This window comes from Trachypithecus francoisi, unplaced genomic scaffold (genome assembly GCF_009764315.1).
Source record: "Trachypithecus francoisi isolate TF-2019V2 unplaced genomic scaffold, Tfra_2.0 Lachesis_group9, whole genome shotgun sequence".
NCBI classification, from domain to species: domain Eukaryota; kingdom Metazoa; phylum Chordata; class Mammalia; order Primates; family Cercopithecidae; genus Trachypithecus; species Trachypithecus francoisi.
Genome location: NW_022681474.1, coordinates 56,975,442 through 57,047,530, shown reverse-complemented (window position 1 = coordinate 57,047,530; position 72,089 = coordinate 56,975,442). Strand labels below are relative to the sequence as shown.

Sequence of the window (72,089 nt, the reverse complement as noted above, 5' to 3'; positions counted from 1 at the left end):
AAACAGAACCAAAGACAAAAACAAGATGATTATCTCAATAGATGCAGAAAAGGCCTTCAACAAAGTTCTACAGCCCTTCATGCTAAAAACTCTCAACAAACTAGGTATTGATGGGACGTATTTCAAAATAATAAGAGCTATTTATGACAAACCCACAGCCAATATCATACTGAATGGGCAAAAACTGGAAGCATTCCCTTTGAAAACTGACACAAGACAGGGATGCCCTCTCTCACCACTCCTATTCAACATAGTGCTGGAAGTTCTGGCTAGGGCAATCAGGTAAGAGAAAGAAATAAAGGGTATTCAGTTAGGAAAAGAAGAAGTCAAATTGTCCCTGTTTGCAGATGACATGATTGTATATTTAGAAAACCCCATCGTCTCAGTCTAAAATCTCCTTAAGCTGATAAGCAACTTCACCAAAATCTCAGGATACAAAATCAATGTGCAAAAATCATAAACATTCTTACACACCAATAACAGAGAGCCAAATCATGAGTGAACTACCATTCACAATTCCTTCAAAGATAATAAAATACCTAGGAATCCAACTTACAAGGGATGTGAAGGACCTCTTCAAGGAGAACTACAAACCACTGCTCAAAGGAATAAAAGAAGACACAAACAAATGGAAGTACATTCCATGCTCATGGATAGGAAGAATCAATATTGTGAAAATGGCCATATTGCCTAAGGTAATTCATAGATTCAATGCCATCCCCATCAGGCTACCAATGACTTTCTTCACAGAATTGGAAAAAACCACTTTAAAGTTCATGTGGAACCAAAAAAGAGCCTGAATTGCCAAGACAATCCTAAACCAAAAGAACAAAGCTGGAAGCATCATGCTACCTGACTTTAAACTATACTACAAGGTTACAATAACCAAAACAGCATGGGACTGGTACCAAAACAGATATATAGACCAAGGGAACAGTACAGAGCCCTCAGAAATAATACCACACATCTACAACCATCTGATCTTTGACAAACCTGACAAAAACAAGAAATGGGGAAAGGATTCCCTATTTAACAAATGGTGCTGGGAAAACTGACTAGCCATATGTAGAAAGCTGAAACTGGATCCCTTCCTTACACCTTATACAAAAATTAACTTGAGATGAATTAAAGACTTAAATGTTAGACCTAAAGCCATAAAAACCCTAGAAAAAAACCTGGGCAATACCATTCAGGACATAGGCATGGTCAAGGACTTCATGTCTAAAACACCAAAAGCAATGGCAACAAAAGCCAAAATTGACAAATGGGATCTAATTAAACTAAAGAGCTTCTACACAACAAAAGAAAGTACCATCAGAGTGAAGAGGCAACCTACAGAATGGGAGAAAATTTTTGCAATCTACTCATCTGACAAAGGTCTAATACCCAGAATATACAAAGAATACAAACAAACTTATGAGAAAAAAAAAAAACAACTCCATCAAAAAGTGGGTGATTCCTCAAGGATCTAGAGCTAGAAATACCATTTGACCCAGCCATCCCATTACTGGGTATATACCTAAAGGATTATAAATCATGCTGCTATAAAGACACATGCACACGTACGTTTATTGTGGCACTATTCACAATAGTAAAGACGTGGAACCAATCCAAATGTCCATCAATGATAGACTGGATTAAGAAAATGTGGCACATATACACCATGGAATACTATGTAGTCATAAAAAAGGATGAGTTCATGCTGTTTGTAGGGACATGGATGAAGCAGCTGGAAACCATCATTCTAAGCAAACTATTGCAAGGACAAAAAACCAAACACCACGTGTTCTCACTCATAGGTGGGAACTGAACAATGAGAACACAGGAAGGGGAACATCACACACTGGGGCCTGTCACGGGGTGGTGGAGGGGGGAGGGATAGCATTAGAAGATATACCCAATGTAAATGACGAGTTAATGGGTGCAGCACACCAACATGGCACATGTATACATATGTAACAAACCTACACGTTGTGTACATGTACCTTAGAACTTAAAGTATAATTTAAAAAAAGAAAAAAAGAAAAAAAGAAAAACAAAATAAGCTGAGCGTGGTGATGGGCACCTGTAATCCCTGCTACTCAGGAGGCTGAGGCAGAAGAATCTCTGGAACCTGGGAGGTGGAGGTTCATTGAGCAGATATCATGCTACTGCACTCCAGCCTGGGCAACAGAGAGAGACTCCGTCTCTAAAAAAAGATTACTCTGTAAAGAGTTAACTATTGTGATGACCTCACCTTCACTTGACAAGACCTGTGGTGCTGCTCAGAGGATTTGTTATAGTGCTGGAGGTTGTGGGTGGCCTCTCCTCAGACCTGATGTTAATAGGTACCCGGATTTAAAGCACACAGTGAACGGGGTCAGGGCTACGTCTTCCTCTTAGCCAGCAATATTACTAAATCTTGTTTCGATGTTTATGCTGGCTCAGAAAACTCCACCCACTTCTCAGTAAACTCACTCTAGGGGCCTGCTGCCCAATGGCAATCAATACCATAATCTTTATGGAGAGAAGGTAAATGCAGCCTGGTTGCAGGGCTACTCACCAAGGACTGGGGAGAGAAGGATGGAGTCCCAAAAGAAGTTTGCCTCCTTCTCTCCCAGACCATGGCCCTAGGGAATCTGTTTCAAAAGTGTAGTTCATGCATCTCGGCCCAGATTCCTAACATCTGTCCAGCTGTGTGGTCGCCAGGGCCTCCGGCTGCCAGTCAGATGGGAACTTGAAAGGCGACGTGACCTTCAGATAAATAAAGCAAGAGCTGAGGTAACAGCAAACATCAGGCAAATATTTGCCATAGGAACTCTGTTTGAACTTTTCCCTGTGGTGTAGGTCCAGGTTTGCTAGCACAACCTGACCTCAGCAACCTTGCCCTCTACTTGTTGTTTTGAGATAATTCATTTTAGTGCATAGGTTTTCCACAGGCTCCCCTTGAGTCAGTAAGTGATCTTCTGACCCCAGAGCATTATATTTGGGGCTCCTCTACAGGAAGCCCAGCATGGCTCCAGGGCAGGTGGGTAATCTTTTCTTTTCTGGATGGAGCACATCTAGATACTTTAGTTATGGTACTCATGTCTTAGGAAGGGTGTAAAAAACTGAAGAAGTGGTTAAGAACACTTGAACCATAAGGTGGCTCAGATGGAATGAAACGGATGAGTTAATCTGGAAAGCAACCCATCTCCTAGTCCACTACTTCTTGGTTCATGCACTGTGGCTTTTCTGTGGCTGATAGAAAGTAATCTCAATTATCAGAAGATGTGGGTCTATTATTAAGGCTATCATTAAGAAGACAGAGGAGGAAGTGGGAAGGAAAAGAAGGAGGATGAAGAGAGAAGGAGATGGAAAACAGGAAGGAGATAAAGAAGAAGGAGAAGGAGGCATGGGGAGGGGAAAGCAGGGAGAAAGGGGAGGAAGAGAAGAAGAAGAAGGTGGCAGAGAAGGGAAGGAGGAGAAGAAAACTGATATCTACTGAGTGCCCACTACATGCCAACAATTTTTGCATGAATTATCTTATTCAATCATGAAAACAATCCTTCAAGTTAGGCACTAGTAGTTCCCCATTTTTCAGATGAGAACCTCATGCCTAGAGAGAGTTGATAACTTCCCCCAAGTCACACATCCAGGAGCGGCAGGGCTGGAACTGCGCTAGGCAGGATGGTGTGACCCCACAGCCCCACCCCATCCATGCTTGCTCTAGAGGCCTGTATCTACACAGAACACCACTGCTGGGGAAGGGGAGGTTTCATCAGCCAGTGGTGATGCCTCCATATTGGACAAATGCCCAGTTATTAACAGAGAGAATATCTTTAACTTCCAGCCTGTACTGAAAAAAGGAAGGCTTAATACTCAGAACTCTCAACTAATAAGATTTTTATTCATTCAGGAATTTTTTTGAGAAAGTAAACTTCCAGGTGAGTCCATAAGGCCTATGACATTAAATTAAATCTTTTGTACTTTCTGAATTATCAGACCTAGACCCAAGGAATTGGAAATTATATTTGGAATCATTTCCCCAAAGCCCCATCAAATAGTGTAGTTATCAGAATAACCTGGAGAGTCTGAACCCTGAATTAGGGTTCTCGTGGATTCTGGTCTTGGTTCTAGCAGTTACTGGGCAGGCAGCCTTGGAGGGACTCCTTAAATATCATTCAGTCTTCTCCTCTACATGATGGGAGGTTTAGGCTCCTTGTATCCTGAAAGAGAAGATAAGCAAATTTCAATACATACTGAAACTGAAGGGATGGTTACATCACCACCCTGAGTCTCCAGCTGGCTTGGGAAGGTGAAGGAAAGAGACAGGGTGCTCCTAGGGTAGTTGACAGAGGGACACTCCTAGTGTGGGGGTAAGTAAAGGGCAGATGTGCAGAGTCAATGATGTTTCACCTGGAACCCAAGGAATGGGTGAAAGGTGAACAGAAAGCATTCTAGCCAGAGGGAACAGCAGGGGTGAGGCCTGGAGGCAGGAGAGAAGCTGCCATGTAATTGATAGTTGGACAGAGCTTGTTGAGAATTACACCAGGGCCTCAGTCATAAGCCGGGACACTGTCACGCAAGTCAGGTGAATGCCATCCTAAACACAGTCTGTGCTAATATTCTTGGTTTTCATCCTCAAAGAGATTAGGGGTCCCTGACAGGCTTTTTTTATTTCTTTCTTTCTTCACAGGTTGTATAGATTTATAAATGTCTTATTTGTATTTTTGACGTATCATTCACATATAGTAAAGTGCACAGATGTGAAGTTCACACCTTGATGTGTGTCTACCTGTTTATACACCCAGGTAACTGTCACCAGATCAAGAGTTGGAGCATTTCCAGATCTGCAGAAGGCTCCCTTCTTCCCCTCAGTCCTGCCCTCTCCACCCCATGGGAGCCACATTCTTGATTCTACCAAACTTCTAAATGGAGTCATACGCTGTGTGCACTGCAGGACTCTAGTGCCAGGGAGAGGTTGATGTGATCCATTTGATTTGCATTTGGAAAGATGGTGCCCTGCTGTCTGCAGCATGGAGAATGAATGGGAGGGGCCCCGCTTGCAGCTGGAAGATGAAATGGAGGCTGTTCAGTCCTCAGGACCTAGGAGACAGGGGCCTGAATGGGGAAACGATGGAGAGTAGTGGCAGACGGTGGTTAAATCAACCAGAACTGGTGGCCATGTGTGAGTGTGGGACTGCTGTCTTGGTGCCTGGGAGTTGGGGCAGAGAAGCTGTGCATTGAGCCAAGGAACCTGGAGAGAGAAGCCCAGAGGAGGAGGATGGGAGTGACTTGGGGACTGGGACTTGTTGAGTTTGAGATGCTTTGTACCACCAGGTTCAGGGGCTGCACAGGTGGATGGACTGAGGGGCTGGTCAAGCAATGGGCACGTCCATAATTCTGGGCAAACAGACAGAGCTGTGCTCATGAGACAATTGCTCTGGGAGAGAGAAATTAATATGAAAGCAGTAGGAACTCAACAGTCATGAGTCTTACAAAGACGTTTCAGTCAGTGATGGACCAAATATACAATCGGGGTCACGTAAGATTATAATGCTGTGTTTTTACTGTATCATTTCTACATTTAGTTGTTTAGATACACAGATACCATTGTGTTACAATTGCCTGCAGTGTCTAGTGTTGTCACGTGCTGTACGGGTTTGCAGCCTGGGAGCTATAGGCTATGCCATATAGCCTGGGTGTATAGTCGCTGTACCATCTAGGATTGTGTAAGTCACTCTATGATATTTGCACAACCACAAAATCACCTATGATGCATTTCTCAGAACGTATCCTCACCATTAAGTGACGCATGACTGTAAGGATCAGCTGGGTAAAGAAAAGTGCACCCACGAAGAGACTGAGAGGGACCCCAGAGAAGCGGGGACTCATCCAGGAGAACATGGAACTGCAGGGTCAAGAGGAGGGAGTGCTTCCTAAAGGATGAGGGCAGGAGCAGCCTTTACCGTGGCTGTGAATCTTGTTAAGCAGTTATCAGGACCCAGTTCCCTGTTCTGCATCCTTTCTCCTGAGTCACGACTAGCAGTCTCCCTGTGAGAAACTTTGAATCATGTAATTGGAGTAGGTCTGAAAGCATTGTAAGAAGCTCTGTGAGATTCAAAGTTACTGCTTTATATATGATCTTAAGACTCAGCCCGTGGGAGCTGGATGCAACCATGGTTTTCCAACAGCCTCAGACAGGGTCTCTGAAGGCAGGCAGTCATTCCTCTTAGAGGCTTTGGGGGACTCAGGCCCTTGCTTTCCCTTCCCCTTTGGTATCCCCGAGATCATCAGCCCTGACTTCTTGAGTGGCCAAGGTCACTTTCCTTTTAGAAAAATTAGAAAATAGAACAAGACAATACAGACAGAAAGACTCTGTGAGATCATCAGGTACAATAATAGTAATGATTATTCATCTGCCATCTATTTTGGGTGGGGCACTTCATATATGCTTTATCCTATTCTCACAATGGCCTTGTAAGTGAGGGATTCCCACTTTTCAGATGTCGGAGTTGAGGTCACAGTGCTAGTGAGTGGTGTCTGAGCCACGTGAAGCTGACTGTAGACTGGGCCCACTGTTCCACTGCACCATGCCGAGTCTCAAGAATGTATATGCTCTATTGAAAATCAAATCCTGGCTCCTGAGTGACAGATGGAGACATTGGATTGAACCGTGTTGATTCACTTCCATAAGCATTTACCAAGTCACTTCTATGCCAGGCACTGGGGAGACAGAGTGAAAATCTTGAGCAGGTGAACTTCCAGCTGAGAGAGAGAGAGAAAATAAGCTAGTGGGCAAATAAAGTCATTTTAGAACATTCTTAGGGCTCTGAAGGGAATAAGAGGAGGTGACTGAAAGTGACCATATGAAGGGGCAATTAAAGTTGGGCTGTCAAGGTCTCCAGGAGCCCAAGTTCCAGGGAACTCCTGCAGGTTGAAGCTTCTTTCAGGCTGTGCAGTTTGCCTCAAAGACCACGTTCTGACCCTGTGGGCCAGCAGGTGTGTTACTTGCTGGCCAAGGACCTGGGGTTCTGTCATCAGTAATGTTTGCCAAAGGAACTAAGCAGTTTTCATTCCCAAGGCAAGGTAAATCCTGCAAAACTGGCCTGTAATAAAGATTTGGTGAACATAGAATGTGCACAATGGAATTTGTTGACTTAAAGTTGCCTCAGCTTCCTACGTCCAGAAAACCTTCAATAACATCTTAAAGCAGAGGCACTGCCTAGGAGAAGGCGTGACAGTTTCACCTAAAAGATAGTCTTGGAGGCTAAAGGGGCCCAGTGACAAGGTAGTGCCTCCTAAGCAGAGCTGGTGCCCTAGGAGAGAATCCTTGTGACAAAGGTCCACATGCCTGGGCCAGAGCTGGGGTGGAGCCAGGTGGGTGCCTCCCCTGTAGATGCATCTCCTAGGCATTCAAGTCCCTGGAAAGACATGTCATTTCCTTTTGAGTGGAGTCTTCCCAGAAGGGTTCAGGCTGGGAAGTGGGAAACTCTAGTCCAGTTGGCCCAAGGGCTTGGGGTCAGCTATGTGGACATGAGGGACACTGACCAGGTGGAATTGAAGACTCACTCAAAGCAAGTCTTCCTCATCCTCCTCAGGGATTGGAGCTTGGAGAAGCCACCACTTCAGTGCAGGAGAGTTCTGTTCTCTCCTCGGATAGCATGCACCTGCCCTGGTACAGATGGGGAGGTGCTGACTAGGAACTTCCTGCCCAGGACTTGAAGGGTTAAGTCCATTTCTGTTAGAGGAGGCCTGTGGGAGTTACCAGGTGCTCAGTACTGTGGGAGAACATGGCAAGGTCACTGCCCATGCTTCACTCCCAGACTGGCATTTTTCCTGGGAGGAGGACAGCTGGAAGCAGTGGTGGTGGCCCTTGGACCTTGCTCCTCCATCTGCTTTCCCACCTGCTTGAGGGTCTTGCCATGACAGAGAGTGCCTGGGAGGAGGGCATCCAGACACCTCATCTGGATGTTTGGGACCACACATAGCAGTCCCAACTACTCTCCCTTGCCCTTGCCATTCTGCCAGGTGACAGCCTTGAAAGGAAGTGGGATATGGTACAACAATCACACACTTTGATTCCTGGGAAGCCCAGGAAGTGGACTTGGCTTGACTCCATTTGCTGTGGTTCCAGCAAGACCTTGCGTCTACCTCCCCATCTGAAGTCAAGGAGATATTCTTTGCTAAAGGGACCTGTCTGGGTACTCCACAATGGATTGTGCCCATATCCTGAGCCTCCCACACCCAGAAGCTCAGGTGGGAAGTCACGTGAATGGACGTGTTCTCCCTGTGTCACTTGAGTCAAGGTTTTGCCCACATGGCCCTGCATCACACTCTCTCTTGCTTTCTAAACCACTGTTCTCTAAACCACCTTTCTCTAAATGACCATTCCCTAAACCACCCTTCTCTAAACCAGTGTGCTCTAAACCACAGTTCTCTAAACCATCCTTATCTGGCCTCATTATTGTGCTCACATTTCTGCTCAGATGCTTCCAGGATGCTTCACTCCACGCAGACAAGCTCTTGGGTCTTGGCTCCCCCTAGATCCTTACACTGGAGGCCAGACTCTGGACCTTTGCTTCACAGTCCCCTTGCCTTGAGAGGATGTCTCCCCAGGTCATGGTGGGCTCCCAAACATGCCCCTTGGTGACTTTCCCTTCTGCTCCTCCGAGTCCATAGAGATCCAGCTGCCTGTGAGAGCTGACTTTGCTCCTACCTTCTTCTCGGAGCTTTCCCCAATCACCTCTGAAATCTTAGAGTCTGTCTATGGGTAATTAATTTAACATTTCATACATACTGTCTTGTCTCCTTCCTAAAACAGAGCCCCTTGAGACCAGAGCTAATAATCTTCCCTTTAAGTCTTCATCTGATTGTCCTCAACACATATCCAGGGCCCTGTGTCAAAAGCCAGACCCTAATGAACCTGACAATCACTGGGAAAGAGAAAAATTATGCCCCAGAAAGTTTTAAATTAATCAACTAAGATCCCCATTAAAAAGTAGGAACATTTGTAGAAAGAATAAAATAATGAAGATGAGAACAGAAATTAGAGAAATAGAAAAAGTACCCTAGGGAAGGTAAGCAGAGCCAAAATTGTTTTGAAAAGACTAATAAAAGTGATGTGCACTGGCAAGACAGATCACAGGGTAAATGGGCAGCTCTCAATGGTTCTTAACCCAAATGCCATCCAGATGTTGGGCTTAATTTATCAAAACAAGTCTGAAATCCCTAAAAGGCATTCCAGTCTGAACCTATGGGTTCATTAACATTTACTTAGCATGCCTCTTCAGGCCTCTCCCCCCACTGCTCTGGGATCTCAGGCTCCCAAATCCAGTGCCCCAAGGAGAAGGAGAAAGGAATAGGCAGAGGTCAGGAGCATGGTAAGCTCTATCCTTTCCTGGATTCAGAGATCTTAAGCAACTTGGAAGACAGAGATGCCATCCCTGAGTCCCTAAATGGACATAGGTCATTAGAGATCAGAGAACAGACAAACAGCACTCAAGTAGAGTGTAACTCAACCCCACACTTGGAGACAAATGCACGGCATTTGAGGAAGTGCCTGAAACTCACCTAGAGGATGGTATTGCCTTTGAAAAAGGAAACCAAGACCAGATTTATGAGCCTGCCACCAAACTGAAATAATTAGCTCAATTTTCTGGGCCATTGCAGCAGACTTTCAAGCTCTGCTTTAAGAATGGATAATTTACACGAAAGGAAAGCGTGCAAGCTTTACTATGCATTTATTAGCATACTGCAAGCATCTATTTCAAGACTAATGGAGATGTGTCTCAGTTGGTTAAATAAATAAATAAATAAATAAATAAATAAATAAATAAATAAAAGCATCAAGACTTTAGCAAGCCTTGCAGACGTGGGTAACATGTGAGGGAGAAACTCCAGCTGGGGCCCATGTCCTCCCATTGGGAATTGTCTATCCAGACAGGGAGACTCTGCTGGGCTACTCCCAGAGGGCACAAAAGGAAGACCTTTCTATGGGTTCAACACTAACACCTGTCTTACATCTGGAACCAGGACCTTTTGCAATTCAGCAGAAATCTGCTGGGAACTCGATGAGTGCCAGACTTGGTCTGGGATCTGTGGATATTAGATGAGTTAGGTGTAAGCCCTGCCCTTGAGGAACCACAGTCTAGCTGGGAGGACAGTTATCTTAACACCCATGTAGGGCACAGTATGATTACAGGCAGGAAGTGCATAGAGGTTCTTTGTGAATTAATTAATGAACAGTTAATGAATGACTAATGATGCTAGCAGTATGCACACGGTGCCTAAGTTCTCTGACTGTCCTCACCTGCCAAAGGTGTACTGGACAAGGTGAGCATAGTGATTATCACCCACAACAATTTTAAGAGTGAAGGCGACCTATGGAAAAATGCACAAGGACAACAGGAGTAACTAGAACTATGGTAATCAAACTGAGATTGTACAGTCATCCTAACTATGGGAAAGTGGGAAAGTGGAAATACAGGGAAGCATAACATGGGAAGAATGTTTACTTTTTCTCCACTCATTTCTTAAATGTTTAATTTTTTTTAAGTTTTAACTGTGGTAAAACGTACATACAATAAAATTTGCCATGTTACTTTTAAGGGTACAGTTCAGTAGCATTAAGTACATTCACACTATTGTGCAGTCTTCAAAACTCTCTTTACCTTGCAAAACTAAAACTCCATGCCCACTCAGGGATAGCACCCCATTCCCCCTCCCTCTGGCCCCTGGCAACCCTGCTTTCTGTTTCTATAGATTAGACTACTTAGATGCCTCATAAAAATGGACTCATACAGTATTTGTCTTTTTTGTGTGGCTGGTTAATTTCTCTCAGCACGATGTCGTCAAGGTTCTTCTACTCATTCTTGAAAAGTGTTATCACAGCATCAAATTCACACTTGCAATGACATCACTGAGAACTAAAAGCTATGCAGTCATTGCATCATTGCTATTCTCAGCTGACCAGATTTAGTTTGAGCTTTTCTTTCTTTTGTTTGCTTTGCATCAGCTACATTGCAGGAATTCTTAGACTATTAAAGTGCAGGTTCCATTGTGGAAAAACACAAGTTGTTCACAAGGCCTTCAATAGCTCATAGTCTTGTTGCTAATTGAAGAATAACCAGACCAGGGCTTCCTGGGACTGGCAGGCTGGGCCCACTGACACATTATTGTTTCAATGATACTTACTCTGTGGGAGATTTTGTTTGTTCATAGGCTTCTAAATTTGGGGTTCATGGCTATTTTATAAGTGTATGTAATCCTCAATTTTCTTATGAATTGCATATCTATGTTTTATTTAAAAGTGTATCATTCCTGTGATTATTACATATGGCATGACTGTAACAAAATATCTCGTGTACCCTATCAATATACACACCTACTATGTGCCAATAAAAATTTTAAAAAGAACTTATTATAGTTTAAGTTCTGGGATACATGTGCAGAACGTTCAGGTCTGTTACATAGGTATACACATGTCCTGGTGGTTTGCTGCCCCCATCAACTAGTCATCTACATTAGGTATTTCTCCTAATGCTATCACTCCCCTAGTATCCCACCCCTCAGCATGCCCCAGTGTGTGATGCTTCCTGCCTGTGTCCATGTGTTCTCCATTCAACTCCTGCTTAGGAGTGAGAACATGCTGTGTTTGGTTTTCTGTTCCTGTGTTAGTCTGCTGAGAATGATGGTTTCCAGTTTCATCCATGTTCCTGCAAAGGACAGGAAGTCATCCTTTTTTATGGCTGCATAGTATTTCATGGTGTATATGTGCCACATTTTCTTTGTCCAGTTTATCATTGGTGAGCATTTGGGTTGGTTCCAAGTCTTTGCTATTGTGAATAGTACTGCAATAAACATATGTGTGCATGTCCCTTTATAATAGAATGATTTATAATCTTATGGGTATATACCCAGTAATGGGCCAAATGGTATTTTGGTTCTAGATCCTTGAGGAATCATCATACTGTCTTCACACAATGGTTGAAATAATTTACACTTCCACCAACAGTCTAAAAGCATTCCTATTTCTCCACAACTTCTCCAGCATCTGTTGTTTCCTGACTTTTTAATGACCACCATTCTAACTGCTCTGAGATGGTATCTCACTGTGGTTTTGATTTGCATTTCTCTAATGACCAGTGATGATGAGCTTTTTTCATGTAGAAGCTCTTTAGTTTAATTAGATCCTATTTGTCAATTTTGGCTTTTGTTGCCATTGCTTTTAGTGCTTTAGTCATTAAGTCTTTGCCCATGCCAATGTCCTGAGTGGCACTGCCTAGGTTTTCTTATAGAGTTTTTATGGGTTTAGGTCTTATGTTTAAGTTTTTAATCCATCTCAACTTAATTTTTGTATCAGATGTAAGGAAGGGGTCCAGTTTCAGTTTTCTGCAAATGGCTAGCCAGTTTTCCCAGCACTATTTACTGAATAGGAGATCCTTTTCCCATTGCTTGTTTTTGTCAGGTTTGTTGGAGGTCAGATGATTGTAGATGTGTGGCATTATTTCTGAGGCCTCCGTTCTGTTCCCTTAGTCTATATGTCTGTTTTGGTACCAGTATGATGCTGTTTTGGTTACTGTAGCCGTGTGATATAGTTTGAAGTCAGGTAGCATGATGGTTCCAGCTTTGTTCTTTTTGCTTAGAATTGTCTTGGCTATACAAGCTCTTTTTTGGTTCCATATAAATTTAAAGCTTTTTCTAATTCTGTGAAGACAGTCAATGGTGGCTTGACAGAGACAGTAGTGAATCTATAAATTACTTTGGCAATATGGCAATTTTCATGATATTGATTATTTGTATCCATGAGCACAGAATATTCTTCCATTTGTTTATGTTCTCTCTTATTTCCTTGAGCAGTGGTTTGTAGTTCCCCTTGAAGAGTTCCTTCATATTCCTTGTAAGTTGGATTCCTAGGTATTTTATTCTCTTTGTAGCTATTGTGAATGGAAGTTCACTCATGATTTTGCTTTCTGTTTGTCTATTATTGATGTATAGAATTCTTGTGATTTTTGTACATTGATTTTGTATCCTTAGACTTTGCTAATGTTGCTTATCAGTTTAAGGAGATTTTGGACTGAGATGATGGGGATTTCTAAATATAGAATCATGTCATCTGCAAACAGAGACAATTTGACTTCCTCTCTCCCTATTTGAATGCCCTTTATTTCTTTCTCTTGCCTGATTGCCCTGGCCAGGACTTCCAATACTAGGTTGAATAGGAGTGGTGAGAGAGGGCATGTTTGTCTTGCGCTGGTTTTCAAAGGGAATGCTTCCAGCTTTTGGCCATTCAGTATGATATTGACTGTGGGTTTGTCATCAATAGCTCTTATTATTTTGAGATACATTCCATCAATACCTAGTTTATTGAAAGTTTTTAGCATGAAGGGCTGTTGAACTTTGTCAAAGGCCTTTTCTGCATCTATTGAGATAATCATGTGGTTTTTGTCATTGGTTCTGTTTATGTGATGGATTACTTTTATTGATTTGCATATGTTGAACCAGCCTTGCATCCCAGCGATGAAGCCAACTTGATCATGGAGGATAAGCTTTTTAATGTGCTGCTGGATTCTCTTTGCCAGTATTTTACTGAGGATTTTCACACTGATGTTTATCAGGGATATTAGCCTGAAATTTTCTTTTTTTGTTGTGTCTATGCCCGGTTTTGGTATCAGGATGATGCTGGCCTCACAAAATGAGTTAGGGGGGAGTCCCTCTTTTTCTATCGTTTGGAATAGTTCAGAAGGAATAGTACCAGTTCTTCTCTTTGTACCTCTGGTAGAATTCGGCTGTGAATCTATCTGGTCCTGAGGTTTTTTGTTGTTGTTAGACTATTGATTACTGCCTCAATTTCAGAACTTGTTATTGGTTTATTCAGGGATTCGACTTCTTCCTGGTTTAGTTGTGGGAGGGTGTATGTGTGCAGGAATTTATCCATTTCTTCTAGATTTTCTGGTTTATTTGTGTAGAGGTGTTTATAATATTCTCTAATGGTAGTTTGTATATCTGGGGGATCACTGGTGATCTCCTTTTTATCTCTTTTTATTGTGTCTATTTGATTCTTCTCTCTTTTCTTCTGTATTAGCCTGGCTAGCAGGCTATCTATTTTGTTAATTTTTTCAGAAAGCCAGCTCCTGGATTCACTGATTTTTTGAAGGGTTTTTCTTGTCTCTACCTCCTTCAGCTCTGCTCTGATCTTAGTTATTTCTTGTCTTCTGCTAGCTTTTGAATTTGCTTGCTCTGACTTCTCTAGTTCTTTTAATTGTGGTGTTAGGGTGTCCATTTTAGATCTTTCCTTTTTTCTCCTGTGGGCATTTAGTGCTATAAATTTCCCTCTAAACACTGCTTTGTGTCCCAGGGATTCTGGTATGCTGTGTTTTTGTTCTCATTGGTTTCAAAGAACTTATTTATTTCTGCCTTAATTTCGTTATTTACCCAGAAGTCATTCAGGAGCAGGTTGTTCAGTTTTCATGTAGCACTGTGCTGGAAGATCCAGTGCTCTCTTTAGAATCAGCAGGCAGGAATGTTTAAGTCTGCTGAAGCTGCGCCTACAGCCGCCCCTTCCCCCAGGTGCTTGGTCCCAGGGAGATGGGAGTTTTATCTATTAACTCCAGACTGAAGCTGCTGCCTTTCTTTCAGAGATGCCCTTGATTTGCTTTAATGTGACCCCCAGAGCAAATGCCAGAGAAAAGGCAAGTAGGCAAGGCAAAAAAAAACTTTATTTACAAGCCAATGTGAAGGAGGGAGCGAGGTTCACCAGTCTCCGGCGGTGGAGGCCGATGAAGTCACTCCAGCGTTCTCGGGCGAGGTTCCTAGGTCCGCAAAGGAGCAGGGGCCAAGGAAGTTCGCACCGGCGTTCTCGGACGAGGTTCCTGGGTCCCGCGTACGAGGAGGGGCAAAGGAAGTTCGCACCGGCGTTCTCGGACGAGGTTCCTGGGTCCCGCGTACGAGGAGGGGCAAAGGAAGTTCGCACCGGCGTTCTCGGACGAGGTTCCTGGGTCCCGCGTATGAGGAGGGGCCAAGGAAGTTCGCACCGCACGCCCGCCGGGAGCGGCTTTTATGTTCTGGGCCCGGGAGTGGGAGGGCAGTGGGCGGGACATAGGCGGGTCGGGGGCGGGTCGGTAGGCATGGCTAGGCGGGTTCCGGTTTTTCTCCATCGGAGGTCGGGTTGCGCCTGCGCAGTCGACCGGTGTCTTTCCCGGGCGTGGGAAAGTTGACGGTGAAGAACCTGGAACTGCGCCATCTTGCCTCCGTTTGTCCAAACAGTCCAACCTTTTATTGATAATAGTGATAAGGGGCACCGTGGTCTGTCTGGCTACTTCCTGCTGTTAAGGGACGTCGTTGAGGTTGGGGTCTACGGTTGGTATTTCGACGTACGGATGAAGAAGCATCTGGTTGAAGGTGACGCGCATGATCTCTTGAACTTTGGCTCGGAGAAATTTGATTAAAACAGGAGTGAGACATAAGACAAAACAGAGGATTAGTATGGGAATTAGGAATGGGAGCATCTGCTGTATTACGGGCAGCAGCCATACCGGTGGTCCGGGGGTGAAGGGGGTATTGTAGGTTTTTAATTCTGCTTTAATCCTGTTTAGGGTTTGGATGTTAGTGTCTACTAGGCCTGACTCGTTTACGTAATAGCAGCATTCTTCTCCTAAGAAGAGACATGTTCCTCCTTTTTCGGCAGTAAGTAAATCTAATGCTCGCCTATTTTCTGCTGCTACCTGGGCCACTGAGGTAATTTGACGCTGCAGAGAGGCCAGGCTTTCAGCTGAAGCCTCTATGGCCTCTCTGATTTGAGCTGCTAGAGATCGGGTAGACTGTACCAAGTGGGCAAGTGCCCCAGTTCCAAGCCCTGACGCCACTAAGGAGGCGGCCAGGGAGACTCCGATGACTAGGGGAAGGCTGCTGTGTATGTGGATAGGAGGACAGTTATAGGGGCCTTTCCACCTAGGCTGAAGATCTTTGGGTTGGATATTTTTTTTTTTTTTTTTTTGAGACGGAGTCTGGCTCTGTCACCCAGGCTGGAGTGCTGTGGCCAGATCTCAGCTCACTGCAAGCTCCGCCTCCCGGGTTTACGCCATTCTCCTGCCTCAGCCTCCTGAGTAGCTGGGACTACAGGCGCCCGCCACCTCACCTGGCTAGTTTTTTGTATTTTTTAGTAGAGACGGGGTTTCACCATATTAGCCAGGATGGTCTCGATCTCCTGACCTCGTGATCCGCCCGTCTCGGCCTCCCAAAGTGCTGGGATTACAGGCTTGAGCCACCGCGCCCGGCCGGCTTGGATATCTTTTAAGTATACTTGGTCTTCTGGTCTGAGAGAGAGATGTGGGCTATAGGTGTCTGTTGGAGAGGGGTGTGCTAGTTCTGCATGTTGTCTTAGGAGTTGTCTCAAGAGGGTGAGGTATGGGAGATAAGTTGCCAGTGGAGAAGAAAGAGTGGGTAACTGCTGGAGGGTGAGGGGCCAGCCGTAAACTAATTCAAACGGACTGAGGCCTGTTGGATTCCGTGGGGCTGCTCGCAGCCGGGTTAGGGCCAGGGGAAGGAGAGTTACCCATGATTGTTGAGTCTCGAGGGAGAGTTTGGTGAGTTGCTGCTTAATGAGCCCGTTGGCCTTCTCTACTTTACCAGAAGACTGAGGTCTATAAGGGATGTGGAGTTTCCAGGTGATGTGTAGGAGGGCTGCCACCTGTTGGACTACCTTGGAGATGAATGCTGGGCCGTTGTCAGACTGAAGAGTGAGTGGGAGGCCAAACCTAGGAATAATGTGTTCAGTGCGTATGGAGGCAACTATATTGATGGTTTCTCCTGTAGTAGGATAGGCTTCTATCCATCCTGAAAAAGCATCAACGAGGGTTAAGAGATATTTGAATTTTTTATGCCTTGGCATGTGGGTAAAGTCAATTTGCCAATCTTCGCCTGGTTGGTGCCCTCTGAGTTGATGGCTCTGATGAGGGTTGCACAATGCGCCTTGAGGGTTTGACTTGAGACATGTGGAACACTGTTGGTTGATTATAATTAGGTGTTTCATGAGTGTGGGGCAGTGAATGAGGGGGCTTAGGAGGTTATATAAAGCTTTGGGTCCTATGTGTAGAGAATTATGTATGTCTTTTAGAATGGTGTGGAGTTGAGTTTCAGGAATAACTAATTTATTTTTGAGGTAAATCCAATTGTCTGCGACTAGTTTGGCTGTTGAATCTTGTAATAGTTTGGTCTTTTCCTCTTGGGTATAAGTAGGGGTATATTGAGGAGAGAGAAAACAAATAGAGGGAAGTGTGGGAGTGGAGAATCCGGCTGCCGACTTGGCAGTGGTGTCGGCAAAGTTATTGCCAGCCGCCACTGAGTTAGATGGAGTCTGATGACCTTTACAGTGTATGATGGCTGCTCTGGAAGGCGCTGATAAAGCGTCTAGCAGTTTGAGTATCTGTTTTTTGTTGACTATAGGGGTACCACTGGTGGTTAGGAACCCTCTCTCTTTCCAGATGACAGAGTGGGTGTGTGCAATCAAGAAAGCATACTTGGAGTCTGTGTATATGTTTACCATTTTTCCTCTGGATAGGAGGAGAGCCCTAGTTAGTGCAATAAGTTCTGCCTGCTGTGATGTTGTTCCTTGTGGTAAAGGCTTAGCTTCTAGGACAGCAGAAGATGTAACTACCACGTATCCTGCCTGTCTGTTTCCTAGAGAATTTATAAAAGAACTGCCATCTACAAATAGGGTTAACTGTGAGCCTTCCAATGGCTGGTCATGTAAATGTAAGTGACTAGGTGGTTGGGCCTCTAAAAGTTCTGGACAGGAGTGTTCAGTACTAGGTTGCTTGAGAGGGTCAGGAAGTAGGGTTGCTGGATTCAGAGAGGAACAGACTCCTAGGGCAATGGTGGAATCTTCTATGAATAAGAGGTAAAAGAGTTGGAGTCTGGACGGGGTTAGATGGCTAATACTTCTGTGGGCAATAAGATCTTGAAGGCAGTGAGTAGAGAAGACTGTTAGGTTACTACCCCTAATGAGTTTCTTTGCTTCTTGGGTTAGACAGGCTGCTGCTGCTAGGGCCCGAAGACAGGGCTGCCACCCTTGTACGGTGGGGTCTAATTGTTTAGATAGATATGCCACAGGGCGATAGGTGGCGCCTATAGATTGGGCTGAAAGACCCACTGCAACTTTTTGTCTTTCATCTGTGAAAAGCTGGAAGGGGCATTGGAAGTCTGGGAGTGAGAGAGTAGGATGTGAGAGAAGGCAGTTTTTCAGGTGAGTGAAATGTTTATAGATTAACTTTGGGTTAGACCAAGGTCCTTGGGGAGTCTCCTTGACAGCTGCATATAGAGGCTTAGCCAAGATTCCGAAATTAGGAATCCAGTGTCTGAAAAATCCTACTAGGCCTAGGAAGGATTGAATTTCCTTAGCGTCTTGAGGAGGAGAAAGATTTTGTATTAGAGTTAAGTGGTTTGTAGTAAGTGAGCACGTCGTAGGAGTGATCTCAATACCTAAATATATGACACATTGTTGTGCAAGTTGAGCTTTGTGTTTGGATATTCGGTAACCTTTGGATCCTAGATGATTAAGGAAGATCGCAGTGTCTAAAAGAGAGTCCTGTCCCGTGGGACTACAGAGTAAAAGGTCATCTACATATTGGAGAATTTTACTATTGGTAAGAGGACAGGAGACTAAGTCTTTTGCTAGGGCCTGCCCAAAGAAATGGGGGCGGTCTCGGAACCCTTGGGGAAGCACTGTCCATGTCAGTTGGGTGGAGGTATGGGTGTCTGGGTCTTCCCATGTAAAAGCAAAAAGAAACTGACAATCTGGGTGGAGGGGAATAGTGAAAAATGCATCTTTTAGATCCAGTACAGTAAAGTGTGTTGTATTAGGTGGAATGAGAGAAAGAAGAGTGTAGGGGTTGGGAACAACCGGATGGGTGGGACAAACAGCTTCGTTGATAAGACGAAGATCCTGCACTAACTGAAAAGTTCCATCTGCCTTCTTTACAGGTAGGATTGGGGTGTTACAGGGAGAATGAATGGGGATGAGGATGTGTTGGCTGAGTAACCTAGTAATGATTGGTTTTAGTCCTCGTAAGTGCTGTGGAGAGAGAGAGAACTGTGGGCGGGTTGGAAACTGAGATGGTTTCTTAAGTTTTATAAGTATTGGTGGATGATGGTCCGCCACGACAGGAGTGGAAGTGTCCCACACTTGGGGGTCGATAGGAATGGGGAAATCGGGGAAAGGGTTAGTAGGATTGTTGGAGTCATTTGAGTTAGTCAATACTAGAAGCATATGGCGGGTAGGGTGGCGGGCACTAGTAGGGATGGAGATACAGGCTTTCAGTTGACTTAAAACATCTCGGCCCAGTAGGGGAGTGGGGCATGAGGGGATAATGAGGAACAAGTGTGCAAAATAGTTGTTGGCCAGGCAGCAATTAAGGGGTGGGGTTTTTCGAGGGCTGGATGGGGAGCCATTGACTCCTACAACAGAAATATTGGAGGGAAGGCTAGGCCCTTCAAAAGACGGCAAAACAGAGTAGGTAGCCCTGCTGTCGATTAAAAAATTAATTGTCTTACCCTCCACCAGGAGAGTTACCCGCGGCTCGGCGAGGGTGATGGGGGTCCCCAAGTCCCAGCACCTTCAGTCGTCATCCAGATGTAAGAGCTGGAAGGAGCTCCCAGGGTCCTGAGAAGGGACATCACGTTGAGGCGCCATGCCCGTTTCCAGGGTGGGGCAGTCAGACTTCCAGTGCCCTTCTTCATGGCATGCTGGACAAGGAGTTGTTGACAGACGAGGGTTAGGACACTTTTTAGCCCAGTGTCCAGCTACTCCACACTTGTAGCACAGCCGCACTGGCTCAAGCAGTTGGGGACTCTGGGGACATCTATTAGCCCAATGCCCTGGGTTACTGCATTTATAGCAAACACCTTTTATTGTCTTTGAGCCTCCGGGGGTTTTGCTCTCCAGTTTTGGGTTACGGCTAGGCTGCAAAGCAGCAACTAAGGCTTGAGTCTGGAGCTGTACCTTCTGCTTTAGGCGGGCCTGTCGTTGGGCCTCAGCCATTTCCTCCCTTGAATTATAGACCTTGAAGGCCGACTTGACCAGGTCTTGAATAGGAGTTTGAGGTCCATCCTCTGCCTTTTGGAGTTTTTTCCGAATATCCGAGGCCGATTGTGAAATAAAATATGATGCTAGAATAGTGGCCCTGGCTGGGGAAGCTGGGTCTAACTGAGTGTATTGAATTAAAGCCTCAGTTAGCCTGTTTAAAAATGTGGCCAGGTTCTCATCTGGACCTTGAATAATTTCTTTTAGTTTATTAAAATTTACTACCTTATTTGAGGCCACCTGCATACCAGCCAGAAGACATTGAGTCATCATATCTCGTCTTCGGCGGCCTGGCTGGCCTACTTGATAGTCCCAGTCTGGGTCTAGAGGGGACTGCTTGTTCCCCTAGTGGGAACGCAGGGTCTGTTAAGTGTAATTGATTGGCATGCTGCCTGGTGGCCACTAGGATGCGCTCTTGCTCCTCAGGGTTTAGAGTAGAGGTAAGAATAACCTGGAGATCATGCCAGGTTAAATCGTAGGCCTGGCAAAGGTATCTAAATTCTTTGGTATAAATTGTAGGGTTGGCAGAAAAATCTCCTAGGCGTCTTTCAATCTTTGAAAGATCTGCTAATGAAAAGGGAACATGAACTCTACACCCTCTGCTCCAGCCACCTCACGCAAGGGTGCTAAGACCGCAGGGGGGTTGGATAGGGTGGGAGTAGGAGCGGGGGCAGTTAGGCAATCTTTAGAGCGGGTATGGGCAGAGATAGGCGAACTAAGATGACCAGGCGGAAGTGCCGAGGGGTCAGAGGGAAGTGTAGCCTCAACAATGGTGGGAGGGGCTGAGGAGGGAGGCGGAACAACCGCCAGAGCAGGAGGGGGAGGTGGAGTCGAAAGAGGAGGTGCGGCCAAAGCGGGAGGGGGAGGTGGGGTATACAGCAGGAGTGGAAGGGAGGGAGGGGAAGTAAGGTCTTCGGGCAACTCAGACAGGAAAGATGACTCCTCTTTTTCAGACTTTGTTAGGCCTGCGTCCTTAGCCAACATGACTTGAGCCAAGGAACACTGGCTACACAGGTCCGGACGAGAACGCAAGGCCCAAAATCCTTGTATATAATTAATTTCGGACTACTTGCCTAAGCGTTGACAAAAACTACTGAGGTCGGTTAAAATGTTACCGTCTAGAGTGCCCTCAGGCAGCCATTGAGACTGATTGTCTAATTTACATTGTGGCCACGCCACAGTGGAGAGGAACACCAGTCGCTTTCACCTGAGATCTTGTTCTAATTGCAAAGTTTTGAGGTTTTTCAGAAGACACCCTAAAGGGGAGTCTCTAGGTATTTTGGATTGGGGGTTTCCCATTGCCTTCCTCTCGCCAATAGGCGGAAATGGAAACTGAACTCTACCTGGCTACAAAGCGTCCTTTGGAGCCACTAGAGACCGGTGAGAGGCTCCTGGAGCCGGAATGGAGATTACCTCCAGGCGGACGTCTCCGTCCTGGACGGGTCTCCCACGGAACGGAATGGAGATTACCTCCAGGCGGACGTCTCCGTCCTGGACGGGTCTCCCACGGAATGGAATGGAGGTCCTTTGGGCAGACGTCTCTGCCTTTGGGAACTTCCCTGGGTCACCTGGTGACCGGAAAAAAAAAAGCCTTGGGCCTGCGCAGGACTTCTGGCCAAGGGATATGAGAGACAGGCAAAAGGTACTCACCCCTAGGAGACTTGGAGGTGGAGAAAGCGATGTCTAGGTCCTGGTCTGTCTGGGGCGTGGAAGGAGGAGGCTCCTTGGACCTTGGGGGGGCCCTGAGGAGGGGTCTCCTCCCGGGTTTCGGCACCAGCTGATTTGCTTTAATGTGACCCCCAGAGCAAATGCCAGAGAAAAGGCAAGCAGGCAAGGCAAAAAAAAACTTTATTTACAAGCCAATGTGAAGGAGGGAGCGAGGTTCACCGGTCTCCAGCGGTGGAGGCCGAGAAAGTCGCTCAGGTATTCTCGGGCGACGTTCCTAGGTCCGCACAGGAGCAGGGGCCAAGGAAGTTCGCACCAGCATTCTCAGAGGAGGTTCCTGGTTCTCCCATATGAGGAGGGGCCAAGGAAGTTCCCACCGTGTGCCCATGGGGAGCGGCTTTTATGTCCTGGGCCCGGGAGTGGGCGGGACATAGGCGGGTCGGGGGCAGGTTGGTAGGCGTGGCTAGGCGGGTTCCGGTTTTTCTCAGTCAGAGGTCGGGTTGCGCCTGCGCAGTGGACCCGTGTCTTTCCCGGGCACGGGAAAGTTGACAGTGAAGAACTCGGAACTGCGCCATCTTGCCTCCGTTTGTCCAAACAGCCCTGCCCAGAGATGAGGAATCTAAAGAGGCAGTCTGGCTACAGCGGGTTTTTAGAGTTATGGTGGGCTCAGCCCATTTCAAACTTCCTGGCAGCTCTGTTTACACTGTGAAGCGAAAACCGCCTAACAAACGCTCAGTAATGGTGGACGTCCCTCTCCCCACCAAGCTCTGGATAGTACCAGGTCAATTCAGACTGCTGTGCTGGCAGTGAGAATTTCAAGCCAGTGGATCTTGACTTGCTGGGCCCCATGTTGGTGGGATCCACTGAGCTAGACCATTTGGCTCCCTGGCTCCAGCCCCCTTTCCAGGGAAGTGAACGGTTCTGTTTCCCTGGCGATCCTGGTGCCACTGGGGTATTAAAAAACTCCTATAGCTAGCTTAGTGTCTGCCCAAACGACCACCCAGTTTTGTGCTTAAAACCTAGGGCCCTGGTGGTGTAGGAATCTCCTGGTCTGCAGGTTGCAAAGACTGTGGGAAAAGCATAGTATCTGGGCCAGAATGCACCTTTTCTCTTGGCACGGAAGTCCCTCAGGGCTTCCCTTGGCTAGGGGAGGGAGTTCCCTGACACCCTTCTGCTTCCTGGGTGAGGCAACGCCCCACCCTGCTTCAGCTTGCCCTCCATGGGCTGCACCCATTGTCTAACCAGTCCCAATGAGATGAACTGGGTACCTCAGTTGGAAATGCAGAAATCACCTGCCTTTTGCATTGATCTCACTGTGAGCTGCAGACTGGGAGCTGTTCCTATTCGGTCATCTTGCCAGCCGCCCCTAGAAGAAAATTTTAAAAAGTGTATCATTCTAAATAACAAACTGTAGAGCAGTACATGCAATAGATAGATAGATAGATAGATAGATAGATAGATAGATAGATAGATGGATAGTTAGATATTATGACTGAATATGTATTTATGTCTGTAAAGGTATAATCCACTTATAACTGTACCTAACTCTAGGAAATGATTTTTTAAAACTCCATATGACTTTATACTACATTTATTAATAACTCATATTTAATTTAAAATTATTTACAAAGCTATCATTTACAGCCCAGAATGCACTTATCCTTGAGGCCATCCATTTATCTATCCATTCATTCATCTTATCAGTCAACAATTATTGCACACCAGGAACCATTCTAGATACCAGGATGTGGAAGAAACAAGACAAATAAAAATCTTGCCCTAGAAGAATTTACTTTTAAAAACAAGGACAAAGAGACAGATAATAAACAACCAAACAAATAAAAATAACTTCTGAGAGCAGTAAATGCTCTTAAGACAATGAAATATTTTAATGTAATAGAGTATCTGGAGGTGGGGTGTGGAGGATGGATTTTTTGGAGAATGTTAGGAAATAACTTTTGAAGACAGGAATATGGAAGATGGACACCTGGAAGGACAGCCTCCCAGAAAGGCGAAATGGCACCGCTAATGTCAGAGTTGGGAAGGCTGGCATGGACCAGAGCAAGCAGAGGAGAAGATGGTGAGTAATGAGTGTATCCCTGATGGGCATGAGGCTCATCTGAGGGATTTATGAGGGAGGCAAGAATTGGCAATCACAGAGCGCTGGGCAGTTCTGCGCTAGTAAGTGGAACACGCTGGTGGTTCTGGAAGCCGCAATGATTCCACTGAGTGAAGTGAAGTGGTCTCCTAAGAGCACGTGGAGGTGGGGAAGGGGAGGGAGTTGATGGATGTAGTGATTCATGCTTCGGGCCTGAGTTTGAATCCTGGCTCTGGCTGGGGAATTACCTATTCACCCTGGGGTTCTGTTTTCTCATTTATAAAACTTTGGGGGTGGTTACAAGGTCTATTTCACAGGGTGATGGTAGATTTTAAATGAGCCAGGGCACTCACAGTGGCTCACATTCAGAACCGAACAGCCGTTTGATTACTCTAAGACTTACTGCTCTGAAAATCACCTAGCCAGGGATTCAGACTGGTGGGGCGTATAGACAGCACTTGCTGGATGAATGTAGGGGGAATCAGCTGCTTTGTGTGGTTATGCTCACACTTGTTAGGGTTCAATAGCTCCTAAGAAACTAAAGCCACATGACAGATAGGAGCCACTAGGAACCTGGCACCTGTAGGTTAGTGATTAGATTAGTGGCTCCTAGGAAGTTCAGCCTGTAACCATGGACATCACAGAGTTACTAAGTCAATGGGCTTGATTGCTTATGTGTGTGTTAGTTATGTTCTTTAACCATACATTCTGTGTGGATCCTACATTCCCTTAGTACACCTGTACCATGCCTACATTCTGGGGTAATCACAGAAACTACTCTCTGCTCAGAGGAAAAGGAACTGGGGTCCTGATTGTCTCTTGTGAGATGAGAAAGATGGAGGCAAGCAGAGGTCCGCAGAGAGGGAAACATCTGCAGGAAAGTGCAACCAGGGTCAAATGAGTGTGTGGGAGCTAGTCTTCCATGTAAGGCAGAGGTCCCATTCATAAGAGCCCTTACTCTGAATCTTGGCTCTTTTGACTTATTGACTTGTGCCCTCTATTGAGTTATTTACTAGCATGAGCCTTGGTTTCCATATCTGTAGAGTGAGGATGGTACCTTATTATTTTGGTATTACGATTCCTGGATAATAAATTCACAGTTCTTAGAAGAGTTCAGGTACAGAGTGCTCAATTGCTCAATAACTGGTGGGAAGCCCCAGCACAGAGCTAACCCAGCCCAGTCCGTAGCACTGCTAAGTGGACGTTATTGTCCCTGCTGTAGATGTGAGAAAATAGAGGCAACTGAACTTAAGTAATTTGAAGAAGACAAAGTTGCCAAGTGGTAGGAGCAGGTCTCAAATCCACACCTAACCCTAAACCCATGCTCGTGATTATAGGTCTTGCCTCTCAAACTTGAATATGAGTAAAAAGGAGAAGAAATATGTTTTTCTTTGTTTATTATTTTTTATTACTTTAAATTCTGTGATACATGTGCTGAATGTGCAGGTTTGTTACATAAGTATACATGTGCCATGGTGGTTTGCTGCACTTATCAACTCGTCATGTAGGTTTTAAGCCCCACATGCATTAGGTATTTGTCCTAATGCTCTCCCTCCACTTCCCCCCAACTCCCGATAAGCCCCAGTGTGTGATGTTCCCCTCTCTGTGTCCATGTGTTCTCCATTGTTCAACTTCCACTTATGAGTAAGAGCATGCGATGTTTGGTTTTCTGTTCCTGTGTTAGTTTGCTGATGATGGCTTCCAGCTTCATCCATGTCCCTGCAAAAGACATGAGCTCATCCTTTTTAATGGCTGCATAGTATTCCATGGTGTATGTGTGCCACATTTTCTTTATCCAGTCTATCATTGATGGGCGTTTGTATTGGTTCCAAGTCTTTGCTATTGAAAGTAGTGCTGCAATAAACATACATGTGCATGTGTCTTTATAGTAGAATGACTTATAATCCTTTGAGTATATACCCAGTAATGGGATTGCTGGGTCAAATGGTATTTCTGGTTCTAGATCCTTGAGGAATCACCACACTGTCTTCCACAATGGTTGAGCTAATTTACGTTTCCACCAACAGTTTAAAAGTGTTCCTTTTTCTCCACATCCTCGCCAGCATCTGTTGTTTCCAGACTTTTTAATGATTGCCATTCTAGCCAGAGTGAGGTGATACCTCATTGTGGTTTTGATTTGCATTTCTCTAGTGACCAGCGATGATGAGCTTTTTTCCATACGTTTGTTGGCTGCATAAATGTCTTCTTTTGAGAAGTGTCTGTTCATATCCTTTGCCCACTGTTTGATGGGATTTTTTGTTTTTTCTTGTAAATTTGTTAAATTCCATGTAGATTTTGGATATTAGCCCTTTGTCAGGTGGGTAGATTGCAAAAATTTTCTCCCATTCTGTAGGTTGCCTGTTCACTCTGATGATAGTTTCTTTTGCTGTGTAGAAACTCTTTAGTTTAATTAAATTTCATTTGTCAATTTTGGCTTTTGTTACAATTGCTTTTGGTGTTTTCATCATGGAATCTTTGCCCATGCCTATGTCCTGAATGTTAAGAAATATGTTTTAAGGTGATATAATGACAATGCTTGGGACAATGTGAAACGTTATGCATACGTAGGAGAGAAGACATTGCTCATAATCCCCTGTCAGCTCAAGACTCTGCCCAGAAACAGAAACACAGCTTATGGTGCTGCATGGTTGGGTATGCAGTTCACATGCAGTCTCCAAAATGCTGCTGCACATGGAAAACATTGAATGAGGAGGCTTTCTCAGATGATGTTGCCCTGGCCCCCTCAGTACCCAGGACAATGTGGACAGGGTTCCATGCATGAGTGCTAGAGTGTCTAGGGACCTCGTTTTACAGTTTCATCTCTTGACCTGCTCTGAAATCTTGACGCTGCTAACACAACTCATAGCATCACTCTACACCAACTTCCCATGGAACTCTGTCTTCCAAGCATCAGCACACGCACTGGCATCCTTCCAACTATCCAGCACATGAACTCAATCCTGCGTTTACTCACACTTAATAACGATTTTCTCTCTTACACTCTTAAAACCAGACTTTGGTGTGCAAGGAGTTCTCCAGTCCAGTAGATTTGGGATCTGTGGTTGGTTTTATTTGTTAATCAAAAAATCAGTTAAGCAAAGAACCACAAAAATAATATTTGGATATCATAAATATTTTATTTTACTTTAAAACATATACATGAATATTTGGTTAGTAATCTTGTGACATAAAGCCAAAGCCTCTTCTGAGGTGTGGGCCCAGTAGGAGTCCCATTATGTCCCTCTTGCATAACACACGTCTAAGCTGCATCCTCTATACATTCCATTGTTAGCTTTTTTAAAACAGACTCAGAACTTTAAAACGATTGTCAAGCATTCTGATTGTAGAATTTTAGTGGCTATTTCCCGTTTTAGTTCCCCAATAGGTTACAGCTACTTGGAAATACTGAATTTGGTAGCATTATTTTTTAGTGGCTATGCTCAATAAGTCTTTCCACATCTTGCAACTTAATTTTTCACAGGGATTTCTTCTGGGTATTTACCCACAGGAAAAGAAGTCATTGTACACAAAGGATACTTACACATGCATGTTTATAGCAGCACAATTCACAATTGCAAAATCATGGAACCAACCCAAATGCCATCAATCAACAAGTGGATAAAGGAACCGTTGTGTATATATATGATTGAATACTAAGTCATAAAAGGAAATGAATTCATAGCATTTTCAGTGACCTGGATGAGATTGGAGACGATTATTCTAAGTGAAGTAACCCAGGAATGGAACACCAAACATTTTACGTTCTCACTGATATGTGGGAACTAAGCTGTGAGGACGCAAAGGCATAAGAATGATACAATGGACTTTGGGGAATTGAGTGTAAGAGTGGTGGGGGCGAGGGACAAAAGACTGCAAATAGGGGGCAGTGTATACTGCTCGGGTGGTGGATGCACCAAAATCTCACAAATCACCACTAAAGAACTTACTCATGTAACCAAATACCACCTGTACCCCAATAACTTATGGAAAAATAATAAAATAAATAAATAAAAATATAACTAGCTACAAAATTAAAAAAAAATTTCATGGGAATGACAACTCATTCGTACCCATATCTCATTGATTTGAATAAATTTGCTTATAATAAATAATTTTGATAACAAGTACAAGAGTTATAAATAGATATGAGGAAAATGAAGACAGACCCCTGACAAGCATCCAGCTCACATTAGGTGGGGAGGTAGAGCCAGAGAGGCCCAGGGAGCAGGAGCTGTGCCTGCCTTCTTCATGTGCACAGCAGAGTGGACTATGTCCGAGAGTCCAGAGAATCAGCTGAGGAGCTGCTTGAGAAAGCTTCAGAGTATGTGGTGACCATTTTCTTAGAACGCACTCCCCAGCAGTTCACCTGACCGTCTTCTTCTAATTCTTTATTTGTACTTTAGCTGTCTCCTCTGCTAAACCTTTCCTGTCTTTATTCCAAGACTACCTTTCCTAGATACTTCAATTGCACCTAGAACTTGCCATTAATATCAAACTTAAAACATCACATTGCAATTGTGATTCCATTTTTAATCTTCGCTACTAAATTATAATTTCCTTCAATCAGGTCCTGTACTTTATTTACCATTATTTTCCCAGAGTCCATCATAATGTCTTTCTCATTGCAAATATAACTGTTTATGAAAGAACAGACAAACCTAAAATGGCCCAGTCCTACTGGACCAACAAACAAACAAACAAACGCACAAAACCTAGACTAAGTTTTCAAAGCTTGTTCTTCTTAACTGACACCTTTCAGTCAACTTTACCTGCCCAAATACTGTTTATTCTACGATCAACACGTGCAACGCTGCTTTAAATTTTCACTGGGCACCTTGGGTGACCAAAGTGGGCAGATAACGAGGTCAGGAGATCAAGACCATCCTGGCTAACACGGTGAAACCTGTCTCTACTAAAAATACAAAAGTTAGCCGGACATGGTGGCACACACCTGTAATCCCAGCTACTTGGGAGGCTGAGGCAGGAGAATCGCTTGAACCTGGGAGGCGGAGTTTGCAGTGAGCCAAGATTGTGCCACTGCACTCCAGCCTGGGAGACAGAGCAAGACTCCATTTCAAAAAAAATTGTTTGTTTTTTTTTTCACTGGGAACCTCCTCACTGCTGTTCTAGATCCACTGAATTTTCTCTTGGCTTTAGTGTCCTGGTTATGCCTCCCACTTCCTCCCCTTGACCTGGTGTTGGGATCTGACTTCCCCAGGCATCTGGATTGAATCCACCCTTCTAGCTCTTCCCACGCTGGTAGATTTGAGAGATAATATGCTGTCTGGCACTGGTCCTGGTGATTCAACCCTCCCTGTCTATGCCTGCCCTCACCAGTGTTGGCCTCAAGGGAGAACAGTTGTAGGTGGGCTAGAGAGTTCTTTGGTGATGCTGTACCTGATAATCTCATACAAGTGTCCCCAAAGCAAGTGCATCCCCTGTGACAACTTCCTAAATTGGGGTTCCTTAATTTTCTAGGGTAGCCCCTCTTAAGTCTTAAATTCAAAGCCAAAGTCTGGACCAAAGTTTGGTCTTAGAGGACCAAACAGAAGTTTTAAAATTCCCTGTACTATGTCTACCAGAAGGTTGAGAAACTTATTTGCTAGAAAGATTACTTGTCTCTTGACCTGTGACACTAGAGTCCTCACAGTGGGATTTCAGGTCTTCTTCATGATAGGTGGACATAGTAGGCAATGTTCACAGTGAACGGACTGGTCAGGTAACCACGAGGAAAACGTGCCCCATGTTATGCAGAAATACTCGCTTGTAGCAAATATCAAGGCCTAGAAAATCAGAATTCTGTATCAACCCAGGTGTTTAAATTTGATCAACGAAGACTACAACCTAATGCCTCTCAACAGGCCATTTCCCCACCAAGAACCCTTGGTTTGTGTATATTGCAAACTTCTCCATGTCATCACGTAGCCTGGGATTCCAGTATGTGTTATTTTTTCCTTCTTAGATTGGTTGCTTTCGCTTAGATTGATGGCCTTAGGGCAGTTTTAAATGGCTGTCTTGTAATACGATCAGGTAAGAATATCTGGGAAACCTTTTATGTTTTAATTGGTGATGGTTATGCCAATAATTCTTGATGAATATACTGAAGCCAGGAGTCCCCTTCTTGCATTGTGTTTACACTTCACATCAACCAGGAACACAATCTGAGAAGTTTTCCCTGGACCAAGGGAGAAAGAATATAGCTCCAGGAAGGAATCAAGCCTAGTTAACTCTCAGTGAAGGGAAATGGTGTCTGATCTTGCTAATTCCTGCTTCAAGTATTAAAGTCTCTAAACAGAATGTATGTGTGCATGTGGGTGCACACACACACACACACACACACACAGCCCACCACCGACAATAGTAACAACCTCCATGAGAGGAAACCATACTTCCATAAGCACAATTGAAAGATTTCTGAACCTCAGACCAGAGAGCCACATGATTTTTCAGTCAATCATTGTCTCTCTTGCACTCCCAAGACTGTGCTGTGAGAAAAACTAAGGCATCACATGGCATCCATGGGCTCAGCCCAGTCCCATTGCAACAGTCACGGCTCTGCACATGAGAGAAACTATAGAGAGAACTGGGACCTGGGAAGGAATGGGCAGTCTTGAGTGGCAAGAACTTGGAGCAAGAGAGGGACTGGAGTAGAGCTGAAAGCACCATGAAGGCCTCTCCTGCAGGAGCTGCTAAGTTAGCTCTGGTCTGCACCTCCCAAACACATCGGACCATGGGATTAAAATTGCAGTGTTCTGATAAAACACTAATTAAGGGTTAAGAAGATAGAGTACATACTTGCCTCAAAATAGAAAAAATCAAAATTTTAATATTTTGGAATCTGTAATAGAAAAAAAAACACACCAATTAAAAAATACTTTTCCACAACATACATTTTGGTTGTTTATAGTAAGTATAACATTCCCTCATTCCCACTTTGAATCTTCCTTTCTCCATCCTGAGAGGCAGTGCATGCTGAGATCCAAGCCTCTCTTTATCAGAGGGTTCAGAGAACTGGCCACCAGCTGGATTGAAGACTGAAGGAGATGGCGCTGTCCACCTCTTCTCCCTCCATGGGACTGGAGCCAGTTCTCTGCCCAGCTGAGAGACAGCTCCCACGTGGGTACCGCTGGGCTTCCAGAGGACTCCCCCTGCAGACTCACTCCCAGCCCTGACTCACTCCTGGGCTCTCCTTGAAGACCAGCATCAGCAAGTCCCAGCCCAGACCTCTCTCCGGGGCTTGCCCTGTTGAAATGCTCCTCCTGGCACTCATCTTCAGCCATAGGTGCCAGGAGGGGACAGCAGCAAAGACGGAGGAGCCCCTCCTGGGCTTCAGCTGCCTGTTTATTAAAGTAGCTTAAATTAAATGCACTTCAGAATGTGAGAATTAATTGTTTTCAATTAAAAAATATTTTTAGAGAGTCGTAGGTTCAAATGCAGTGGTAAGAAATACTACAGAGATTCTCCAGTTTCCTCTAGTGATAACATCTTACATACGAATAGCTGTCATAACCAGAAATTGACATTGATCGAACCATCGACTTTATTGAAATTTCACCAGTCTCACATGCACTCATTTGTGTGTGTGTGTGTGTGTGTGTGGTGTGTGTGTGTGTGTTTGGTTTCATGCAGTTTTCTCACGTGTCCAATCATGTGACTGCCACAGTCGAGATAAAGAGCAGTTCCATCACCAGGAGGGTCCCTGGTGTTATCTTTCTAATTGTTTTCTCTTCAGCCAGGTGTGTGCAAGTGACACCTGAGAGTCACTGAGTGTGACTGCATCATGGCAAATGGTGTCAGCATGTGGTATGTACCCAACGTTTGTATCCCTCAAATTCATATGTTAAAATCCTAGTGCCCAAGGTATTAATGCCAGGATATTTGAAGGTGGGGCCATTGGGAAATGATTAGGTCATTAGGGAAGAATTCTTATGAAAGAGATTAGTGACCTTAATAAAGGGACCCCAGGGGACTTGGTCACCTCTTCCACCATGTGGGGACATAGCCAGAAGGCGCCATCTATGAACCAGGGAGCAGTTCTTCACCAGACATCAAACTGCTAGTTCCTTTGTCTTGTACTTTCCAACCTCCAGAACAGTAAAAAAGAAATGTTTGTTGTTTAAGCCTCCCAGTCTATGATAGTTTTGTAATAGCAGCCTGCACCACTGCTTCCTCTCCTCTCCCTGCAGGGGATCTTTGGAATGGGGGAAGGGGAGAAAAGAGTCACCTTGCCCCTCAACATCAACCAACAAAGAGTGCACAGATGAGAGGAAAAACAGGTTTGTTAACAGATTCCCACCCCCCACCCCCATCCCCCCACGCCCCCACCCCCGCCCCCACCCCCGTCATGGGGATGGAAAGTCACATAACTTCCCAGACTGTTTCCACACCTTTGAAATGAGGACTAGGTTATACCTGCCAGAGAGCACAGGGCTCCTGGGACCCAGGGGGAGGTCCTCTCTGTAGATGGCCTTTGAACTTTGGTCCATTCCTTTCACAGGCTGACTCCAGGATTCAGGGAGCACATGATGCCAGATTCACAGATCACCTGGTATCAGCCATGTGTGGGAGAGAAGGACCAGTCCAGCAGCTACTCACTCCTCGGGGCAGATGGCTTCCTGGTTATGCATTTTGACCCAAGGCTTCCTCAGCTGGCTGAGACCAGAGTCCTCACAGACCTGGGAGATTGACACATGGTGCCAGGTGGCCATGGCACCTCCTTCCTGGACTCAGGACTTCCTCAATGTGAATCTGGGAAAGCTGTTCCTGGAGTCCCCGGCCCATGAGGCTCAGATTTCTGATGCACAGCCTTCTCCCTAAGCCTCATGGACTTGGACTTGCTGTGATTCCCACAGTGACCTCATCAGCCCCTGTCACAGGAACAAAAAATATGCCAGCACCGCCCTTGACTTTATAGGTCTTGGCAAGGTGTGAAACACTTGGTTTTCACAAATGTCTTGGTCTTCTGAAATTCTAGGGGAGGTGTGCCAAAAAGTGGCATCACTGTCCACAGTCCAGAACTCGGAGGAGGTTACTTCACACACTTGCCAACTCAGGTGTGTGAAGAACAATTGAGGTAGTGTTCTAAGCTGTTTCTGTGTATTCTCTCAATCCTCACAGCATCTCAATCAGGTAAGCGCTGTCATCTTGACATTTTGCTGATGAGGAAACTGAGGAACAGAGAGGTTGAGTAAATTATCCCAAATTACACAGCTAATTGAGAGAGCTTGAGGTTGTCCCAAATGACAGCGATGGCTCCCAATTACTTCAACTTCTTATTCAAAATAATGTCTACCATACAGACTTTTTCTCTTTCTCTCACTGACAACTTACTAGCCATCAAATTAGAAATTTGAGAGAAAAATAAGATAGAGGATTGTATCGCCTTTCACTGCACATCCTTTTAAATCTTCAACTCAGAGTGGAGGCGTTGGGGCAGCCTGGGGTCAGGGGGAGCAGAGGTGCGACATCCAGAGGGAATTCAGGGAAGATTCCCAGTGAGCAGGCCCATTCCTCCTCAGATGTGCCTATTTGGCCCAGAAGCAGCAGAGCGTGTCCCTGTGGGAGTTTCTCACCTCCTGCTTGAAAGCCCTGGCCTGTACTCTTCTGCCTCCGCCCCACAGACCCAGGCTGAGCCCTGAGATGAGGATGGGCTGAGCTTCTCTGTAGGCAGCCGCAGCCCATCCCCATAGATATGGAGGAGACCCAGTGGAGAGGCCTCTCACGCTGCTGCTACCACCAAGCCTGCACAGCTGGGTGCTGAGGACAGGCTGACTCAGGCACCCACACATCCAAACAACACTGGGGCGCGTTTGGATGGGTTCCACACCAAGAGTTGCTGAGTGCAGGGTGGACTGGATGGAGCAGAGATACCTCAACAGCTTGGGCTAGAAGTGAGCCTGACAAGGCAGAAAGAGGCTCATGGGCTGGGATTTGGGACTCCTTAGCCAGGCCCAGGGCGTCAGTGCACAGTGAGAGGAATGGCTCCCACTGCGAGATACAGGCTGGACTCAGAAAACCACACACAGATGGGAAGGAAAGCAGGGAGCAGTGGGTAGCTTAGAGCCAGGACTTGGGTCTCTCCCAGGGCTTCTCTGGGTCTGTATACCCCTCTCCCAGTGCATGGGCTAAGCCCTATTCCACAGCAGTGATGAGGGAGGGACCAACCAAGGTGTGTGTTCCTTGAGGCCCTCATCTTGGCACCAACCTTTGGGGCCATGGTCTCCCCTGCATCCCTCCCACACCCATGTGTGCCCTGGGTTCAGGCAAACAATGAGTGGAGAAGCCTAGTGAGCTAGAAAACCCTGCTCTTGGAGTTATCCCTGAGTCCCATCAGGCGCCGTGTATCAGAGCTGCACACTTGCACCGGCAGAAGGAACAGGACCCCGGGCTAGAGGGAGCAGGTGACCTCAGAGCCCTCTTCACTGAAGCACTGGAGCCTGGGCGGGTTTCCATCAGCCGAGTCAAGTAATTGAGCTCAGATTAGATTAAATCCAGACACATCCCGTGTTTAGTGCCAATTACTCATGGCCAGCAAGGGCGGACAAGGGGTCTGGACTGTGTCACGTCGTGCCTTCTTGGAGGCTGACTGCTCCCTACAGCTCAAGGTGAGTTGACCCGAAATAACAACAGTCATGTCCCTGGCTGTGTTTCACCTCCACCTGGCACTTTGCATGGATCTGCTGATGCTCAGGTGGGCGGCTCCTCTGCACCCTGTTTACAATAGGGGTAGGAGCCTTGAACCCTCTGTCCTTGTCATCAATGGCTGGGTTGGCAACAAAATGGAGGCCCACTCTGCCCACCTCACTCACCCAGGCACAGGGCACAGGTGGGTGTCTGGCCCCCACACACCCTGGGGAATCCCCATCACTGTTTGGAGATTGCCACGTGGGTGAGGCGTGGAAGGCCAGGCAGGCAGGATGCAGGGGTGCTGTGATTTGTCATCTAGTGCTGAATTCACAGCTTGAGAAGAAAACAACCCAGATTTAAGCGCTTTGCCTCCCACTGGGAAACGGCTTTACTGTAGCCATGGCCTTAAGCCCAGGGCCGAGAAGCCCCAGCTGCACCCCCTTAGAGGCTGAGAGTGGCCTTCAAGCCAGCCCCAGCTCACAGCCCAGCTTGAAGGCACAAGCAGGGACAAGGTCAATGCAAGAAAAGCAATGAATCCAGAGAAGGGAGCTCAGGCTGGGGAGCTTGGCACTTGGAGTGGAATGAGTTATGAATCTGAACCAGGGAAAACATTGGAGAGAAACTTGGGATGAAGCAGCAGGGCACTGGGTTGGGACTGAAGGTTTGGGAGGATGGCTCATCGCCCCTACAGAGGTAGAAGGGATCCAGTGGTGACCATAGCGTAATTGGGAGTGTGACAAGGCCCAGAGTTGAGCTCTGCCTATGAGGATAGAGAGGGGAAGAAGGCACCTTTGCTGGGATTTCTCTTCTCATGTTTCAATGCACCATTTTCCCATGGTTATTAATTACTGTTTTAGTGAATAAAGGCTGTATATTAGTTATTTGTTGCTGTGCAACCAGTTGCCTTAGAAAATAGCATCTCCAAACAGAAAAAATTAATTATCTCACACAGGCTTTGAGTGTCAGGAATCTGGGAGCAGCTCACTTGGGTGGTTGTGGCTCTGGTTTCTCAAGAGGTTGCAGTGAGGATGTTGGCTGGGGCTGCATCATCTGCAGGCTCAACTGGGGCTGGAGGACCTGCTCTCATGATGGCTTCCCTCATGGCTGTTGGCTGGAGGCCTTGGGTTCTGGCTGACTGCTAATAAGAGACCTCATTCCATCCATGTAGACTTCTCCACAGGGCTGCTTGAGTGTCCTCACTTTATGGCAGCTGACTTTCTCCAAAGCAGGAGACCCTGATGACTTCTGAGATGGTTCCCTATATTCCATCCCCTGGCATACACACTCTGTGCAATCCCCTTTCCTTGAGTGTGAGCTGGACTTACACAAATGGTGCAATCTCACTCCCATGATTATGTTACGTTATACAGCAGAAGGAATATTACAATCAAGATCCTTGATCAGTAGACTTTGGAATAATCAGAAATATTATCCTGGGTGGGCCTGATTTAATCAGGGTATCCTTTAAAATGGATCAGAGGGATTTGAAGCCAGGCAAGTTCCTGCTGGCCTTGAAGAAACAAAACATCATATTATGGAAGGGTTCAGGTGCCAAGACCCCAAGAGCAGCCTCTAGGAGCTGAGAGTGTTCCTAGCCCCTGTTGAGCTTGGCAGAGGGCCCCAGACCTCAGCTGAGATCTCAGTCCTGGCCAGCACTTTGATTTCAGCCTTGTAGGACCCTGAGCAGAAGACCATCCATACTGCACCTTTGATCTAGAGAACTGTGAGATAATACATTTGCGAAGTTTAGAAAAAGTTCCTGGTAATTCATCATGCAGCAACAGAAAATGAATACTCTCATTCCCTGAAGTTGCACCCCATCACTTGTGCCTTTTCTATGTTTGTCAGAAGTTAGTCACTAAGGCCACCCACATGACAGGGGAGGAGTCTGCCTGTTGAAGAGAGTGTTCAAGAACTTGTGGACTTCTTTTAAACCAGCACAGGCTGGACAGTGCGTGTAATGGGACCATGTTGATACACCCAATGTGGAGATGAACAATGGCTAATCCTTCTAACATCTAGAGTGAATTTGCAACGGGTAATAATGGACTTAGGTAAGGCAAGTGAGCATTTTACTTTAGGAAGTGACAATCCCAGCTACAATGTGGTAAGTTGGTGCTTTTTTTCCCCTTTTGATATTCCCTTGCAAGCAATCTACAGAGTAATTGTGTAGATGCAGGAGGAGGATGGAGCATTCCTGCCTTTAATTCGAAAGTTATGATGCATGAATCAGCCCCAGTTTGAGCCTTGCAGGAATGCTAAATTTGGGACGTGTTAGCAAGTATCTTCCAGATGGGGTGGGGGAGGAGGACATGGGTGGAGCTCAGATGACAACCCACAGGCAAATCTTTTGGGACACTATTAACAGGAAAAGCTCACTGTCACCAAAGCTACATTCCACTTCTGAGCCATAAAACAGTTCTTGGCTCTTGGATTAACCAGTCTTCGACATTTGCCATCATGTCAGCGTTTGAAGCAACTGGGAGTTTTCTGGCTCTGCTTGGACCATTAGAGATCATCCGATACAAGCACAAATGCTGGCTCAGGATTTCTTTAATTCCCACAAGATTTTATCCTACATGGCTACATAGATGAAGTGAAGACACCTTTAACTCCCCCTATTCAAGCTCTGCCTTTTGTGTTCCTAAGAGCTGTGGTCTGGGTGGGTGACAGTGGCTCAGAGAGCCATTGCTGTTATAAACAGAGGAGGGCCACATGCCTGTGACTTTATCTTCCCAAGAAGGAGAGAAGAAGAGGAAAAACAAACTGGATAATTTAAGAACATGTCAGCAATTTGGCAAAAGTCAGAGAAGTGAAAGAGCCATATGAGTTCATAAATAAGCCACAGATCCCAGCTGGATTTAGTAAAAATCCCCAAAGGTTTTGTGTACTGACACCAGTCAGGTTGGTTTCATTTCATCTTAGCTCTGGCTGGAGGCCTGCGTGAATCAGGATGGATGGGGGGACAAGCAAACACAGGTTGTGGTAGAAAGGAAGAGTCCACTCCCAGAAGGCCTCTGAGCCAGAGGTGCGAGTCAGAAGGAGCTGGGCCACCACTGAGGCTGCCTGGACTGTATTACCCATGGAGTCTATTAATGTGGTTGCATTTTCACAATGATGATGGTGAGGGTAGCAAGTTTGATGGCCAAGTGTCCCAAGAAAAAATTGCTTGGGGACAAGGAATGCACTTGGGTTGGGGCCCACCCGGGGTCTTTCTTTTTTTTCTTTTTTTTTTGGGACAGGATCTTGCTCTGTCTCCCAGACTGCAGTGCAGTGGTGCAATCTTGGCTCACTGCAACCTCCACCTCCCGGGTTCAAGTGATTCTCATGCTTCGGCCTCCCAAGTAGTTGGGACTACAGGTGTGTGCCAACACACCTGACTAATCTGTATTTTTATTATAGTAGAGACGGGTTTTGCCATGTTGGCCAGGCTGGTCTTAAACTCTTGACCTTAGGTGATCTGCCCGCCTCAGCCTCCCAAAGCGCCACTCAGGATCTTGAACACCTGTGATCCCTCAATCTGAGTCCAAAGGGAGATGCTCCTGCTTAGTGCACTGACCCTTAGATCTGGGTGCAGATAGAGAGCTGATGTCCCCGCACACCCTGCTCTGGCCTCTTCTTCTGCAGGTCATGGTGTGTGTGTACTAGAGACACAGGAAACACAGGAAAGACATCATCTTGCATCATGAGCCATCTGTCTTCTGTTGGAGGCAAGCTTCTCACCTTCGGCACAGAGACTCCCAATTTTTGCCACTTTCTCAGATTGGGTAGAAGAAGATAGGAGGTGCCCGCTGAATCCCTGGAACTTCCTGAACTGAGCTGGAAAACTGAGTGAGAGCTGAGACTTGACCCAGACTGCTCCATGGACAGCAAGAGTCAGGAGGAGGCAGCTGGTCTGCAGCCCTCCTCTCCTGGGCCATTCCACGAATCCTTACCTGGAGGTGTTGTGCTGAGTTCAGGTGGAATGTGCACGCATTTTATCACTTAATCCTCACAACAATCCTAAAAGGTAGTGATTATTCTTGTCTTCTTTACAGATGAAAAAGTCAAGCAGCAAGTTGTCTTGCCCAAGGACAGAGGCCTACCTAGTAAGTGGTCGAACCAGGACTCAAGCTCAGGCCTTTCACTCTCACACTTTGGCACCCTCATATCTACACACTCCTTGAAACAGTGCTCTGGATCTTTGGCCTGAGGAATCTCTGGGGACAAACCCAGCAAACAGATCTTGAATTGGCCCAACAGGCACACACAGGGATCAGAGCTGCATGGAGCAATTCAGTCAGGTGAATATTCAGTCCTGAGAATATTATCTTATATAGCAAAAGATGTAATTAAGGACCTTGAGAGGAAGAGCGTATCCTGGGTCATCCAGGGCTCTAAATGCCATGTATCCTATAAGAGAGAAGCCAAGAGACTTTTGACCCAGATCTGCACAGGGGACAAAGCCCTGTGAAGACAGAGAAGGCCTTGGAGAGACATGGCCACAGCCCAGGAACACCACAGAAGCTGCCAGAAGCTGGAAGAGGCCAGGAAGTCCTTTCCCTAGAGCCTCAGTCAAGAGCACAGCCAGGCTGACACCTTGACTTCAGACTTCTAAACTCCAGGCCTGTAAGATGATAAAGTCCTGATAAAGCTGCTGGGTTTGTGGCCATTTGTTACAGCAGCTGCAGGAACTAACACAGTGGGAAAAGCTCCTTCCCACCATGGCCTATTCCACCTGCACTTAACGTGGCCTGGGAAGGGCATGGGCTGACGACTGCCTGATTGCACCTGTGCAAACCAGTGAATGAGAAAATCAAGAAGCAGTCACCCAGGCCAGTTCTGAACGCCAACCCCAGCCCAGCATCACAACAAGCTGCAGAGCCTTCCTGGAGATGCTACCCAGGACCCAACACCCAGGGCGTGGAAACCAAGACACCATGTGTCAGGCGTGGGAGGAGACCGAGGACATAGGATCCTTGGAAGCATACTGTTGTGCAACTCTGTTTTTAAATTAACATTCTGTCTGCTACTATGGGAAAAGTATTTCATTCCTCTTACTGGCTACATAGTATCTCATTGCAGGATGCCTTTAGAAAGAGGAAAGAGAGGCCGGGCACGGTGGCTCAAGCCTGTAATCCCAGCACTTTGGGAGGCCGAGACGGGCGGATCACGAGGTCAGGAGATCGAGACCATCCTGGCTAATACGGTGAAACCCTGTCTCTACTTAAAAAATACAAAAAACTAGCCGGGCGACGAGGCGGGCGCCTGTAGTCCCAGCTATTCAGGAGGCTGAGGCAGGAGAATGGGATAAACCCGGGAGGCGGAGCTTGCAGTGAGCTGAGATCCGGCCACTGCACTCCAGCCTGGGTGGCAGAGCAAGACTCCGTCTCAAAAAAAAAAAAAAAAAAAAAAAAGAAAGAGGAAAGAGAAAGGTTGTGCCTGGACAACACAGTGAGACCCCATCTCTACCAAATAAACTTAAAAATAGCTGAGTGTGGTGATGCACACCTCTGGTCCTAACTATTCAGAAGGCTGAGAAGGGAGGATTGCTTGAACCCAGAAGGTTGAAGCTGCAGTGAGCTCTGTTCCACCACATTCCAGCCTGGGTGACAACAAGATCCTGTCTCTAAAAAATAAATAAATAGGAAGGGGCAACTGTGGGTGTGGCTTCAGCAGATTGAAACATTCCTGCCTTCCAGCTCTGAAGACAGCAGCAGATCTCCCAGCACGGTGCTCAAACTCTTCTAAAGGACAGACTGCCTCCTCAAGTGGGTCCCTGAACCCTGTGCCTCCTAACTGGAAGACACTTCCCAGCAGGAGTCGACAGACACCTCATACAGGAGAGCTCCAGCTGGCATCTGGTGGGTGCCCCTCTGGGACAAAGCTTCCAGAAGAAGGAACAGGTAGCAATCTTTGCTGTTCTGTAGCCTCTGCTAGTAATACCCAGGCAAACGGGGTCTGGAGGGGACCTCCAGCAAACTCCAGAAGACCTGCAGCAGAGGGACCTGACTGTGAGAAGGAAAACTAATGAACAGGAAGGAATAGCATCAACATCAATAAAAAGGACATTCACACAAAAACCCCATCTGAAGGTCACCAGCATCAAAGAACAAAGGTAGATAAGTCCACGGAGATGAGGAAAAACCAGCACAAAAAGGCTGAAAATTCCGAAAACCAGAATGCCTCTTCTGCTCCAAAGGATAACAACTCACCAACAAGGGAAGAAAATTGGACAGAGAATGAGTTTGACAAACTGACAAAAGTAGGCTTCAGAAGATGGGTAATAACAAACTTCTCTGAGCTAAAGGAGCATGTTCTAACCCAAAGCAAGGAAGCTAAGAATCTTGAAAAAAGGTTAGAGGAATTGCTAACTGGAATAACCAGTTTAGAGAAGAATATAAATGACCTGATGGAGCTGAAAAACACAGCATGAGAACTTTGTGAAGCATACACAATATCAACAGCCAAATCAATCAAGTCAAATAAAGGATATCAGACATTGAAGATCAACTTAATGAAATAAAGCATGAAGACAAGATTAGAGAAAAAATAATGAAAAGGAACAAACAAAGCCTCCAAGTGGGACTATATGAAAAGACCAAACTATGTTTGGTTGGTGCACCTGAAAGTGATGGGGAGAATGGAACTAAGCTGCAAAATACTCTTCAGAATATTATCCAGGAGAACTTCCCCAACCTAGCAAGACAGGCCACCATTCAAATTCAGGAAATACAAAGAACACCACAAAGGTACTCCTTGAGAAGAGCAACCCCAAGACAGATAATCATCAGATTCGCCAAGGTTGAAATGAAAGAAAAAATGTTAAGGGCAGCCAGAGAGAAAGGTTGGGTTACCCACAAAGGGAAGCCTATCAGACTAACAGTGGATCTCTCTGCAGAAACCCAACAAGCCAGAAGAGAGTGGCAGCCAATATTTAACATTCTTAAAGAAAAGAATTTTCAGCCTAGAATTTCATATCCAGCCAAACTAAGATTCCTAAGCAAAGGAGAAATAAAACCCTTTACAGACAAGAAAATGCTGAGAGATTTTGTCACTACTAGGCCTGCCTTACAAGAGCTCCTGAAGGAAGCATTAAATCTGGAAAGGAAAAACTGGTACTAGCCACGGCAAAAACATACCAAACTGTAAAGACCATCAACACTGTGAAGAAACTGCATCGACTAATGGGCAAAATCACCATTATGATGTTAATCATAATGACAGGATCAAACTGACACATAACAATCTTAACCTTAAATGTAAAGGGGTTAAATGCCCCCACTTAAAAGATACAGACTGGCAAATTGGATAAAGAGTCAAGACCCAGCAGTGTGCTGTATTCAGGAGACCCATCTCATGTGCAAAGACACACATAGGCTCAAAATAAAGGGATGAAGGAATATTTAACAAGCAAATGAAAAGCAAAATAACAAAAAAAGCAAACAAAAAAAAAAACGCAGGAGTTGTAACCCTCGTCTCTGATAAAAGAGACTTTAAACCAATAAAGATCAAAAGAGACAAAGAAGAACATTACGTAATAGTAAAGGGATCAAGGCAACAATAAGAGTTAACTATCCTAAATATGTACACACCCAGTACAACAGCACCCAGATTCATAAAGCAAGTTCTTAGAGACCTACAAACAGACTTAGACTTCCACACAATAATAGTGGGAGACATACACAAATCAATAAATGTAATCCATCACATAAACAGAACCAATGACAAAAACCACATGATTATCTCAATAGATGAAGAAAAGGCCTTTGATAAAATTCAACAGCCCTTCATGCTAAAAACTCTCAATAAACTATGTATTGATGGGACATATCTCAAAATAATAGGAGCTATTGATGAAAAACCCATGGCCAATATCATACTGAATGGGCAAAAGCTGGAAGCATTCCCCTTGAAAATAAGCACAAGACAAGGACGCCCTCTCTCACCACTCCTATTCAACATAGTATTAGATGTTCTGGCCAGGGCAATCAGGCAAGAGAAAGAAAAAAGGCATTCAAATAGGAAGAGAGGAAGTCAAATTGTCTCTGTTTGCAGATGGCATGATTGTATATTTAGAAAACCCATTGTCTCAGCCCAGAATCTCCTTAAACTACAACTTCAGCAAAGTCTCAAGATACAAAATCAAAGTGCAAAAATCAGAAGCATTCCTATACACCAATAATAGACAAATGAAAAGCCAAATCATGAGTGAACTCTCTCTCTCATGATGCTCTCCCCATCACGCTACCATTGACTTTCTTCACATAATTGGAAGAGACTACATTACATTTCATATGGAACCAAAAAGGATCCCACATTGCCAAGACAATCCTAAGCAAAAAGAACAAAGTTGGAGGCATCACGCCACCTGACTTCAAACTATACTACAAGGCTACAGTAACCAAAGAGCATGGTACTGGTATCAAAACAGAGACATAGACAAATGGAAGAAAACATAGGCCTCAGAAATAATGCTACATATCTACAACTATCTGATCTTTGACAAACCTGACAAAAACAAGCAATAGGGAAATGATTCCCTGTTTAATAAATGGTGTTGGGAAAACTGGCTAGCCATATGCAGAAAACTGAAGCAGGACCCCTTCCATGCACCTTATACAAAAATTAACTCAAGATGGATTAAAGATTTAAACATAAGACCTAAAACCATAAAAACCTTGGAAGAAAACCTAGACAATATCATTGAGGACATAGGCATGGGCAAAGAATTCATGATGAAAACACCAAAAGCAATGGTAACAAAAGCCAAAATTGACAAATGAGATCTAATTAAACTAAAGAGCTTCTACACAGCAAAAGAAACTATCATCAGAGTGAACAGGCAACCTACAGAATGGGAGAAATTTTTTGCAATCTATCCATCTGACAAAGGGTTGATATCTACAAGGAACTTAAACATATTTACAAGAAAAAATAATCAACCCCATTAAAAAATGGGCAAAAAGTGGGCAAAAGATATGAACAGACACTTCTCAAAAGAAGATATTTATGCGGTCAACAAACATATGAAAAAAGCTCATCATCACTGGTCATTAGAGGAATGCAGATCAAAACCACAATGAGATACTATCTCACACCAGTTAGAATGGTGATGATTAAAAAGTCAGGAAACAACAGATGCTGGAGAGAATGTGGAGAAATAGGAAAGCTTTTACACTGCTGGTGGGAGTATAAATTAGCTCGACCATTGTGGAAGACAGTGTGGCAATTCCTCAAGGGTCTAGAACCAGAAATACTGTTTGACCCAGCAATCCCATTACTGGGTATATACCCAAAGCGTTATAAATCATTCTACTATAAAGATACATGCACATGTATGTTTATTGCAGCACTATTTATAATAGCAAAGACTTGAAACCAACACAAATGCCCATCAATGATTAATTAGATAAAGAAAATGTGGCACATATACACCATGGAATACTATGCAGCCATAAAGAAGGATGAGTTCATGTCTTTTTTTTTTTTTTTTTTTGAGATGGAGTCTCACACTGTCACCCAGGCTGGAGTGCAGTGGCACAATCTCAGCTCAGTGCAAGCTCCACCTCCCGGGTTCACGCCATTCTCCTGCTTCAGCCTCCCGAGTAGCTGGGACTACAGTCACCTGCCACCAAGCTAGCCTAATTTTTTGTATTTTTAGTAGAGACGGAGTTTCACCATGTTAGCCAGGATGGTCTCGATCTCCTGACCTCGTGATCCACCCGTCTCAGCCCTGCAAAGTGCTGAGATTACAGGTGTAAGCCACCGTGCCCGGCCAAGTTCATGTCCTTTACAGGGACATGGATGAAGCTGGAAGGCATCATTCTCACCAAACTATCATAATCACAGGAAACCAAACACCACATGTTCTCAGTCATAAGTGGGAATTGAACAATGAGGACACATGGACACAGGGAGGAAAACATCGCACACTGGGGCCTGTTGGGGTGGGGGAGTAGGGGAGGGATAGCATTAGGAGAAATACCTAATGTAGATGATGGGTTGATGGGTGCAGCAAACCACCATGGCACATGTATATCTATGTAACAAACCTGCATGTTCTGCACATGTACCCCAGAACTTAAAGTATACTAATAAATAAATAAATATTAAAGTTTGTGTTTAGGTTAGAATTCAAGCCAGTGTTGAAGTGCAAAAATTGGCCTAAAATCTCTTACTGTTGACTTTTTGTCCAAGCAGAGGGTCTATCTCATGAAAATTGTAGAGAATACATTTTACCTGGAGAAATGCTGATTTAATCAATGTGATGTTTAACTGAAAACACGGGCATGTAAGGATCCAAAGCCTCAGCCTACACATAAAATGCAGTTACCCTAGAGGATATCCGGTGATGTGCCTAAGTAAGACTGGAAGGGCCACGGAGGAATTCACAGGGAAATGAAATGATTAGGAAGAGAGTGTGAAATAACCCTCACCCATCAGGTGTGTGTGTACCCGCACATGGAGCCAAAAGGGAATGGGAGGCCGGGGTCCTAGTGCAAGGATTGAATGTGAGCTCAGGTGTCCCTGAAGTTTGTTGGGGTGGTGTCTGCAGCAGAAGCCTGCAATGCAGAGGCAGGACTGAGAGCTGGAGCCTGTATGTTGCTGGGGAAGATAGAAGGGTAAAGATTCTACAGGAGGCAGGGGCCTGGAGACCATATATCTCCATTGACTAGGCTTCCAGGCTCTGCCACACACCCCCAACCCACCCACCCACCACACTGGCCTGCACCTGGGTCTGCAAGGAGGCCGCAGACTCCCCCATGGAGGAGGGAGTGCTCTGCTGCTCCCAGGCTCTGGGGATGCTCAGGGCTGCTGATGTGACAGGGCTTCCACTCACTCCTGTTCCCCTCTGTGAAAAACTCTGCTCGTGGTTCCTGCCCCTGCATCCATGCTCCCTGAGGCTGGCCATGACTCACCTCCATGTCTGTGGTGTCTCAAAAAGGGCATCCTCAATACCATCTGCATCCAAATTACAATGGAGTGGTTTCATAGACCCTTGGCCTCCAAGGACCAAGATTTCAGACAGCTGTGCCCTGGTAACTACACATGATGAATAAAGCAGGCAGCTTCTATGCCTGTCTTTATTTATTTATTTATTTTTTGCATTGCTTAATCTTTGTGGTAATAAGTCTTACAAAAATAATCAAAATATTATAAAGACAAATGTGAATCATTCACCCAAGTGGTTTATCTTCTCTTGTTAACCCATTACCTTCCCCTCAGTTTTGCTCTCTCCCCATTGAAGCATATTTATTTACTTAATCAGGAAAGGGACGTGATCAGGCAGGTGAAGAATACAGAATGGTCCTTCTGGACTTGATCACAGTCTTGATGGAAGCAACTGAGCAGTGCTGAATGGCAATGCCTGTATGAATCATATGAGCAGCAGCAGAAGTGAGACACATGCCATTACAGGACCCAGGGAGGTGAATGTCCTCTCTGATCCCGCCATGCCCTTTGCCAGCTCCCAAAACCACCATCTGCATTTAAGGTGCACTTTTTCCGATTGCATAACTATGCATGTACTATGTTTTATGCAGATCATGTTCACTATATATGCTGCATGGAAATTTAGTTTGTCACTTAAGATCCAACTGGCATCTTTCCATTGTAATTTGTATAATTGATCCATCTTAGTCTTTTCAATGGTAGCATATTATTGCGTAGATTATGCCATATGATTCCAGTGCTCTGTTGTAGCATAATTTGTTGAACGAGTTCCCTCTCAATGAAAAGTTGGGTTTTTGTAAACAAGACTGTGACATATTTCATGTATGTTTCTCTTTACATACCCCAAACATATTTCTGTATTATTATTCATAAATTGTGGTCAAAGATTATGAGTATATTTTATTTTAACAGATTTGATGACATCTTCCATCATAAAGTTTGTGCCAGTTTATAGCCCCACTCATAGTATGTAAGAGGATTTCACACTGGCCTTTTCAGAAGTTCAGGAATCCAATGTCAAGACTTAGAAACTTGTCCAGATGAGGACACCAAGACACAGGGACTCTCATGTAATGGGGGATTTTCCTTAGAGAATTTCAGGATTTCAGGACTGAACAGAGACTGAGAAGGGTAAAGGGTGGTAGGATTGAGTGAGTCAGGCCAGAAACCTCTAGTTAGCTACCATGACAGAAGGAAAACATGCATTCAACTTATTTAATTAAACCAAGCTGTGTCATTTTCTTGGCATCCTTTGCTTCCTTTTTTTTTTTTTTTTTTTTTTTTTGAGACAGAGTCTCGCTCTGTCGCCCAGGCTGGAGCAACGCCTGTAATCCCAGCACTTTGGGAGGCCGAGGCAAGCGGATCACGAGGTCAGGAGATCGAGACTATCCTGGCTAACATGGTGAAACCCCATCTCTACTGAAAATACAAAAAAATTAGCCAGGCGTGGTGGCGGGCGCCTATAGTCCCAGCTACTCAGGAGGCTGAGGCAGGAGAATCGCTTGAACCCGGGAGGTGGAGCTTGCAGTGAATAAGAAAACTTTCTGGAAGGTAGCATTCATGCTGTCCCTTCAGAGAAGCTGATATCTCACCCAGGAACTGGGTGTGGATCTTCCTTTGGCCCCTTGATAGTGGATTCACCCACCAGATGCTTGTATTTTTGTAACTGTTTTTTAATTTCATTGTACGCATGCTAAAGACGTGTTTGACTTTTTTCACATGTCTTTTATTAAAATGATTTCTGGAAAACATACTGAGCTGTGGATTTTGGAACCAACAGGAGTGGAATGCTGCCTGCCTCATAAAAACATAACCAAAAGCATGTTGAGCAAAATGGCAGGGGTTCCAAGGGCTGGCAAAGTACATCCTTGGAGAAGGTCCTGGGATCATTCTATTGGGCAACACAGCACTGGTTAAGCAACAGCAAAACTGTATTTTCTCAAGCCCAAATGTGACCAGACTCCTTGAAAATTCTTTTCCGTGTGTTTGCTGCCCCTCCCAAGAACCCAGCGGCAGAAACACTAAGCCTTGCAGTTTGTGCTTTGTACATGCTACCTGGATTTAGAGAGCATTTGTTTCTCTATTTCCTTTCATGAGCATCAGTTCCATTATCAATAGGTACAGCTAAATGCAACCAAGGAGCCCAAGTCAGGAGGACAGTGAAACCCCAGGGCTCTCCCACACTGCTGGCAGGCACAGCACCTCAGCTGAGGCCCCGGCATACTGCCGGGATCCCTGCTTGGCTGGGGTATGAGGTTCCTTGACTGGTTCTCTGGATCTAAGTCAAGTAACCTAAAACATGGCACCTCTTCTCCCATTGTGTGCCAGGGCCCTGTCTGTCACGCAGGCTGAAGGCAAGGTGACCACGTGGCATCTGTGTGAGACAGGGGAAACTTTGGAGTAGCAGGGCTAAACATCCGGAAAGGAGGGGAAGTCAGGTGGAATGGGGAGGGAGGCGGGAGAAGAACGGGACAGGAAGGAAAGATGGAAGTGGTCAACAGCACTGCATGCTGCCAACAGGAGACAGGAAGAGGGGAAAGTGCCTCACTGGGCTTAGCAATTAGGAGGTTACTCAGATTTTGCCAGTAGTGGCCTCAGCCACATGGTCAAAGCAGGAGTCAGAGCTGACCCTGCTGCAGCTCACGCCTCTATGGTTCCAATGGCCCTTCTTCCTCCCCGCCTGGCAGAGGCCTCTCAGAAACCACACTTGGCTCCAGAACAGCCTGTTTTGTCAGCCACGAGGAGCCCCTGAGGACAAGGGTGCTGGGGGCCCATGCCTGCCTTTCTAGGCGACTGGCGTGGGTAGAGTGGGGGGAGGTGCTCTGGGTCCTTTGCCCACAGCAGGACTGTGGATGGAATGGTCAGTGAAGAGGTGAGGCTGGAATTTCAGGCAGGGTCAAGCAACGCACAGCCCACGCCATTCGGCAGCCTCCTGCCTTGGGGTGTGGGGACCACCTATGCCCTGTTCTCTTCTCTCTCACTTCCTTCTTCCATCACCCTCTGGTCTTTCTGCCAGAGAGGAGCCCACCCTCCCCTAACAATTTTGAAACTCAGTCCAGAAACTCAGGTAGAGAGAAGCGCCCAGCCCGCATGCTGCCCAAAGACAGAGCCCTGCGCTGAGGACACAGCCCAGCCAGAGGGAGGTGGCGCTGAGGCCTGCCGGTGCACACAGGCCCCACCGAACCTGAGGCTCTGAGAATCCTGGAAGACAAGCTGGAAGCTGAAGACATTTGAGCTCATCTTCTGAGGACCTCAGAGAGGAAAATAGTAACAATCATTAAATTAATAGTCTGACTACGCACCTGGCCCTAAACTCTTGGTATGCATTACAAAGTTACACCTCACAATATATGACCATCCTATTTTGCCAACTTGACAGATGAGGAAACTGGGAGACAAGAACAAAAGTGAGGTCTTTTAGCCAGTAAATGGCTGGGTCTGTATTCTTAAGGATTTCACTCTATTGAAAACCATGGAGACAGGAGAGTCTTTGGAGTCAAACAGAAATGAATCTTCCCCTGGATTCCACAATTTACTGTATGTGTTGTGACATATAGATATATATACACACACACACATGCTATGCGTGCTCTATATAACATGAAATGTAAAGATACAGATGTATTATAAAATGCAAATACATTTCCACATGTAAATTACACATCTTAAATCTTTCGCACCTCTTCTTCACCTATACTTGCAGTGTGAGTCCTTACAGGTGTAGTATGTGTGTGCTGAAAACAGGGGAGAGTTCAAAGCCCTGCCTCCCTCATCTATGCCACACTGCAATGTGGGGAACACACCTGCCACCCAATGGCCAGTTGACAGGAGAAATGTCTGCAGGCCTCACATGCTGCTCAAATGCAGGTGACACAGACTGGCTTTGCTCCCAGCTTTCCCCCATCTCTCAGACAAAGGAGAAGCAGACAAGAGATGTTAGACGTGTTGATATAATCAAGTCAATTTTCAAACAAGCCCAGCTTTCTTTTACTTTGCCAGCACCAGCTTGTGTCTTAGAGGAGCTGACACCCAACAGCAAACTAAAATAAACTCCCTAAGTCAGCCATGTCGCTTCTCGGGACTATAGGCAGGTGGGAAGTCTGCCATGTCATCCCACTGGGCAATGTCTGTTCTCAGTGCCACACCTCCCGCCATCCTATGGGGAGCCCTGGCCTTGTGTGGCCACCTTCAAGCCTTCTTTCTTTACACATGGCCCTCCCCATGCTGCTGGCCCTCCCAGGCTCCTGTGGAGGTCTGTCTTCCCGGCAGCTTTGATGGTAGTGCTCTCTGCAAAGCTGCCTTGACAGTTATAACGCAATGTCTCTAAAAACAAAGAAAAAAAATAAGATCTCTTAGATTTAAAAAGTCCGCTGAATGCTCAGCTTTAAAGAAATATTTGGTCAGTTTGATGACATCAAAATTGTAAATTTTTCTATGACAGAAGCAATATAAAAGCAAATAATTGCGAACTGGACAAGAGATGAGAGTAGAGCATTCATAGAAAAGGGAATCCCGATTGACAACAAACAAGAAAAGACACAGCCTCCCTGCAAACCAAGGAAATGCAAATTATAATAGCAAGGGCAGACTGCTGTTCTGCCCATTAGACTTATAGAAATTAGAAAGCAATTGGCAGTGGCAAGGATACAACTGGTGAGAGTATCAACTGGCAAGACCTTTTGAAGATAAATTTGGCATTATCAGTTAAATTGTAGATGTACATTTCTCATCCTGACATTTTAAATTCTAGGTGGCCATTTTAGAGAAACACTACATACCTGCTCAAAGAGACATGCATGAAGTATCACTTAAGATAGAATAAAAAGGAAGTGCTCCAAATGTTCACCAACATTTGCAACATTTGGTAGTTCACCAACAGGGAGAGAATCACATGGAATTGGGGTATATTTGCACTGCAGTGCAGCCATTTACGATGATTAGGTACCTCTCTATGTTCTGATCTGGAAATACCTCTATGGCATAGGTGAAAAAAGGAATTTGATGACAATGTGTGATACAATGCTAAATATGTTAAGGTGTTTAACATAATATGTTATGTTAATATGTTAAATACGTTAACTACTAATTTTTACATGTAAAAGTGTATATAAGAGGTCAGACATCAAACTGATAACTTTTGAAGATACGGCTACAATTAGAAGTAGAACTGAGGACAGTGGTAGCTAAGGGAACTTTTACTTTATGTGTAATTTAGAATAGTTCAAAATTAATATGTCCCAAAATGGTATATTCATGTATTTATATTCAGGATTGCTTTTTTAAATGATGGAAATTGGCAGAGGAAAAGTCAGAGACAGCAGAACAGGTCTGGGAGAGCTGCTTTGTCTGTTTCCAGGAGCAGGGCTAAGCCCGGCCCTCTGAAGGTGCTCCACGAGGTGGGGCTGCACACACCAGCTCCCAGTCCATCTCAGGCATGCTGCAGTGTGCCCATGCTGCAGCTCCCCTACTGCACCAGCAACAGAGGTGCAGGCCACCAGCATCATCTTCTGTGCCCCTTGAAAGAGGGTAGCACCCCTGCAGCTGATCCTGAAGGGCATCCAGGGGCCTCCTTCCCTTATACTGTGTCCCCAAAATGGACATGCTGGTCTGTCTCCAGTGCCCCTCAATCTGCTAAGACCAGATTCCTGAAGGCTTGAAGTTCTTGAGCAAGAAGCATAGCACAGAATAAACAAACAAGCCAAGCAACACTGAAGACTGAGCATCTCCAGGGAAATCCTTTCACCTGAGCCTCAGCTGGGGCATGCCTGCAGACTCCTGGTCACTTTCTGCCCTCCTATCACCCAGGGAGAAGGCGAGTCCTTGGACACCTCCCTCCTGCACTGCATCTCCACCCCCACACAATCATTCCCTAGTCCTATCCCCTGAGGCCACCCTTTGTGTTTTGCATCTGCCATCTTGGCAACAATTGACAGGAAGAAATTCCACTATCATTAGGAAATAAATGAGTTTATCCTGAACTGACAAGATCTGGATGTAGCACTGTGATACTGTGAAAAATATACAGCCATGTACTGCCTGGGGTGTTTCAGTCAATTATGGACTGCGTATGAAACAGTGGTCCATAGGATTATTGCCCTATACAGGTGTACGTTTTCAATCTTTTATACAATATTTTTACTGTACCCTTTCTATGTATAGATACACAAATATCACTGTGTTACTATTGCCTAGAGTATTCAGTATAGTAGGATGCTGCACTGGTTTGTAGCCTAGGAGCAATAGGCCATAACACATAGTGTAGCTGTGTGGTAGTCTATTATCATCTAGGTTTGTGTAAGTACACTCTATGATATTCAAACAACAATGAAATTACCTACAGCTAAGAAAATATTTCTCAGAAAGTAACCAATAGTTAAGCAACCATTTCATTGTTTTCCCCTTTTCCTGGCATACAACTCCTAAAGGCCTTGGAATCTTCCAAAATGTTGAGTGTCTTTTTATGCTAATGAGTAGGCTGATGTCTGGCAGCCCCCAGGTAGCTTCAGGATGGGAGGCTGGTCAGCAGAAATACCCAGGCATGCTTTGAGGGTGGGGAATTTCACCTCCATCCCCCAACCTCTAGGGATGGGAGAAGGGCTGAAGTTAAGTTGATCACCAATGGCCAATGACCTAATCAAACATGCCTACATAATGAAGCTTCCACAACAACTCAAAGGGCTGGATTCGCAGAGCTTCCAAATATCCAAACCTGCGGAGATTCCTGAAAGATGGTGTGCTCCGAGGAGAGAAAAGTAGCTCAGGGCAGTCTGAGGTATGTGAGGGATGCAAAATCCATCAGGCCCAGAGAGTCCGAGTGTGAGACTTCAGTCACGCCCCACTTATACTGGATGACAATGGTTTAAAGTCATTTTGTGATACAAATAAACAATGTATAGCTAATCAAATCTTACATGATTTTAATGTAAATTATTGGTAAAAAACTCAGGAACTTTTTTTTTCTTTAGAAATTCACTTGCAAATGCTGCTAATCAGAGTGTACATTCAGGGCAACCTGAATTTATGATCCTGATTGCAATTCTGAAGCTTAACCCCCACTGAAAATTCTCTGCTTATATTAATTTGACCTCACCTTCTTCATTCTAGGCTGACATATGTGGTGTAGTTGGCAGGATCCAGAGTTATTCCCCACAACCCTCCAGTGTTTGTCTCTGAAAGCCCTGTTTGGCACCAGCAGGAACCCATTGCATTCTCTCTGCCTTCAGAAGTTCCAACAGGTATTTCAGGTTAAGTTCTATTGAACTTGTGAGTTCTCTTGAATTTGAACCTTCTACTCTTTTGTTGACAGTCTAGATGTTATTTGGATCAGTTTTCAGAATCTTTTTTTCCTTTAAGACTGAGGGCTTCGGTCTGTCTTTGTACAGGAGGTTCCAATAAAGAACTCTGCAGAGAACTGGCTTTTTTTCACCTCTACCTTAAGATAGAAGGTTTGGGTTTTTCTTTTTTTTTTTTTTTTGAGGCAGAGTCTCACTCTGTCGCCCGGACTGGAGTGCAGTGGCCAGATCTCAGCTCACTGCAAGCTCCGCCCCCCGGGTTTACACCATTCTCCTGCCTCAGCCTCCCGAGTAGCTGGGACTACAGGCGCCCGCCACCTCGCCCAGCTAGTTTTTGTATTTTTAGTAGAGACGGGGTTTCACCGTGTTAGCCAGGATGGTCTCGATCTCCTGACCTCGTGATCCGGCCGTCTCGGCCTCCCAAAGTGCTGGGATTACAGGCTTGAGCCACCGCGCCCGGCCGGGTTTTTCTACCTTTGTCTCTGGGTTGAGAATTCAGGTCATGGGATTGGCAATGTGGACCAGTGGTCTCATTTGACGTAGCATGCTTTTTAATATTGCAAAGGTTTTCTATTGTTTGAGATTGGGGCTTGGTTTTTCATTCGTGATCAAATCCTGTTAAAACACCAGCTGAATTCGTATATAACATTTATGGGACTTCATCTTATAAATACTTAGGAAAGTGGACCCACCCAACCCAGAATGTTTTTAAGCAGTAGGAGACAAAATGGGAATCCTTTGAAATGTTTAAAATAATTCATTTGCATGCACAATTGGAGAAAAAGTTGGCTTTGATACCAGACAAACTGAATGGGAGGCCTACTTTATGTTCATTGTGGCTGAACTCTAATGATAAGAGATTTGGTAACATTTCATGTAGAACTCTATGGTCAGAAGTCAGCTTAAATAAAAGCTGATATTTAAGGTATAATGTTTTTGAGTAAAAATAACAAAAACAATTTTCTATCTTTTCCTTTTTTAGATCTTGTTTATGGGAATTTTTTCAGTTAACTAAAACTCCTGTTTAAGAATGTTTAGTCTATCTGTTTCTATCTTGCTGGCATAATTCTTGCTGAGAAAAATGTAAAAACTTAGTCTTTTTAAAAAAAAGAAGACTCCCCAATTTGACTCCTCTAAGACTTATTGTCCTATTTCCTTCCACTTCTGGTTCTCTATTTTTTTTGCCATTTTTGATACCACGTGAAGAAATCTAAGGGAGACTTCAAATGACTGTGACGCCACTTGAAAAATACAGAAAAAGGCAGTCCCCCTTTTGAGAGTTTTCTGTTTTCCTTGTGGAGTACAAAGAATTGTGGGCAGGTTCCCATCAGGTCTAAAGCTCTTCTGTCTTTTGCAATAACTTACCTGATCTCTTCGGCTTTGGGGGTCCCAGGAATTACTTTGTACTGTAAGAGAAAGCTTGACTTTTTGTGTGTGCAATGGCTGACAAGTCACTGGACAGAGCTGCAGTTTTGGAAGTAGCTGACAGGGGTTGTAGTGAATATTTGCTCCTCCAGGGGGCAACTTGTTTCTTTGTGTGTTCAGATTAAAAGGCAGATTTGAACACTTGGAGGCTGTGAGAACACTCCCCACCAAGCAGTAAGATTCCTGTGAAGAACAGGCTGCTCTAGAGAGGCCTGCTTGGCACTAGATCACCCACCAGTCTCAGAGGAATCTCTGTGGCAAGGAGTGCTGCAGAAACATTGCACAGCCTGGTCCTGTGGTGCTTCCCTTTTCTGGGGGTCCTACAGCTCCATATAGCAGTGGGGTCCTTGATTTTTAATGATCTAGATGCACTGCCTTCCAGTTGTGCTGCTTTTTACATTTCAAATATTAGGCCAGGGAAACTGCAAATACTTTCTTTGCCCTATTCATTAAAGGGATCCACTCTGAGGCAGTAACTTAATCAAGAAATACACTAAGTTGAAAGACCCCCCTATCTAACTAGATAGATCACTGGCATTTAGCTGGCTAGTTTGACACTCTTTACAGAAGAAATTTATATCTTTAAGGAAATCTCTGTTTATAAGGGCACCTCCCTGCACAGGAGCTGCTAGAAACTTTTACAATAAGAAAGACATTGGTTTAACGTTTATACACCAAATCTTACCTTTGTTTAGGATACTTTTCCTGACAATCTTGTTTTGAGTAGGCCTTTATTCATGTCCTTTTTGTTTCAGCAAATAATGGTGTTTAGATCTAAGTTCTATGCCTTGGAGATGTAAACTCTCACCTGTCATCCCTTTGAAGGTGTAAATTTAGGGTTGCTTAACTAACAACAGTCTAGAGCAATGGAACAGGTAATCAAGAGTTAATAGTTTAAAGGGGGAAGAAAATTATTTAAAAACTGGCAAATAAAAAACTATATAAAGCTATACAGCCGGTTTTTATCCATGTGTCTGAATGTCTGCATGTTTATATGTGTCGTGTTTGTGTGATATTTCACTACCAAAATATATAAAATATCTATTTCATTGACTTAAGGAAAAAGAAACTGCTTAAATAAAATATTTTAGCAGAAAAATAGAAATTAATTCAAATGCCTTTAGTTCACATGACTTGGAAAACATTAGTAAATAACTAGTTTAACATTATTGTTTTAATGAAAACAGCTGTGTCTTCTGATCAGCAAAATGAACATGTGTTTAACTTTAGAGCTCTTTTTTACATGGTAATTGCCTAACATTGTGGGTTACAGAAGTGATTAACAAAGAAATAACTTGAGATGATGCTTGACTTTGTTTAATGAACTATTCAAGCATAATTGTTAAGAATGAATACATTAAATAACTATAAACAGAATAAAAGCTTATAAACAAAATTTTCATAGTTTCAAAAATCTTTTTCAGAAACTTAATCTTAAAGTCATGTTATGTTAAATTGATAGGTATTTATAAAATTCATGAGTCATTTATATGATATAGAAAAACTAAATATATTTAATCTGTTAATAAGGAAAAGTTATGAAATAGTTTTCATCTACAAGCACTGGTATAAGACAGTTCAAAATGTACTTTTTAGGTTTTTTACTGGAAATTAGGGTTACCAATATCATCGGTGGAAGGTATCCAAGTTACCAGTGGTGAATCCATACAGGTCTGCAGCAATCTCAGTTTTTATCTCCTCAGAAGAAATAATTCAACTAACGGGTATATAGCAGAAAGAGACTGAGGCAAGTTTCAGAGCAGGAGTGGAAGTTTATTTAGAAAGGTGTTAGAACAGGAGAGAAAAGAAGGTTCACCTGGAAGAGACCTAAGTGGGCACCAAAGGTCAAGTGTGGTGTTTAACCTTGACCCTAAGGCTTTATAGGCTGGCTTCTTTGCCATGATCCTTCCCTTAGGGGGAACTGCCCACATACGCAGTGCCTGCCTGACCCTTGGGAGGTGAGCATGCACAGTGTGTTCAGGAAGTTGTATGCATTCTCATCTGAGACTTTCCTCCCTTTTCTGGTGGTGTGGTCCCATAAGGTCATACTTCACCATTTTGTCTCTTAATGTAGATGTCCAGGAAGTTGCTTCTCCCTGGTGCCTGCATTCAGTTAAATAACATTTTAGTGCAACAGGCTTGGCCATCAGGAAATGGCCTCTCTCTGGTGCTTTTTATCACTTTTGTTTATTTTATTTTACTTATCACTTTTAGAGAGGCAAGTGATATTTGCCAAACCAGCACCTAATGTTCCTAGTGGGTGGGGAGCCCTCTCCTGCCCCACTCACAGCTGTCTAACTACTTGTAGCACTAAGAGTCAATGTTATAGCTAATATGTATAATTAAAACTACTTGATATAGGAAAAACCCCTATTATAGAGCATATAAAGGAAGTAAGATGTAAAGAAAGTTGAAAAAAGAAAGTGATTTTTTTTCTTTTACATGACTGAGAACTTTGTGGTCAAAACAATAAGAAAGAGAGAAAATCACATTTTTATAGAATTCCAATACAAAAAGAGAAAGTACAGGGCAAAACTGAAAGTTTAAACTAGTTGTAGTTTTGTGAAAGGTGAATCTTGTGAAAAGAATTTTGTGTGCGATCAAATTGGCTAAAATTATAAGGGAATTGTTTTAAGTTTTTCTAAAGATTGAGCATTAATATGAAAAGCACACTAATGCAAGGTCAGAGTCCGGGCTCCTGTGTTTGAACAATAGAGTTTTCCCTGTAATTTTAGTAGATAATTATAAAATATTGTAAGAGGCTTATGGAAAGCTTATCTTGTGTGGTCAAAGCTGATTTAGACTGGATGGATTTATTTATAAGTCATTATTAAACTTAGCTTTAGCATTAATAATATACTGACACAAATGTAGAATATGCTTTCCTCCTTTGAACAAGATTTTCATGTAGTATTAGTAAGGATAGCAAAAGGCTTTTGTTCAACTTTTGAGTAAACTACAAAAAAAGATCTTTATTAGGTCTTTTGACTCTTTAGGTCTTTCGATTATTTAGAAAACTGAGTCTTCTCTCTCAAAGAGTAAAGGTTGTTTGAAATTTTTGAATGATCACTTTGGTTAAATGAATGACTATTATTTACAGTGAACTGTAATCCTAATTCGATCAAGTAGTGTTTTAAACATTTCATATTTGATATACTTCCCAAAGTCAAATTTCAATTTCTAAAACTAAATCTTTTCTAAAAGTAACATCTGAAAATCTAAGAAAGACGTATTTGGCTTATTTGGTATGTTAAAATCACATAGGAAGCATTGTCAAATGTCAAAGAAATAATGGAATTTAATTTTTTTAGTCATATTTTTCTGAATATTATTCTGATATATTATGATATATATATGTTGTCAAGCATAAATATGATTTGGTAAAAATGGGGAAATGGGAGAGAAAAATTGTGTTTCAGAAGAAAAGTACAGTATGCCTGTTATCAGATTCTAGTCTTGCCCATTGTTTTTGAGTTTTTATTATTTTCCTACAATTTGGACTAAATCCTGAATTCTTTCTTGGCTCCAAGTCTTCAAACTAATGCTTTTGGATTTTTCTCTCATTTTTCTCACTTGGAATCGCTAGAATTTACCACTGCCTTTTTTGAAGCCGTGCAAACTAAAGTTAGACAACTTGATATAAACTTCAGGAGGAGTCAGCACAGAAACTCACATGTGCACAGCCTTTGTGCCTGCTGATGTGTGGGCTACTCAGGAAGTTCACATGAACACATAATTCAGACTACAATCCAGGAAAATCTGTAAGATTGCCACCACAATTTGAAAATACTTCTGAGACTCTAAAAAAACTAGTTTATTATGGACTACTCCAGACATTAAGAAAACCTTGGCCGGGCGCGGTGGCTCAAGCCTGTAATCCCAGCACTTTGGGAGGCCGAGACGGGCGGATCACGAGGTCAGGAGATCGAGACCATCCTGGCTAATACGGTGAAACCCTGTCTCTACTATCAAAACCACAATGAGATACCATCTCACACCAGTTAGAATGGCAATCATTAAGAAGTCAGGAAACAATAGATGTTGGAGAGGATGTGGAGAAATAGGAACACTTTTACACTGTTGGTGGGATTGTAAACTAGTTCAACCATTGTGGAAAACAGTATGGCGACTCCTCAAGGATCTAGAACTAGATGTACCATATGACCCAGCCATCCCACTACTGGGTATATACCCAAAGGATTATAAATTACTCTACTACAAAGACACATGCACACGTATGTTTATTGCGGCACTATTCACAATAGCAAAGACTTGGAATCAACCCAAATGTCCATCTGTGACAGACTGGATTAAGAAAATGTGGCACATATACACCATGGAATACTATGCAGCCATAAAAAAGGATGAGTTTGCGTCCTTTGTAGGGACATGGATGCAGCTGGAAACCATCATTCTTAGCAAACTATCACAAGAAGAGAAAACCAAACACCGCATGTTCTCACTCATAGGTGGGAACTGAACAATGAGATCACTTGGACTCGGGAAGGGGAACATCACACACTGGGGCCTATCAGGGGGAGGGGGGAGGAGGGAGGGATTGCATTGGGGAGTTATACATGATATAAACGTTATGCACATGTACCCTAGAACTTAAAGTATAATAAAAAATAAAAAAAAAAAGAAAAAAAAAAAAAAAAAGAAAAAAAAAAAAAAAAAAAAAATACAAAAGAAACTAGCCGGGTGACGAGGCGGGCGCCTGTAGTCCCAGCTACTTGGGAGGCTGAGGCAGGAGAATGGCGTAAACCCGGGAGGCGGAGCTTGCAGTGAGCTGAGATCCGGCCACTGCACTCCAGCCTGGGTGGCAGAGCGAGACTCCGTCTCAAAAAAAAAAAAAAAAGAAAACCTTTGTTTTTCTTTTGTTTCCATAGAAATGCCTCTTATTAAGGACTGGCTTGCCTGCATCAGCTGTAGAAGCCCAGCCCCTCTGTAGTGCCACCTCCTAGAATGGACACAGCTGTTTGACTGAATGCTTCTACTCTTAGGACTAAGAGACTGATTCAAGAAGATATGAGACAATATATTTATGTATTTTTCCTTTTCTGCTTATCCCTATTTGTTGTTTCCCCTTCTTTGCCTTCTTTTCCTCTAACCCAAATCTCTCCATAATCACTGATTCAGCTGTTGATATGTGAAACTTCTAGGGAAGTTCCAAACAGGAGGATTGAAGGAGTGCAGGGAACTTGGCCCCAAAATATGGCTCCCTGGTATAACGAGTATTTTCAATTAAAGGCCCTCAAGATCAACAGAAGCTGGAAGAGTCCTCTCCCCTATCTACATGAAGACCCTGAAGACCCACAGAAGAGAACAACTACTTTTCCTTCCCCTCCCTGTTATCTCATTATCTATTGCAGAAAAGAAAACCAACACCTGACCACACCTGAACAGACTCTTTCAAAAAATAATCCATTTCTCCGGCTTATGAAATTTTCAAAGAGAACTATTTACGAATTATTCTCTCTTTCCTGATCCATTCATTCTTCTCAATAATCATTTATTGCCCCTCAACAGAATCACCTACATTCTGCCTTCCACCCTCCTCTCTGAAAAAAGGCTGTATAAGTATCTGGACCTCATGGATATTGGGTAATCACCTTATTTTTCCCCATGTACACGTTAATAAATTTGTGTGCATTTCTCTTATTAATCTGCATTGTACACTTTAAAAGTATTAAAAGAGTGAAATTTATGTTATGAATATTTTATCACAATAAAACAATATCTTAAAAACTGACAAAAATTCTGTATAATTTCTTTCAAGTGAGGAATTACCAACTACTTAACAGGGTGCTTAGAATGAGGAATTATACCAGATAAATGGCATGCTTTTTTACAATTAACCATTGCTGTTATTTACTGAGTATCCACTTTCCCCGCCAGCTCCTGCATTAAGCACTTTACATATACTAATTCAAATCCTTAAAAAAGAAAAGGGAGAAGAGAAAAGGAAAGAAAAATAACATGTAAGGCTACAAGGTGCCTCATCTTTGCCACATTCAACAGACTGGCCAGGAGACTGCAGGCCACTGCACTGTTCTAAGGCCACTCAAGACAAGGCCAGTCCCCAATTTGTTTCACTGTGAGACGGCTGCGCAGTCAGAGCCCAGACACTGTCACCAGACTCTCGGACTTGGATTCAGCTCCACGTCGTGTCACCCGGGGTAAAGGATGTACATCTCTGCGTGCCTGGATTTGTCACCTGGCAGCACCGATGTTCAGGCTGCAGCAAATGAACAGAAGCTGGGGGAGAGCGCGGGCTGGTGCTGTGCGGAGCTCTGGCGCAGAAGGCGCTCACCAGGGGTGCCCAGAGCCGGGGTCTGTGCGCCGCGGGCTGGATGAGGGTGACAGGCTCTGGGTGGACAGAGTCAGAAGACAAAGTGAGGATGTACTCCTTAGATGCTCACGAAAGCCCTCCTTCCCCTTCGTTGGGAACGACTCCCCCGCCCCCCGCGCCCGGCCGACAGGCTGTCCCTGGCAGCGCCAGGACTCAGCCGCAGGCAACTCGGAGGAGCGCGAGCCCGGGGACCTCGGGAGGGCCTCGGGAGTGGGGAGGTGAGGGGGGCGTCGGGAGGGCCGCGGGTGGGAGGCGGGATGGAGGGGGCGGGGAGCGGGGTTGGGGAGGCGAGGAGTGGAGGTGGGGAGCTGGTGAAGGGGGCTTCGGGAGGGCTGCGGGTGGGAGGGGGGATGGGAAGGCGAGAAAGGGGGGAGGGGGGCCTCGGGTGAGCCGCGGGTGGGAGGTGGATGGGGGAGGGGGGCCTAGGGAAGGTTGGAGCCCCCTGAAGGCAGGCGATGACCCAGGCCCAGCGTACTTCTACTGGGGCTCCTTTGTAGGCCCACGGAAGCTCCGTGTTTGTTTCTTTGTACCCATATCACTCTTAACTTTATTTCTTCTTCTTTCCTTTCCTCCCCTAGCAGCTCTAACCGCCCTACAGTTTGCATGGGAAGGCAACAGGGACTTCCCTTTTGCACTGTCTGCGGGTACCTCTGTCCCAGCCCTGAGGGGACGAGGCGACGCTGCGCTGTGGGGAAAGCCCGGGTGGCAGGAGGTGGCGGGGCTCCTGGAGGAGGTGCTGGGATGCGCTGCTGTGGCTGCTGAGAAAGATCCCGAGGACGCAGCCTGCCCCTTCCCCGAGCTTCGAGGGAGCCCGGCGGGGAGGACTGGTAGGGTCTCTGGGAGCGAGGAGCAGGGGAGCCTGGAGTCTCAGGGCTGCGGGGAGCAGAGGCACTCAAGGTGGCGAACGTCCCCAGCCTGCCCTCCCTGCTCACTGCAGGGTCGCACACCCGCTCTGCTCCGGGCCTCCCCTCAGTCCTGGCCTCCAGGCAGTTTCCATTTTTGCCAGGTGGATTCTGTGCGACTTTATCCAGAATCTGGATCAACAAATGAACACTCAGGGAGGAAAGGAGTGTTTGGAGGGGTGGAGAGGTTTCCAAGCAGGCGCCCACCTGAGGGTCCCCTGAAAGGGGACTTAAAGCCGAGTTTCCAGCTCGGCCACCCCTTCCTGTTTCTTTCTGTCTTTCTTTCTCTCTCTCTCTCTCTTTCTTTCTTTCTTTCCTTTTTCAAGAAATATAAACAAAGAGCTTGAATTATTTTGAAATAACTGTTGGTAGCTGGACTGTGTTCTGTCGACCACAACATTGCTCTGGGACTGAATCGCCTGGGTCTCTACTCTTCCTAAGTGTTACATAACAATAGCGAACCCATGAGGTCAGCTTCTAAACCAGTTTCTTCCCATAACCTCCTGGACCAAGTCCCAAGCAAGACCGAGAGGAGCTCAAGGTCATACTCTCCCGGGGACACATCTCGCTCTCTAGTTGGAAGGAGGAGATGAGTGTCCCCCAGTAATTGAAGGCTTCTCATGTTTGTGTAGAAAAGCCAAGCACAGGCCTATATTCTAGAAGACTGCTTGTGTCAGGCGGAAGGTCATCAAAGGCAAAACGAAACAAATGAAAAGGCGTCTTTTGAAGCTAATGGAACAGATCAGGTGGTCAAAAATGGATAAACAATGGCATTTGGAGCAAAACTTTCAGCTTCTTCGTTTTAGTTTGACAGCCCCAGGAGGGCATGGAAACTTCTCACCCTTCCTCATATGTCTTGCCCCAATCATCTCTGTGTCTCTCTCCTCTGTAACATTCTCTATAGTAAATGTAAGTAGGCCTTTCCCTGAGCTCTGTGAGCTGCTCTAGCAAATTAATCAAGTCTAAGGAGACGTCCTGGGAACACTGATTGGTGGGAACGCCAGTGGGTCATAAGCACAGGTAAGATCACCTTGCCATTGGCATTGAAAGTGGAGGGCAGGCTTGGAACGTGAGGCTTGGGCTTATGGGGTGTGAGGCCACCTCCAGGTAGAAGGTGTCGATGTCGGAATCGTCTGATGTAGAAGTGCCTGCTTGCTTGTGGTGGGGAGAAAACCTACACACATGGTCACAGAAGTCTTCTGTGTTGATTGTTGTTGAGTGAGAGAAAAAAAGTAATTTGGTTTGTTCTGATATTTTCAGAAAGGCTGTAATCAGTTCCTGGACAATGCATCGTAATACCCCTGCCTCAGCACACTCAGTACACTCAGTACACTCCCCACCCTGAGGGGCGGCGCTTGCCATTTCTGAAAGGATGCCTCTGTGGGGCCTGGGAGCAAGGCAAGGCTGGGTCATTTGAGTCCTCGCAGCCCGGTCCCCACCAGGACCTACCGGCCTGGAGTGAAAATGCATCTTATTGTCCTTCTTTCAGAGCCAGACTCCTGACCAGAACACACACGCCACACATGCATACACACACATTACACACACATGCCACACATACATACACACATGCCCCACGTGCATAGACATGCACCACACATTCATATGCATACAGCACACATGCATACACACATGCCACACATGCATACACACACACCACACCATCCCCCCCCACATCACATATGATATACACAAGACACACCACACCATAGTCACACATGCTAAACGTACCACATCATCCACAAATGCACCTACACATGCCACACATCATGCCACACCATGTATGCTACTGCATATTACACCATCCACACACACCAGACACTATACATATCACACACACACCAGACATACTACACCATCCACACAAATATCCCCCACACACCACACAATACAAATATACTTGCCACACACACACCACACCACACATGCACATGATACCATGTATGCTATACACAAGTGCATGACATACCACCTACACACACGCATGCCACTAATACCACACTGGGCACACCACGCACACATCACAGGCAAACACACTGCCTACACGAATTCCACATTATACTTCCACACACCACAGAAAACAGCATCCAAATCACACAAACACACACACTGTGCACATAGACACATATACCACAGACATACCACACATCCACACACACTGCATACACACACCACATACATAGACACAAGCCACATACACACCACAAAGTACATATTCCTACACCCAGCTCGTACCATCGACACCACAAACACATTTTCACATGCGCATTCCACATACTTATGAAAACAAATAGCTATCATAAACAGCATAGTTCAAACCTGGGCCAATTAAAAGAACAAAATAGTTATAAAAGAAACACAGTATTCCAAGGTGTTCACCTCCTCTCCTCCCACATAATAGTCGTTTCTATTGTCATGCGCTTCACTCATCATTTTCTTTCCTTGAATAGGATCTCTGTGGCATAGACAAAGTCACATTGAACTTATTTCCTCCAGAAAAGGGTGAATCCAAACTTCTGCCTGGCCACCTCTCCAGCTGTGGAGTATCCCCATCTGATATGAGAAGGTAGGAGGAGGGAGGGAAGTACAAGATCTTTCTCTTCCAAAACTGTGTTTCATGGGAACCACTTCATTTTTTATAATTATAGCAAAATATAAGTTTAAGATTTTTTTGTGTGTTGTATTTAGGTTTGTAAAACTGAAAAGTAATCACTGGAAAATATATCCTTTATCCAATATCCAAATATTTCCAAATATATCCAACATCCAATATCCAATACATTTGGAAATATATCCAAATATATTCAGTAGAAACTGGATAAATAACTTGCCAAACGCTGAACAAACAAAAGCGGAAAGTATTACTGATCAACCCACTGAAAGAAAGGAAGATAAAATCTGAAATACTGGAAATGTGATAAACGTAAAAGATAAAATAAGACTATTACTGAATGTATTGGTTATCAGAATACATCCAAAAGTAAGTGGGCTTAACTTCCCTATCCAAAGGCTAAGTTCCTAGAGTGCTTCAAACAGCAAAACCTGATCCATCTAAAGTAAAATGAAGCAGGGAGGTTGATACTTTGACACTGAGGAGGCAGGCAAGGATCTAGCAGATAAATTCAGGTAGAGACAGAGCAAAGGAGGGAACATTCATATCAAATAGAGAAAGAAAGCCTAAAAAATAGCCCATGAGGCAAAAATGATCATATTATTAATAAAATATACAATCCACATTGAAGACATTGAAGTCATGAACGTTTGCATTTCAAATACTCAGAGGAAATAATGTGAAAATATAAAACATAAAAATTTGATAAAATTGTTTGCTACTACAAAGTTCTAACACATTGTACAGGATTTTGTGGATTAACGAGAAAAAAAAGGACATACAAGGTGTGAATAATATAATCAACAAACTTGGTATGCTACCTACATAGAAAACATTGTAAACCACAAAGGCACAAAGCTCATTCTTTTAAAATTATATTAACTCAGTATTTATAAATAGTGATATTGAATTAGGCCTAACAAAGTCTATTCTAAATAAGGTAGAAATTCTACAAGCCTTTTTCTCTCAGTACAAGTAGTAAATAATGACAAGAGGATTATAAATTTTAACCACATAGAACTGTAAAACTACTTTTTTTTTGATCAAAGGACTCCAGTCCCAGAGAGGGAAAGCTTTTTTCAAATGCAAATTACTTCCTTCCCACCTTCCTTCAGATCCCTTATAAGTAATGCAGGTCATAGGTGATTTTTATCAGACTTTGATGGAAATAGTTCAGTATGATGCTATTTTAAAGTTCCCAAAGCATAGAAAGTTTAGAAATTGTTTAGACTAGCATCACATTTAAGCCCAAACTCAACAAAGATAACAATGAAAAGTATCTATAGAACAATTGTACTTATGAGTATAGATATAACACTTCCTCATAAAATATTTTTGCACTAAATTCAGGAATAAATTCAAAGGATAATATCCCATGAACTACCCAGCTTTATTCCTAGGAATATGGAAATAATTTATTAGCATATCATACATTAATATAATTTATAATAATAATTTGTTAAAGGAGAAAATCCAAGTAATTATCTCGTTAATTACTTCAATGGCAGATCACACAATTCAACGACTGCTCCTAACTGTGTTTTCCTCACATCATGGAGGGTATTTGTCAGAAGAGCTCAGCCAGCATTATACTGAGTGCTGAAGCACAGGAGAGATCCACGGTAAGGGTAGGAATAAAATGAGGAAGTCCACTCTCACTCAGTGTCATGTCTCAGCATTGCCGTGCAGCCACATTCTAGCAACTCCAAGGAGGAAAGAGAGATATGTTAATTATATAAATACTGGAAAGGAAGAAATAAAACGTTTTCTGTATTTATATAACAAGACTATTCTAATTCTCTGCAAAGTAATCCATAAATATTGCAAAGTGTCAGTTAACATCCCAACAGCATGCATTCTAAAAGTCGTCTGGAAGAATGATTGAATTAGCAATACAAATGCTGATAACAGAGGAGAGGCACTGAGAGGCTTCTCTGGCAGGTTTTGCACTCTTACAATACCAGGATGCCTTCAGCTGTGCAGGGCACACAGGAGCACATACATATGTAAAGGTGTCTCCTTACATCCCCAGGAAAAGGACAGATTAGTGGGGAATGCGTTGTGACAACCTACTAACCATCTTAGGGGAAAATAGTGTTACATTCGTACCTCATACCTCACACCAAAATGAATTCCAGATGGGCTAAATATTTTAATATTTTAAAAAAAGAAATCATAAGGGCAGTAAAAGAAAACATTTAGTGAAAATTGTATGAATATCTGAGTGTGAAAGTGCTTTCTAAGCAGGCAACCAAAATCTGAAATAATATAAGAAGAAGACCAATAGATGTTAATACATAAAAACTTAAAATGTGCTCTGAAATAAAACAAAAACCTGCCATCCACAAAATTAAGAGACACGGAAAACTGGGGGGAATGGCGAGCAGGAAGGGAATTGCCAAATACATATAAAAGAATTAAAATTGCTATTACCTAAAAAGGTATTATAAAAACTCTTAGGAAAAGGCAAACACACCAACTTTTAGAAGCAAAGAGAGAATACAAACAGTCTCAAATAAAATGAAATGCAAATGACCAATAAATTTGTAAAAGCCATAGTGAGATATAATTTATAGCCTCAAACCAGCCTAGATTAAGAAGAATGTTCAATGTGCAAAAAGATTTTGGACATTCTTGCCCATAAACTGCTGTTGGGGATAGAGTCGTGGCCGACCTCCAGGACAACAGGCAGGAATGGGAAGCCCACACTCCCTCAACTCCACCGTAGGAGCTGCAGCTTCAGAACCGGTTCTAAAGAAAGAATTCCAGTGTGCGTAGCTATGTGGTCAGGCAGTCCTCACAGTGCTTTCATTTTTACAAAAAAAAAAAAAAAAAGAAAGAAAGGAAGAATTTTAAATGACTGTCAATATAGGATTGAAGAAAACTTATAACCCTGTTCTATAAAATATTATCCAAAAATTTACATATGACACAAATCCATGTTTAGGAACATAGAAATCTATTCCATATTGGGTACTAAATAAGAAAATCTGGATAAAGAACAGTATGGATAATATAATTAAAAAGTAGGGTGTGTGGGTCTGTCTGTCTAGAATAAAGCACCACCCCAAATATTATCAATAGTTAAATTAGGGCGTGACCCTATTGACATAAGGCGGTACTCGATCATGCGATGTCAGTTCAGAAGGCAAGTTGGATACAGAATATAATCTCTATCTATCACCACTCTCAGTTTGTCTCTCTATATAATATGGATTTTTAAACTGTAAGAAAAATGACTGAAATATAATAACCGAAATTTTCTCTGGGTAGAGAGATTTAGAAAAAACGTCATTACTTTCACCATCTAAATTTGTCTATATCTCCTCAATTTTCTGTGGAAGGTGTATTTGTTTGCTAGGGCTACCATAACAAAATACCACAGACTAGGGGCTGAAACAATGAAAATTTATTCTCTCACAGTTGTGAAGGCTGGAAGTCTGAGCTCAAGGTGCTGGCAGAGTCCTGAGGTCTCTCTCTCTCCTTGGCTTGCAGATGCCCTGTGTCTTCACGTGGTCTTCCCCCTGTGTTTGTCTCTGTCCCCATCTTCTTAGAAGGACACAGTCAAATTGGATGAGGGCCCACCCTAATGGCCTCATTTAACTTAATTACTTCCTTAAAGACCCTATCTCCAAATACAGTCACATTCTGAGGTGCTGGGGGTTAAGGCTTTAACACATGGATTTGGGAGTGGGGAGGCCCAATTCAGCTCATAACAGTTGGCAAGTGGTAATTCTATAATCTGAGGAAAACATTAAAACAAAAGGAGAACAAGAGAGGGAGCAGAAGGTCAGAGCATGTCCTTGCTGCCACCAGCACACAACCATGCCCCACTGCAGAACCATGGCTGGGGATGGTCATAAAGGACAGTCCAGGACAGCACTGTCCCAGAATGAAGAGCACAGGCTGGCTGCCTGGGCCTGCACTGTGGCAGGCACCATGCCTTGCTAACATGCTTAGCCACTACCGGCACAATTCTGGTGGCCTGCACCAGGAATGCATGTGCCCAGAGGACTGGCCCGCCACCCTTTGAACCTTTTCCCAGAGGAGCCCTGACACCTGGGAGAGACTTCCTAAAGTGTTCTTCATAACAATCTAGTGATAGGGAGCCCACACCATCCTTAGAGATGTGTGCGTTCAGGGTAAAATCTTTCAGGGGATGGTAAAATGTGTTGTTAATCCATCCTCAAAGATGTTTTTCTGTGCCATGTTACATACCTGGGTATTAAAATTACTCACTGAAATGTTCTAGCCACAGGCTTTGCTAATATTGCTGGGTTTTGTTAAAGTCGTTTCTCTCTCCTGGAGACGTGAGTGAGGTTCACCAACTCTGGAGTGGCCACGGACAGCATCTCTCCTGCAGAGAGACTGGGATGTTGAGAGGCTATTTGCAACCCAGTCTGCCTCCCTGCACCCCACTTACTCCCCTGCAAGTGATGTGCATATGCCTGACCCTAGCTACAAGAAAGGAGACCAGGGTCTTGCAATTTTCTGGGGTTCCTTGGGAATTCCTGTTGTTGGGTAAAATGAGGGCATTCAGCCCTGCGAGAAGGGAAGAGAGTAAGTGAGGTGGAGACGAGGATGGGCCTGAATGAACATGTCCAGAAACAGAGTTCTCCAGCCTTCCCACGGTGTTTCCATGGTGCCTGGTGTAACAGAAAGCATGGCATTTTAACTGGATGCTGTGAGTCTTGTGTTTGTATCATTCCCCAAGAGACCCTGAGTTCCTTGATGGCAAGGGCCATTAAGACCCAGCACAGTAGTTCCCTCATCTTTTGAGTTCAAAAAGATGTCCATTGAATGAATGAATGAATACATGCATAACAACATAAAGAAATAAATCGAGGTACTTTTACATGTAGGCATCACAATGCAAATCAATTATGATTGTTCATGTTATTACTACAGCTTACCTCACCAGATAGTCATCTGGCTACTTTTTGCTTGAGCAGAAGATGCCTAATTGCTGGAAACTAAATGACTCAGCATCTCACCAGCCTTAGTGACAGACATGCCCTCAGGCTGCAGCCTTGGCTCTGCTCCCTGGAATTACATGTGGTCAATGGTTCTGATTCACAGAAGCTGGTTTACCGACTTGTCTGTCTTTCTTGATTTGAGATGTAGCTGACCTCACTGCCCGTCATCACTGGAGTTAAAATCCCTGTGGCCATGGTCTGATCAGTCATGATGGTCATGATGATGCTGGGAATTTGAGTGTGTGTGATCATTTGCATTCTATCATAGAGAAAGCACAGCCGATCGCCACATCACTCACAGCACCTGCTTCTCGCTTCCCTGGACCTAATTAATCTCCTTGTGTCAGAAATTTGTTGGCCCTGAGCCGACTCCAGGGGATGATGGTGCCAGCTCAGCCCACCAGGCAGGGCTGGGAGCCAGGAGCCAGCACAGGGGATGCAAAGCCTAGACAGCAAAAGGAGAGAGAGGAGCAGAAAGCCGGGAATGTTCCTAGGCTCTAGGACAGACTAGCAAGTGTCAAAGGAAGATTCTTGAGAAAAGAACCATCCCAAGATTTTTTAACAGTTCCAATAAGGAAATAATAAGGTCTGTGCTGAAGCAGGCCATGACAATGGTCTCCTTGATATCTAAGGCAGGATTTCAGGAAAACCTATGGGGACAGGAGAAGTGGTGGATATGTTGCTGCAGAGGTGCCCAGGGCTCTTGTCTGAAGGCACCATGGAGTCTTCTGGATCAGAGCACTCAATGTGTCCACAATGTAGTCATTCAAAAAGTCTTTTTAATACAGCACACAGCACACAGCAGGACAAGTTATTCATTGTATGACACATGGCTGCTTGGCATTATTCCAGCATTCTGTATTACTGTCACCAAATAAATTAAAAATTAAAAAATAGAGATATTTTAGGTAATTAAGTGTTATTTTCCCTGCCCCCACCCCTATCTCTTCATTTCTGGAAAAGCCACAGCCCAGGTGCCTGTGTGCTGAGAGCTGAGAGTATTTCTGAGGAGGTGGTAGAAGAGAACTAATGGGATTATCCGCCAGAGTGATCATTTGCAAAGAGTAGCTCATGGTTACTGGAAAGGCTTCCACTGCCATCACCATTGACCACAGTTATCTGCTCTACTTGGTGAAATGATTTTAATAAGTTATCTGAAATCAAGTATTATTAAGTTATGCCAGTTGAGGGGCTCTGCCCAGGTGAGCCTTAAAATGGCCCACTTAGAAGAGATAGGAAGATGCATCCCACCAGAATTATGATGTGACCTTAGGCACGTTGTTAACCTCAAGTTGTTGAATTTCCTGAGTCTCAGTCCATCATGTGTGAGATAAGAAAACAAGGCAGTTGTCAGGGTTGAGGAGCTAAGAGATGTAAATCCCTTAGCATGATGCCTTGTCACATATGGGGGTGCTCAGTCAGGTCGGCTGCTGTTGTCATCATTACCACTGCTGACATTAAACTGTTAGGCTTTGAACAAAGTAGCAATAGAAAGCATCATGTTCCTATGTTAAAATTTTCCCTGTTAGGAAGATTAGAGCCAAAAAGAGACAGATCCCATCAAAGAAAAGCCCCAGGAACTGATTGAATCACTGCCGAATTCTACCAAACATTTAAGAATAAATACCAGTCTTACTCAAACTCTTCAAAAAAAAAAAAAAATGGTGAGGAGGAAGTACTTCCAAGCTCATTACTCTGATACCAACACTACACAAGGACACAACAACAACAAACTTCAGGCCTATATTACTAATGAATACAGATGCAAAAATCCTCAACAAAATACTAGCAAGTGAAATTCAACAACGCATTAAAAGGATCATTCATCATGACCAAATGGGATTCATCCCAGTGATGCAAAGATGGGGCAGTGCAAATAAACCTACACATGCAACACATGCAAACAAACAAACAAACATAATATATCCATTCACAGAATCAAGAACAAAAACCATATGATTATTTCAACAGATGTTGAAAAAGCATTTGATAAAATTCAATGTCCCTTTATGATAAAAACTCTTATAAAAATGGGTAATCAAGGAACATACCTCAAACTAATAAAGGCCATATATGACAAAGCCACAGCTAACATAATACTGAAAGGGGAAAATTTGAAGGCCTTTCCTGTAAGAACTGAAATAAGACAAGGATGGCTATTTTCACCACTATTATTCAACGTAATACTGGAGGTCTTGGTCAGAGCAACTAGGCAAGAGAAACAAATAAAAGGCACCTAAATTGGAAAAGATAGAGTCAAATTAGTCTTGTTCACTGATGGCATAATCTTGTACTTAGAAAAACCTAAACATTCCACCAAAAAACTGTTAAAATTGATAAATGAATTCACTAAAGTTGCAGGATACAAAATCAATATATTAATACAAAATTGGTAGTACTTATATGTGCCAACAGCGAACAATCTGAAAAAGAAATCAAGAAAGGAATCTTGTTTACAATAGCTATAAAAAATATAAAATACCTAGGAATCAGTGTAACCAAGGAGGTGAAAAATCTCTACAAGGAAAACTATACAACTCTGATGAAGGAAATAGAAGAGGACACACATGCACTATAGAAAGATATTTAATGCTTGTGGATTGGAGGAAATAACATTATTTAAATGACCATACTACCCAAACCAATTTACAGATCCAATGTAATCCCTGTCAAAACATCAATGACAATCTTCACAGAAACAGAAAAAAAAAATCCTAAAATTTATATAGAACCCAAAAGACCCTGAATAGCTAAAGCAATTGATATGGTTTGGATCTGTGTCCCCATCCAAATCTCATCTCGAATTGTAATCCCCATAATCCCCACATGTGGGAGGGTGGGACCTGGTAGGAAGTGACTGGATCATGGTGGCCGTTTCCCCCATGCAATTCTCATGATAGTGAGAGAGTTCTCATAGGAGCTGATGGTTTCATAAATGTTTGACAGTTCCTCCCTCTCTCTCCTCTCTCTTTTGCCTGCTGCCATGTAAGACATGCCTGCTTCTCCTTTTGCCATGATTGTAAGTTTCCTGAGGCCTCCCCACCCATGTGGATCTGTGAATCCTTTAAATCTCTTTCCTTTGTAGATTACCCAGTCTCAGGGAAGCTCTTTACAGCAGCATGAGAACAGATTAACACAGAAATCTTAAGCAAGGACAAGGCTGAGG

At 44.2% G+C, this 72,089-nt stretch overlaps 1 pseudogene; it reads left to right on the top strand.

Moving 5' to 3' along the window:
* The first annotated feature begins 60,311 nt into the window (after positions 1–60,311).
* On the top strand, positions 60,312–61,558 carry LOC117082264 (annotated as a pseudogene).
* The last annotated feature ends 10,531 nt before the right edge of the window (positions 61,559–72,089 follow it).